The sequence below is a fragment of the Lactuca saligna genome, chromosome 9 (assembly GCF_052625555.1).
Source record: "Lactuca saligna cultivar CGN05327 chromosome 9, ASM5262555v1, whole genome shotgun sequence".
Lineage (NCBI taxonomy): Eukaryota > Viridiplantae > Streptophyta > Magnoliopsida > Asterales > Asteraceae > Lactuca > Lactuca saligna.
The window spans coordinates 52495015-52567103 of record NC_136425.1 but is presented as its reverse complement, the minus strand read 5'-3'; the positions used below and the strand labels follow the sequence as shown (position 1 = coordinate 52567103).

The window sequence follows — 72089 nt, the reverse complement described above, 5'->3', positions numbered from 1 at the left end:
TCAGACTTTAGGAACACGCGGGAATAATGCCCAGCAAACCGTGGAGGCTTTGGTCACAACATGGGGATCATATCTTGGAAGCTATAAATATCCGTCCAACCCTTCAACCCTACTTATGCTTCAAGTTATTTTCGACTTTTGGAGGCCAGAAACGTGCTGGAAGACAGAAGGAGATCAAATTTCGATTGAAATTTAGTTTTTGAAGAGATTTAAGGCAATAATACTTCTAAACGTTGTTTACTTTATTCTTCAATATGCTTTCCACTATGAACTTCGATTTCAAGTGCTTATTCCTAGTAATCATTGTCTAAAAACCCTAACTTTTATTTAGAGTAAAGGATCATTATGACTACTTGTTGATTTATTGGATCTTGGATTTTTGGTAGTTGCTTATTTGTTATGATAGCTTATTAAAGACCCTTTTATGTTAACGATAACTACTTTTGCTATTAACTGTTGAGTTTTTCTAAATTAGATGATCATTCTTATTTGGTAAACTTGAATCTTACGAATTTGTGATTATCAAAGTTGTAAGACTAGTGTTTTGATCACAAACCTAGGGTTAAATAGAAAAATAGGTAAATTAATATGGAAGCTAACATGCGTTGATCATTCATGTATTAATTTTAATGTTATTATCCATTAATGTCAAACATTAGCTCAAGTCTAGCATAACTCGAAATTAATACTAGTATTCTTATTTGGTTGTCCACCTGATCAATGTTTGAATGAATTAGTTTTACTAAAGGATTATTCTTTCGATCATAAAGTCTAATCAACTTAGGAATTAGTAAGCAACAAACAACTTAATACATTGCACTTTCCAAGAAATCAACCATAGGCATAGTGTGAATCATATCTAAACAGAAGTCACTTTAATATCTTACTTTAAACCTTAATTTGAATTGTTTTTTGTTAGTTTAATCATTTTTGGTGGTAATTGTTTTTAAGTAAGTTGGACTTGTAAAACCAGAGAAACACCCTTATTTAATTGCTTTTAAAGTTAGTTAACTTTATTAGATAAATTAGTTTTTAATCATTCTCGTTCCCCTTGTGTTCGACACCCTACTTTCTTGATATATTACTAATTAATTAGGTACATTGTCTAACGCATTAGCTAGTTTAGATGGCCGGTTTAAAAATTCAAAATTGGTATATAAATTGTGTAACAAAGATCATGACCATGTTTTTTTTTTTCCTTCATAAAATAGACCATGACCTTGAAGTCTCAAGTCTCAACAGTACCTACATGTAAAGCTAAAACCCTAAATCAAAAAAAGATAAAATTGATTATGTTGGTGTCTGGATCTAGATCGAACTCCATGGAATTGAAACGATGTAGAGAGAGTTGTGGAAATGTAAATACTAACTATCATATTTTTTATTGTTCTTGTTCCTCTTCATCCCTTCTATGTGTAAGAGATAGAATAAGGCTCGAAAATACAACAACAACAACAACAACAACAACAACAAAAACAACAACAACAATAACAACAACAACAACAACAACAAAAACAATAGCACCAAAACCAGCACCAATAACACCAACACCAACAACAACAACACCAACACCACCAACACCAACAACACCACCACCACCACCACCAACAACAACAACAACAACAAAAACAACAACAATATTCCTAGACTCTCCTTATATGATTCTTCTATCAATATATTCCACCTCATCCGACTATCCCATTTGGAAGACACTTTTATCAATATCAATTCATTATCTTATGAATGCTAACTACATGAATCTAGAATTAAGTAGTTCTTCGACTGAGATATTCTGCATTACAATGGTTGGACTCAAACAAGAGTTGTGTAATATGGCTAAATCAAACAATATAAGACTGTTTAATTTCTAGGGCATGCAATCCTAACGCATTGATTTAACAGCTAATTAATATCGATATAGATTTCAAGTAGCATAAATCAATTAGCAGTCGAACAACTAACTTATTAGAAAATTCTAGCACTCAATTCCTGAAAGATCCATAGTTTATTTATTAGCATACTGAAGCATGAAAGGCAATCTACAAGTTGTCTAGGTGGAACTAATTAGATCTTAACATATAAGAATGTACCATTTCTCATATAATCATAAAAAAGCATATAACTCTGTTTCATCACATAAATCATCATATTCTTTTCATAATCACATTTGACTAACTGTGAAGATTGGATCATTGCACTACCTGCATTCTTTTCTTCAAGGCATTTAACATTTCTTTTAAAGCTTATGATTTTCAAAACTTGTCCCATTACTTTGTTTAATTTATAAAACCAATTCTTTTGAAGATCCGCAGTGGTTTGAGTCTAAAGACACTAGGGAGTATGTTTAATTCTCTCAAACCATTGCTCTAATACCAATTTGTAACATCGAAAAATACAACCATAAAATTTCAAAAAACCAGAGTATAGGTTTTACCCAAAGGTTGTATTCATAATCCTTAATACCCGTGAAATCATATTTTCACGTTACATCAAGATAATCTTAGAAAAAAAATGTGAAAGATAAGTCTTGTTTTGAAAAACATAATGTAACATATAAATTGATAAACTAAATGCCATTCCCTTCAAATAATGTCTAGATATCCATATCAAGCTAGCTCCTTTCCCTTCAAACTTGAAGGACCTACAACAAAAAGCATAAAGTAGAAATTGTAAGAGTAAGAATTAGTGAGTAATCATAACACTCACTCATTATACATATCATATGCACTTGTCATCATATAATAATCATATATCTATACACATAATATATGCTAGCACACATACCCCAATTAACTAGATTCCCTTTCTAAGAGGCTTTTCTCTAGTTGACCAATATTGACCATTTCCATTTCTAAGAGGCTTTTTTGTGATCTTATATCCTTTTAATTCAACTAGGTTCCCTTTCTGAGAAGCTTTTCTTTAATTGATACACGTATAACATATAGTCCATATAATAAGTAAGTTCATGAGAACTCACCTGAATAAATGACAAGATGAAATCCACAAAACCAAACTAGTGGCATTGAGTCTTCCTCAAATCACTAGACAATACATAACCCTAAATTTACATTCATCTACACTTCATTATCAAGTTTAGGTCTAAATAAAGCTATTCTATAGGCAAAAGACCATTTTGCTCCTCTAAGACCCAAACCAAACATATTTGACCAAAAGTCAAACTTGGTAAAAACAAATCAATAATTAACTGTCAACGTGTTTTAGCCTGTCGATGGCCACGCCATGGCCGATTCAGGACAATATAGTCTTTAGACTCCTTTTTTTACCTGTCGTGGTCAGTCCATAACCGTCACGGTTCTGGTTGCAGAATCCTTAACTCATTAAACACTTAATCTCTATAGATCAAGGCTCATATCAATAGATCTTATTCTCTTTAGTGACTTAATAGATAAGGTTTCCAACTTTATGCATTCCAAGGGCTAGATCTAACATAGTCTTCAACCCTAACAAGATTTAGTCCATAAAAGTCCATAATTCCATTCATGGCTTAATAAGAACTCATCAAATACATCATTTCTTTTTCCAATAGCTCTAGAGACATCCCCATTGCCAGCTAAAGTTATGGAGTTGCTCAAACTCTAAGAACTTGAGGTCCAAAGGACCCAAAAATAACCAAAACTCATGAAAACATTAGGTCTATGCACTAATTGAATAAAGTAGAGGTCTAGAAGAGTTACAATGTAGAACCACAAGGATTAAATATGCTCTCTTGAGCTGAAGAATAGAGCAAAACATCAAGCTTGAACACTTGAGAGCTTTTTCATCCACTAACACGTCAAGAACATAAAACAAGAACATATAGGCTAGATTTTACTCCCCAAAGGCACTTGATGAGATGGAGGATTCCGAATACAACCTAACTTCGGAGCTCAAGCCATTAAATACATGAGAAACCTTGAAACCTGGGCTTAGGCTGCAATCAAAACCACACAAACGGTACCATGCTCGTCGTGTCGTGTATGATCTGGTGAGCAAGGCCCAAATCCTAATTAAGCCAAAATTGTCTTTCAGCCCAAGATTAACCCCTTACTATAAAACTTATTCATTTAAAGTCCCAAATTCAACTCTAAAGACCCCCGACTTCTCTTGATCCAGTTGAAGTTTATTATTCGGAAATAAGATACATCTTGAAACTAGGTACTGCATTTCAACGAATCCTTTGGTGGAGAAGAAGAGGGATACTTTTCTCCAAACAATTTCTTTTTGATGTAAATTAGAAAACTTTGGTATAAAAACATTTTTTACTAAATATATAGGTTTGATGATGTAATAAATGAGCTATTGATGTATTTGTAATAAATATCGTTAACGTCATGTTTGACAATTAGCGTTTGGGAGCTTCAAGCTTTTATCTTTTAACAAAAAACCCGATTTAAACAAAAAACTTCGTTTAGGAGTACGAACATCTAGCTTTTACTTTAAACAAAAAATTATAAATATAAAAGCTACTTCATGTAGCTTTTAAGAAAAAGCTACTGAATTTTTTTAATCAATTTCCAGAATGTTCTTAAAAATATATGAGGAAATGACTAATCAAAGCCATATTCCCTAATGACTTCTCACTTTTAGCCAAAAATGAGCTAAGCAAATCGTAGTGATTAAAATCAATCGTTGTTTCGTCTGAAACCTATGGATTCGGGCTTGTGTATAAGATTTATTTTTTCAAAATTCATTACGAAACAATAAGTTTCTAAAAAACCTACGGTTTCATCTGAGAAGTCTACAGTTTCCCAAATCGTGGGTTTCGAGAAACCAACAGTTTCGTCGGTAAACCTACGGTTTTATTTTTTTTTAGAAAAAATAATTCAAAACTGTAGGTTTGTTAGAACCTAAAGTTTTTGAAACCGTAGACTTCTCGGAGGAAACCATAGGTTTTTTAGAAACCTACTATTTCGTAATGAAGTTTGAAAAAAAATCTTATATAAACAAGCTCGTAGGTTTCAGGCGAAATAGTAGATGATTTTTATCACCTACGCTTTGCTTGGCTATATTCGACTAAGTTCTAATTTTTGGCTAAAAAGTGAAAAGTCATTAGGGAATATGAGTAGATTAGTCATTTCCTCAAAATATATTTATACATTTATATATTTTTTTTAACACAATTGTCTTTTTAGGAAATTTTACACATTTTAAAATCTTCTAGCTACTTTTGTCAAACATTCCTATCATATCATATCATACTATATTATAAAGGAAACATTTTTCCTTTCACCACATCAATTTGAAACTCCAAACTTTTCATATTTCCACAATCTTATAATAGAGACATTTTTACTCAAACCATATTAATTTGAAACCTTCTATTTGAATGAATACCACTCAAAAGTCTCTTAATAATGATTAACAATTCAAAGGTTTTATAACTTATATAATATGTTTAATAACCAGTTAATGTATAGTCTCTTATAAAAAGGCCAATATCTTTGAGTAGACACACAAATACAAATCACATACAAAATTCATAAAGAAAACAAGTTTAAAGGTTTTTGTGTTGGTGTGAGAGTTTAAACCATTTTTGGAGTCATGTTATTATGTTGAATTTTTAATTTGTAAGTTTTTTATATACGAATTCTTTTTTATATTTTTCTTGGTTTAAGTATTCTTTTAAGAATATAATTGTATGTTGTGGTTGAAATTTTAATGTAAATTAGATTAGATTCATGTTATCGATCATATGTTATGGAAGGTGATATAAATAATATTAACTAACTATTGTATATATGTCTGTATGTTCGTGTTGCTTCAAAGCAATAATTAATTAAAAATTACGGGTATATCATATTATCCATATTATCTATGTAAGTGTCTTTTTAAATGCAAATTGTCTATCATATCACTTTATATTTTAGTATATTATAACATTTTAATTATAATAATAAGTGATTTTTAAAAGTTTCTTTCTCTTATTAATAATCATCATATCATACTATATTATAAATGAAACATTTTTCCTTTCACCACATCAATTTGAAACTCCAAACATTTCATATTTCCACAATCGTATAATAGATGCATTTTTACTCAAACCATATTCATTTGAAACCTCCAATTTGAATGAATACCATTCAAAAGTCTTTTAATAATGATTAACAATTCAAAGATTTTATAACTTATATAATATGTTTTATAAGCAACTAATGGATAGTCTACTTTAAAAAGGCCAATATCTTTGAGTATACACACAAATACAAATCACATACAAAATTCACAAAGAAAACAAGTTTAAAGGTTTTTGTGTTGGTGCGAGGGTTTAGACCATTTTTCGAGCCATGTTATTATGTTGAAGTTTTTAATTTGTAGTTTGTTATATACTAATTCTTTTTTATATTTTTCTTGGTTTAAGTATTCTTTTAAGAATATCATTGTATGTTGTGGTCGAAATTTTAATGTAAATTAGATTAGATTCATGTTATCGATCATATGTTATGGACGGTGATATAGATAATATTTAACTAACTGTTGTATATATGTTTGTATGTTCGTGTTGCTTCAAAGCAATAATTAATTAAAAATCACAGATATATCATATTATCCATATTATCTATGTAAGTCTCTTTTAAATCCAACTGTCTATCTTATCGTTTTATATTTTAGTATATTTTAGCATTTTAATTATAACTAGAAAGGTTACCCCCGCTACGCGGGGGCCAGAAGCTTTCAATGTTGTTTCCGAATTGATAAATATGACAGACATAAAAAGTGCAAGGATGAAAAGTTCGGGCTTTGCCCGAACAAAAAATGTAAAAGTTTTGACTGCAAGGACCAGAAGTGTGAAAATGGCTAAAGAATTAAAGGGGTAGGAATTAGCAACTTTTTAGAAAAGGGATCAAAGTTTTCAAACCGTTAAAGTTTTGTGGCCAAACATTAAATATTAAAAGGTTCCAAAAAAGTGTAAAAATATTGATTGCAATGACCAAAAGTGTCAAAATGGGTAAAGAATAATGAGCAAAGTTGCCAAAAAAGCATCCAAATATAGTATTCCTAACTTCCAACAATAATACAGGACCAATTCTGCAAAAAAAAAAAAGGGAAGTTGAATGGAACACAAACAAAATGACATGAATAAATTAATTAAAGAAGTACAGGGATCAGATATGTAAATCAAGGGACCAAACCTGGACAAAGTATACCAACTTTACTATTCCTTTCTTCCATAACTTTAATATATATATATATATATATATATATATATATATATATAATAAGTGGTTTTTAAAAGTTTCTTTCACTTATTCATGATAGTAAGTGGTTTTAAAATTTATGAAAAGTAATTATAAATAATAAAATCAAAATAAAAATCATGGTTATATCATATTATTCATGAAAGTCTCTTTTAAAATGCAACTTGTCTATCTTATCACTTTATTATTTAGTGTACCTTTTACATTTTCATAATAATAATAAGTGTTTCTTAAAAGTCTTCTTTTAACTTATTATTAATAGCAAGTAGTTTAAAATTAATGAATAATAATTTTTAAATGATAATAACATCAAATTATAAATTACTTTTAGCTACAAATAAATTGTATTTTAAACGAACATCATTATTGAAATTAGAAAATAATCGCATAAGTAAAAATATAAATTAATCAATCATAACAATTGTTAAAAATCATAGTAAATAGATAATTATATTTAATTATATTAATAAGGAAGGTGTGTTGATGTCAATGAATATTATTGATCAAAATAATTGTGATTATATATATATATATATATATATATATATATATATATATATATATATATATATATATATATATATATATATATATATATATATATATAATGAGTGTAAATATATTATCTCAGAGTTAATGTCAATAACATAACTATTTTAAACATATATATTTCAATATTTTAACAATATATTTTAACATACGTTGCAATGCGTGAGAATTCGTCTAATATTAAATAAAAGCTACAATTTATAGTTATGAGCTACCAGCCACCATCTAGTTTTGTCAAACACAAATCTCTAAGAAATTCAATTGTATAAATAAACTAATATTTCAAATAAATATATAAATATAAACGAACATCTCAGATAAATATATAAGGCTACGCGGTGTGGTGAAGGTGTCATCGACGGTATCCGACGTGTCACCCTTTCACCGTCGGTGAACACCGTGCCGTGTTGGTGGTTTTACCGTTGGTGGCCTTCTACCGTTGGTGAACTTTTGAATTTGTGACCGTTTGAGGGATTTTGGGGAAGGAACGTTGTCAATGGTCGAAAACGGCTATTTTGGCAATTTTCGTACTTTTTTAATCTACTATATATACAAACCATATTTCCAAGTTTTAACCACACTATACACTCTCAACAAACATTTTTTATTTAAAATGTCTTCCAACAATCCAAACACTTTCAAACAAAATGCTCCAAACCAAAATGTTAACAACCCTTTCGCACTTTTCGGCTACGATGTGTCATCACCACCACCTTACCGGCCGCAACTGGATGTTGTTCCTAGCTATTATTCACAATTCCAAATGCCCCACAATTCCATTTTCAATCTCAACCTCAAACCCAACCATCTCAAACCAAATTTCCATCCCAACCGCCATTCACACCTTCAACCGAATTACTTCCTAATTCCGAACACGAAGAACAGCAACGACAACCACAACAACAAAAGAAAGGGAAGGCTGATTCAAGAAGATGGTCGCAAAAAGAAGAAGTTGAGTTAACAAAGGCATGGGTCGACATATCTTATGATGGTGGCACGAGAAAGGGTCAAAATCATGATCAGTTTTGGTTTCGTATCACGGAGCGATTTTGTAAGGGAATGGGTTGAAATCCAGATTATTGGACCTCTAACTAATGTAACTCCAAATGGAATCTTATGAACAAATTCATCACACATTGGAATGGAATTCACACAAACTTTGTAAAAACAATGGGCTAGCAAAGAAAGTGAAGCGAGTTTGTTGAAAAAAACATATGTTACATTCCAATATGATATGCTAAATCCTTTGAAGTTTATTCATGGTGGGAAGTTGTCAAAAGAAGCATTAGGTGGCGGGAACTTGCAACACATGAAGAAATTGCTAATCCACCAAAAAGAAGCCGAAAATCTTCATATTAGAGCTCACAACAAGTCTCATCGGATGGTCACGTAGACGTTAATCTTAATGATGATAACAACGACATCGAAGAAATATGCCCGCCTCCTCCTCTAATGGAAAGGGACAAAACAAAAGCTCGAGCAAAAGGAAAAGGGAAAGAAACATCTTCACATTCTTCAGTCGGAATCGAATGGTCAGCTAGATCGGAAGAAATGAAGACACACATGACACAATTGAATTCAACTTTGGAGAGACATGCATATGGCTGAAACCGTCTGATTCACCGAGCATTCGTTGTTAATGCAAGACGCGACACACCTCGACCCCCAAAAGATCAAGAGGCGGCTAAAGCGGTGAAGTAGTCGATTCGCGAAAAATATAAGCTAAACCGCAAATGAAATCTTGATGTTACGTTTTTTCTAGGGTTTTTTTTTTTTTTTTTTTAAATAATTTTCCACTTCATGTTTTTTTTAGGTTTTTAATGTAATTTTTAATTTCATGTTATTTTTATTTTTAGGATTTCTAAAATGTAATTTTTAATTTTGGTATGGTTTTTAAAAAAGTTCTTTTTTTTTAAATTAAAAAAAACACTCATAGGAAAACAAATTACCACACCCTAGTCCATAGGTGAAAACTATAATAAAAAAAAAAAAAAAGAACTGTGAAAGTTGACATGGCGCTTACGTGCCGCCTTTTTACCATTGGTACACCCCTTAGCCTAAAACAAACTACTCATAATTTTATATACGAACTATGCAAATATCCGCGCGTTGCGCAGAAACACTTATATAGTTGAATTCTTTACAAATATATGTTTTTTTTACATATAGCAATAATGTTGTTGTTAAATTTGATATAATAATTTATATATACTAAATTGATATAATATATTGATTATTTTGAATTATATGATAATATATACATCTATTATAACTACATAATTTTAATCGCTTTAATGACTTCTATCTGCGAGTTACGCATGAATAAAATTAAATATAATATATAGTTTAATGTTATTTATAGTTGTTGTTATTGTTAATTAATTTTTTTAAATTTATTTGCTTAATATTTTAATTTCTATCATTATAATTATTTAAAACATCAAACATTGTTTTTTGATTTTAAAGGTAACAATATAATCATTTATATAGAGTTATTTTTAACTATTGTTATTGTAATATATTTTAAGCTACTTATTTGAACACTTTTAATGATTATAAAAATATATTTAGGAAATATTTTAGTTAAATTAAGATTACAATTTAGTTTTTGCATTTAGCACTACAATTGATCACTTTTAACTATTTACAAATATTCTTTGGTTTTTTTAGTGGAACTGAAACTTATACTTAAGTTGACATTGTGATGTTATATTTAAATTAAAAATTTAAGTATTTTCCCAAAATTGTTCAAAAATTGTAGCTTTAAACTGATAATGGTTTATGTATAACAACATATTAAATATAATAAATTAAGTACAATATGTTAAAAGTTAAAGACATAACTTTATACGTAGAAATAAAGATATTATTTTGAAATTGAAATTTAGTATATTTATGATTACACTTTAGGTTTGATATTTATTTAACCTTATTAACCAACTTATAATCATTATTACAAAGACACTACAATTAATCACTTTTAACTATTTACAAAATATTTTTTTGGTTGTTTAAGTTAAACTAAAATTTATATTTAAGTTGGCACTGTAATGTTATATTCAAATTAATAATTTAAATATTTTATACAAATTGTTCCAAAATTGTATCTTTAAAATGATAATGGTTTACATCCAACAATTAATTAAAACTAATAAATTAAGTATAATATGTTAAAAGTTAACAAAACATAACTTTATAAGTGGAAGTAAATATATTATTTTAATATTGAAATTTAGTTTATATATGATTACATTTTAGGTTTGATATTTATTTAAATGAATGTGGTGAAATAAAAAATGCTTTCTTTATAATATAGTACTAGGCGAATGCCCGCGCGTTGCGCAGAAACACCTATATAGTTGAAATCTTTACAAATATATGTTTTTTTAAATATAACAATAACATTGTTGTTAAATTTGATATAATAATTTGTATACTAAATTGATATAATATATTGACTATTTTGAATTATATGATAATATATACATCTATTATAACTGCATAATCTTAATCGTTTGAATGACTTCTACGTGCGAGTTACTCATGAATAAAATTAAATATAATATATGGTTTAATGTTATTTATAGTTGTTGTTATTGTTAATTAATTTTTTAAAATTTCTTTGTTTAAAGTTTTAATTTCTATCATTATAATTATTTAAAACATCAAACATTGTTTTTTGATTTTAAAGGTAACAATATAATCATTTATATAAAGTTATTTTTAACTATTGTTATTATAAGTTATTTTAAACTAGTTATTTGAAAACTTTTAACGATTATAAAAATATCTTTAGGAAATATTTTTGTTAAATTGAGATTATAATTTAGTTTTTGCATTTAATTAGCACTAAAATTTATCACTTTTAGCTATTCACAAAATATTCATTGAGTTTTTCAAGTGGAACTGAAGTTTATATTTAAGTTGACACTGTAATGTTATATTTAAATTAATAATTTAAGTATTTTGTCCAAACTGTTCAAAAGTTGTAGCTTTAAACTGATAATGGTTTACATACAATAACATATTAAATTCAATAAATTAAGTATAATATGTTAAATGTTAAATTCATAACTTTATAAGTAGAAGTAAATATATTATTTTAATATTGAAATTTAGTTTATTTATGGTTACACTTTAGGTTTGATATTCATTTAACCAAGTTATAATCATTATTAAAAAGACATTACAATTTATCACTTTTAATTATTTACAATATATTTTTTGGGTTGTTTAAGTTAAACTAAAATTTATATTTAAGTTGACCATGTAAGCTAATATTTAAATTAATAATGTAAGTATTTTATACAAATTGTTCAAAAGTTATAGCTTTAAAATGATAATGGTTTACATCCAACAATATATTAAAACTAATGAATTAAGTATAATATGTTAAAAGTTAAAAAACATAAGTTTATAAGTAGAAGTAAAGATATTCTTTTAATATTGAAATTTACTTTATATATGATTACACTTTAGGTTTGATATTTATTTAACCTTATTAACCAACTTATAATCATTATTAGAAAGAAATTGAAAAGTAATGAGAGTTTCAAATGAATCTGGTGAAAGGAAAAATGCATGAAAGTTTCAAATGAATGTGGTAATAGTATGATATGATGATATATATGATGCTATATTCTCATAATTTATGTAATCAGATTTAGCTATTTATATTAAATGTAAGCATTTATAACAATATTTCTCATAATTAATTATAAAATGTCATTTAATGTTTTGTTTTTATATGAATGATTTGGATGATTATAAATTCGAATTCTGTGTGGTCAAAATATATTTATAATCGCATCTTAGAATTCAACCATGAAGAATATCTTCGTTGTTGCTGCAGTATTTGTGCTTATGAGCTTCCTTGCTTTTGGTATTTTTCCTTTTAAAAATTTCAATTCTAAAATCAAAATTTGGAATATTAACTATTTATAACTTTAAAAAATCATCTAGTGTATAAATTTTGAGTTGAATGTATCCAAATAAACAAGGTTTCAGTACTCAGCAAACATAGTTTGGGAACTTGTTATTGAAATTATATTGAATGATGGTTTACATATTTTTTTAACAACGGATCATTACAAAATTAAAGTCTCTATGATTGTCTACATATTATTATGCCTTGTACATTTGAAAAGTATAATTTTGTAGCTATAAAATAACTTTTAAAAATTTGTGATTAGGCAATAACATATCGATCAAAATTTTAATGTGTTTGTGTGATTACAGGATGCAATGCCGAATTATGCTACAAAGACAAAAAGATAATACCAGGGTTTTGCACGGACTCTAAGTGCTATAACACATGCAAATCTTACTTTGGAATAGGAGCTTCAGGACATTGTAAAAATTTCTTTACTTGCCGGTGCGTAATGCAATGTGATAATTAATACAACAATTAATGTAATAAATAATCTTCATTTATAAAATGACCCCTCTAGTGGAAGGCTAACAATCTTTCTAGTTATTGCATTATTTATTTTTATTTGAGAGGGTCCTAAGGAAAATGATTTTATTTCCACCGAACTAAACTAATATGTTGATGTAACGCAATGTGATAATTAATATAACAATTAATGTAATAAATGATGTTCATTTATAAAATGACCCCTCTAGAAGAAGGCTAACAATCTTTCTAGTTACTGCGTTTTTTAATTTATTTGAGAGGGTCCTAGGGAAAATGATTTTATTTCCACCAAGCTAAATTAATGAATGTGGTAATGTCTTTAATAAACTAAAAGTATTCTTTAATAACTATTTTGCTTCAATTTGTTAGCTACAAATACAAACAAAAGTTGAAGATTTAATTACTAATAGAAATTAGAAATCTACTTTTCTATCTTCATCAATGGATTCTTTATTCATATTCATTCAATGGGAAGGATTGATCTAATTATGGGAGAAAAAATGGGGTAGAAAATGGAGTAGGATTGGAGATGAAACACTGTTTACTCCATTTTTTACTCTATTTATGGGAGAAAAAATGAAGATGGGTTAGAGATGATCTAAGGGGGTTTATAAACTTAAATGAGTGCGAAAATAAAACAAAACCTTTTCTGTTTTACTTTTAATTTCTCTTTGCAATGAGCATGACTCGTACCATTTCGATAATATTGAGTATTAAAATGGTGAAAAAAATGATATATATTATCAGTATAATATCAGCTTTCGGTACTAGCATCAGTATAGACAATACAAAGTCCTAAATTTCATGATATAAGAATATCATCATCTGATATTAATATAAACAGTTCATGTTGGCTATTGGTACCAGTTTCGATCGGAAATTTTGGTAGTCTTCCTCACCCCAACTTTCTATAATTCTAGAAGATAGTCTATAAAAAATCAAACATTACATAATGAACGAAATACAATATTAAACAAATGTATATAGGTAGTTCTCTACTGATATTTTCACAAAACATCGTAATTTTATATCAAAAATTTACGATCACTAGAAATTAGAAATTAAAAGGATGTTTATACTTATGATATTCCATTAAAAGGAATAGTTTTTTTTTTTTTAAATCGGAAGTTTTTTATATTCACAACCAATGTACTATTTATCATAACATCAAATTGCAACAATATTTACAAAAAACTAACTTGTGAGATTTTACCAGACAAAATCTTAAAAGCTGTGAAGTTTTGGTTAAAACAAAGGATAAGCTGAAGACCAATTCATGAAGTGTTTTGTTGTCGAGAATTTTTTAATATGTGTTTTTTGCTTTTCAAGGATTGTTCCTTGAGAAAAAAAACTTATATGTCAAGATGTCAGTGAAACATCCCAAAAATACAAGCCAAAAATTTTGTTTGAAAACATTACTAAAACCATAATATCCAAATATCATATAAGAAAACCATAAGTTGTGTGTCTCAAAATGTCATAAAACATGTCTCATATCACAACTGATGTCAAATCATGTAAAAAATATCAGAGTCTAACTCCCAGGCTAAAACTATGGCGTGTGCCATGCCATTATCCCAAGCCCTTCACCTTGCTAGCTGAAGTACTTGAAACCAAAACTGAAACTGTAAGTACGAAGCTTAGTGAGCTCCCCCAAACTACCACATACCATACAATAACATATAAACCACATATTAGGCCTTGCCCACTGCATCAAACCGAAGTCCGGAACTGACTAGGGCCTTGCAATCTGCATCGGACCAATGTACGGAACTAATTAGGGCCTTGCCCTCTGCATCGGACCGAAGTCCGGAACTGACTAGGGTCTTGCCCTCTGCATCGGACTGAAGTCCGGAACTAACTAGGGCCTCGCACTATGCATCGGACTGAAGTCCGGAACTAACTATGGCCTTTCCCACTGCATCGGACCGAAGTCTGGAACTAACTAAACATAGCATAACATAATCATAACATATATACTACATACTGCATCGGACCGCAGTTTGGAACACGTAACACATAGACATGCCTGAATCACAAAGACATCAAGCATATTGAAATACTTCTCGGGACCACCCCGGCATCGGACCGCAGTCTGATACTACCGCTATCTAAATGGGCCAGCATTGTGGCCATAGACCCGTTCCTACTGGAAGGAAACTCACCTCGAAGAGCTGACTGCTGAAAATCTGAGTGAAGGATCCCTGACTGTTATCCTGGCTGCTCTCAGGCTATCATGACCAATAAAACACTTAATCAAAATGAGAATCTTTCTATGGGTAAAATGACTATTTTACCCCTACTATGGTGTGGGTCATGACTAAAGTCCAACCCCCCCTAAATCTTTTAAAATCTACCAATGGCCCACTAAAGGCCCACTAACGGCACACCAATAGCCCAATTTTCCAAATTGGGCCTAACTCCTCATATGGCCCACATAAGCCCAATATGACTTTGGCCCAAAATCTAAGTTTTAATGGCCTTATTGAGGCCCAATAGCTGACAATCCAATAATTGACCCAAACCGAGGCCCTAAAATGTACAAGTCCAAATCTGTGGATTACGCGGGGCGTTCCTATCTGTACGCAGCGCGTACATGCTTCAGGGCTTGTACGCTGCGCGTACTGACTGGTACGCCCAATGTACTACTCTGCTACGTCTCTTACCACATTAAGCACTTAATACTCAAACCCAGAAGCTACAACTACAGATCCATGTTCCTTTCAACGTCTTAATACATAAAGTCTATGACTTGGTGGCTTGCAACCCACCAAATGCACCCAACTCTAGAAATAACAACAAACTTCCATGGAAATGGCTAGATCTCATGCATGGCTACATAAAGGCCCCAAAGTTTGAAACTTTATTGCTATAGGGACACTTTGAGCTTCAAGGATAACAATCCCAAGCTCAAAAACGAATTTGCATGATTAAGGTCCTTCCTTCGGTCCTAAAAGGTCCAAACTTCTCAAAAATCCTAGATCTAAGTTTATAAGAGGAAAGTTGGGAACTTTATACCTCTTTTGGATGCCAAAAGACAAAATGATCCCAGATCCTTGAGCTCAAGATACTCAAGTTCTCCTTCTTCCACTTCTCTTCTCTTCTTCCAAGCTTTTCTTCACAAAATGAGCCCAAAATATCAACCACGTACAAACAAAGGAGTAGGAGACGAACTAGGGTTTTCTGAGAGTGATGGATATGTGAGGAGGCCAAGTGGGAGGCTATAAAGGGGTTTATATACGCCTTAAACCATTAAATTAGGGTTTTCTTATATGTTCACGTACGCTGCATGTACACTTTGGTACGCTACGCGTATGTGTGCGCGCCTCCAATTCCACACGCGGCCCATTACGCCCCGCGTACTCCCAGGCTACACCTAGCGTACGTCTTCTGGGCGGCCCAAGTCTTTGGTCCAAGTGTATAAGTCCAATCCCATACTCCTTTTATCCACACTTGGCCCAATTATAATTTAAGAAAAATAAATAATTAATACCTCAAAAGTCGAACGTTACAGTTAGTGGGAGTCTTATTGGTCTTGAAGAGTTTCAGGGGTCAATCAAAAATAAACCTATTAGTTATTACTAGCACACAACCCGAGGTTAATAACTTATCGTGTTAAAGTTGACACATTCTTATTTTTGTGCACCTTCCATTTAAGTTGGCAATGTCTATGAGTTATATGGTTCTCATTTGACTACAAAAGGCAGAGCACATTGGTCAAAGATAGTACATTGGTCAATGGAAGTGAGTTGCTTAAACAACCTAGAAGCACTGGTGGGCCCTTATGCTACTATAAGGCAATAAATTAAGAACAATTAAAGTTCAGTCCATGAAAGATAAATTTGATTTATCATAAACTTTGTCTTATGACTGTAGGTTGGAAATGATAGATTCACATGGATAGGAACACATACACCATAAAATCTAAGTAGCAAAAGGTCTCGCTGTAATTCATGAAAATGATTATGAGGAAATAATTTTTCTGGTAGATTTTAAATATATAATTTTGGTTAGTGGTTGTGTTAATTGGGTTCTCAAATTGACAATATGATTATGACATCCCTTTTCATAGTTCAGATTGTGAGAAATGGCAAGAAATGGTTTGATTGTTTAAGACTTATAGTTATAAGTTCTGAAAGGGTTTAAACACTAACACACATACACACATATGCTATCAAATGAAAGGTTTATGAACTTGAGAAGTCTGGCTGAAAACTTATCGAAGCATTACGTATCAGAAATCTGCACTTTAGTAAAAAAGTCAATAAGTATTGATTTTTAGAAGTCCAATTGATTTATAGGTACATGTTAAAGCTATTGGGAGCATAATTGTTATGCATATACAAGCAAAATTGTTACGCTTGGTGTTGCAAGTTGGCAATACTATTTATAGGAAACAAAGTTTTCAAATTGCAATGTTTGGAATTGTTTCACTATAATAAGATTCGGGGGATAGGGCACTCATAATTCATTTCAAATCTAAAATTTTAGATTAAAGTTTTAATAGAACTTAGTCTTAAACATATATAAATGTCGTGTTGAAATGATTCAACATAGGAAATTCGATATATAGACATATTATAGCAAGAGACTGATCAGACATTAGGTCTCTATGTAAAACATTATGTGTTGGGTCCCATATGCTTTGGATATAAGATCGTTTACATATGTTATAATATTCACATGTTCTGATTTTTCCAAATGCTTAGGGAATTGAGAGAGAAAAGGGACTACAACTTCATGTGACTAAAGTTGAAAAAGTATCATGAACATTCTGAGGTTATTCAAAGGATTAGTTGCATGTGGACAATTGGAAATATAGTAGTGTTTGGATGGACTGTATTGACATAATTATGAGTGGAGGCGACTCTTGTTCAGAATTGATAGTCATATGGGAATATGAAAATGTTTCCATAATGGGAGTTGATGGTTAGAATCTACATATGAGTTAGAAACTTTAATGCAAGGAAGGTGTTCAAGGAATGTGCCCTGAATTTGAAACTTCATTACTTTGGAATTGTTTTCGTAACAAAGCTCCAATGGAACATTCTATAATATCATTGGCTACGTCTCAGTGACTTTAAAGCTTTGACATCACAGAAGGACAATGCGTTTAATGTTGAACTCTAACACACTATAGTAGTAACAAGAATTTGGAATTATGAAATGAACATCATTGGAATGATGTCCAATCAATCTATTCACAAAGGAAGGACCATAGAGAGACGTAGTATGCATGTTTATAACATGGCATGACTGATGTTTAATTCAAGTGTTTTGTAGATTACTCGAAACATTATACAATGAATAAAGGCTAATTAATATTGTGATTAAATTATAAAAGTTTTATGTATATTCAAAAGTTTTGAGACCATAGTTAATTAGGTTATTCTTGTATTTCACTTCGTGTGTTTTACTTCCCGAGTAATTAGATTATTCAAACATGCACATTCGATCATACTTTTGGAAGTAAGTAGCGAATTAAGGTTTTCATGAATTAGATTGTAGATTGCCTAAGGGTTTAGACATAGCAATGGTTTGCTACAATATTTATGAGTACTTGAAAATGGAGATTTTAAGTATTAAATAAACCCATGCTCAGATAATTACTTCATGGATTTTATCACGAGTAATTTTAAGACAATAATATCTTATATTCTTGAAACAGAGATATATGAGTTGTTGTTTACAAGTCAGTTGTGAATTGATAATATGTAAACGCATCAGTAACTTAAGGTTATAAAATGTATTGTTGTGTGTGATTTGATGAGAAAATATAGCAAGCATATGAGTCAAAGTTTATCCATTCCTTTTGCCCTAACGGGAAAAGCGATATTTGTAGGACCCTCGTTGATTTGATGATAACATCTAAAGTGCTTGGCCAAGCTTGGACTGAATTGATGTGTTCAATTAGTAGTCTGATTTCAGTCATTATAAATCAGAAATTGGGAAACAAATCTTGGACTGAGAGATTGATTATTATCCATGTCTCATGACCATATGATATCTTATAGAATGGAGGAATATTTTATCACTTATCTGAGGACACGTCACTGACTAGGTTAGAGTTTGACATGGGCTTTTGGTAGCCACAATTTGCTGATCAATTTGGCATTTATACTGGCAGTTATAGTTATAAGACTTATCCAAGTGGGATACTGTTGGATTAGGTGTCTAAGCTCATAACTATAATTGGTATAATTGGTATAAACTTGAATTGATAGTAGCATAGTCCTTTTGGGTTGCCCTTAAACCTGGAAATTGAATATGATGAATTTTAGATAGAGAAAATTGATTTATTAATTTATTATTTGGTTAATAAATGAATTAGAAATCAAAATATATGAGTTTTTAATATATTATGAGAATAATATATTAAGTAGAAATTGTAATATATAATTAATAATTAATTAGAAATTAATTGGATTAATTTTGGGATTAATTGGATTAATTAAAAGTAGGAGCACTAAAGGTAACAATGTTCAATAGTTGACTGGGCAATTCTAGAACCTCCCATAATGGATGGACGAATTCTAGATGCTTTCTAGGGTTTCCTTGGGCTCTAAGGGTGCCTTGTATGCCTTAGGAATGAAACTAAGGGATTAGGGTTATCTTTGAGATACATGCCTTATCCAACACCATCCCATCACATATATAAACCCTCATTAGGGTTAAAATTTCGGCCATGCCTTCCTTCTAAGAGCTTTGGACGACATTTTTGCCCTTCCCCCTCTCTCTATAGTTTTCCTTGGTTGCTAGGGTTTGGGTGTGAGCCATTAGAGGCGCGACATTTGTGACGCTTGCTGCTAAAGGTTTTCAAGCTTGGATTAAGATTGTTATTACTATATAACAATCAAAGGTGTGTTTCGTAACCCTAAATGTGTATTTTTGATTATATACTAGTGTAATAGGGTTTCTACTTTGTTGTTCAATTTGTATGTTCAATTTGAGAAAACATAGATCAAATTATTTTGGGTTGCATGCACACATAGGATTGTTTGTAATGCTTAAAACGCATCAGTTCTCCCACAACATCTTCCTTGATTACCCCTTTGTCATAACATCATCCAATAACTTCCACCAGCTTAACCCTCATGTTTTGATTGTCTGACGACAAATATGGTCTATTGTCTGTCGTTGCACTCGTAGCTATCAAATATCATCTCCATTTCTGAGATCCAATCCTTAACTATCACTAGTGTTGGGTCTCCAGAAATACTTAGTGGTTTAGTAGCCATGAAGTCTTTATACTTGCATTCATTCCTTTTAATCTCCTCGTTAGGGTCATTCCTTCTAACTACGTGTGGTTTAGCTTGACTAACGGTTCAATGATAGTTTCCTTTTTCTGAATCCTCCTCATTCAGTATAGGTTGCACAACTGTTACATTAGGTTCGACCCTATTTTCTAGTTGTATTTTCCTTTTTCTTTTATTTGCTGGTCTAGCATGGCTGGCATCATTGTTTGTACTCCTGCCATTGTGATAGGTTTAGGTGCAGGGCAAATGACCAATGCACGTGCAATCACACGTTGAGGCTCGGGCCGCTGATTTCCGTTAACATTTCTCAGTATGCTTCAAGTTCTTAACATGATGTTTTGTATACTCAAACAATCTTTTAGTGTACTGGAACGTGATTATAGTATGATAGGGAAGGTATTATTTTTTTAGACGTTTAAGTCCTCCTTATCACTCCGAAAACTTACATGATAACTCTAATACATTAACTATAAGTTTAGAATCTTGAAGACATGATGTTTCCAAATCAAGGTCTGAAACATACCTTAAATCCTTATTAAATAGCAATCCTAAATCATGCTATAATACACATCATTTAGCACATTCTATCAGTTAAGGCGCACACCCTAAAGTATTATGACGATTGTGTCAATTCAGGTATACAATCAAAAATATTTCAAACACACACCTCATAATCATCATTAACACTCTGATTTTAAGTCTAGAATTTTCCAAAATTCCTAGTTCGCTTAAAGTAATGCTCTGACTATGACATCCCCAAATTTTACGGTCCGAAAAAGACTTTTTCTTTATGCTTATTTAAAATAGAGTATTCTTTTATTAGTGTAGAATTTGTCTCATAACATTATTAATGTGATATAATATCAATATAAAAGCATTTCTAAAGAAATGTTTTTAATTAATATTTAAAAACTTGGGATGTACTAACTAATACAGAAAGCATAAGCATAAACTAGTCATTATGCACCTTACAATAATTTATTATACTAATGGCCTACAAGCTCCTTAAATCTATCAATAGATTTAAACTCATCATTCCTATGTTTTTTACCGCTACCTATGATACAAAGAAACTAAGTGGGTTAGGCTAGGGAGCCTGGTGAGCATATCGGGTTTTCAACCTATAATAATTAAAATTCTTTAATTATATTTTTTTTCACACCAACAATTAACCTAATTATTCATTCCTGTTATTCTCATTTCATGATCCTAAAATAATGATCTCAAGGGACATATCCTAAAGGATTATTTTACGCAACGAGTAGACGATACTGCTTTGTTGATTCCGTAGCAATATATCGATAAGGCAACCATTGGGGATAGAATACACTGAATGAAAGCATAGTTTATTAAAACCTGGAGGCCGCGAGCTTGTAAGTGTTCCACTGGACTATGTAGAATAGTTTATGGTCGCCATCTATACTTTGTTAGATAATTGGTCACCCTCGGTACATTAGTACCATAATGGTCACGACCTCATATTTATTATTTTACCTTTCACAACCCTTTTATATCCAATATATAGTAAAAGTATGATAAAATACATATAAGAAGTAAAAATCATATCATGTGACTTTACTTAACACATATATCTTAAATATCTCACATATAGCATTTAAGCATTTAGAATACTTGTACCTATGTGTAAGTTGAAAGTAACTATGCACTCATTTGTTAACAGTGGATGACTTGTGATAAGGTTAACACTTCACCTAACACCTTAACTTTTCATTTCAAAGGACCTGAATATTACTAAGTCTTAGTATTTGATTTATATTTCTCATGATTATAATAACGATACTTTAGATTCCTCAATAATCACAATGACTACATCAAGATCTATCAAATAAGAAATAACAATGTAAGACCATATTCGAGGTAGGTTGGATTTGATATATAGAGTATACTGTTTGGAAAATCCACTTTGAACACCTCACTAAATCTATCCTAGACATCACTCCCATAAGTAGATCAATCATTCTTATTACATCGAAACACGAATAAATCTTATTTATAGGTTCATAATAACAATTATAAACATAAATATAAGTTACACTTAATGCGATATAAGTGCAGGTTAATTTAAAGAGTTTTTCGACAAAAGTCTGGAAAGTTTGCATGCAGAACTCCAACCCGAAAGCTTCTAGTTGTTAGACTCTCTGATGACTCAGAACTCCACTAAATCACTCTAAAATTAGGGAAGAATAGGACTCAAAGAAATGAAATAGCTCTGAAAAATCATAACTTCCTAATACGAAGTCTAATTAAGGCGTTCTTTACATGCATGCTTTCGCTTTTACGACTACTACGACTTTCATTTAGAACACTTAAGCTAATAAGCAACCTATATCCAATTCCAATATTACAACACACCTTGCCATATACGATTGAATGTGAAACTTTGAAGAATCACAACTTCTTCGTGCAAAGTCAAACTTAAGCATTCCTTATATCTCTTAGATCATCATCACGAAAACAACAACTTTCATCAAGACTATTTATCCTAAATAAGCTTTTATATTTAATGTTTATTCTAGCCCTATTTATTAACTTTTAAAGTACCTTTTTACACAGATATTATATACACATATTATTTATCCAATTTCCACGTACATAATACATAAGACATATATTCATATGATTCTCTTTCATTTTATCATAAATTATTACAATATGAGACTGGTGTAAATAGATCTTTTAATGTTGGGTTTGGTGTCTAAGACCATAATTATAATTGGGATGTACTTGACCCGAGTGTAGCATGGTCCTTTTTGGGTTGCCTTCACCAGTACAACTTAATAGGATGGATTTGGGGAATAAGGTTGTTTATGGTTTATTAATATATTATAAGTATAATATGTTAATATGAAATCATATTATTTAATTAGTATTGATCAAGAATTAATTTGGAATTAATTTTGTGATCAAAACAGACTAATTAAATATAGGGGGATTGATTATGTAAATCAATCAATCTTGTAGTGTGGGCCAATGATCCATGATTTTGTAGGTGGGATAAACTAATCCATGTATAGTCCATTGAGGTTAAACCTATGGAGCATGAGAATGTGGAAAGTTATGGGCTATTAGGGTTTACAAAATGTAACCTTAGCATGTGCAACACTATAAATAGAACCCTCATAAAGCCAAAATCAGCTAGACCATCTCTTGAAGATAGAAACTTATTCTCTTAAGCCTCCTCTTGCATTTTGGTGTTTGTGAACCAATAGAGGCATCACACTTGAGGTGCTCAAGCTTTCAGAGGTCAATAACTCTACCCAACTCAAGAGGTAGGCATCCAAACCAAGTTTATATTGTATAGCTTCAATTGTATGCTAGATAGGGAGAATGCTTTGAAAAAGTTGAAAATACATGTATGATTAGAGAAAAAATAGATCCAAAGCATTTATGGTTGCATCTGCATCATAGGAGTGTTATAGTGCTCCAAATCCAACAGTGGTATCAGAGCCTAGGATTGTTTTTATCAAAGCTGAAAAAAGTCGAAAATTTTCCTCTGACTGGTGAACTCGTCCAGTACATGAATAGACTCGACGAGTCCACTCAGTAAATAGAGCAACTCGGCGAATCAGTTCATGCACTCGACGAGTTGAAGGCCATGTTTGCAGAATTTCGAGTTTCTTGGCCTGGTTTGGATTAGGAACACTACCAAAAACTGTTTTGGATCATTGGAAATGTTTTTTATGATATGGTAGTGCTTGTACTCACCCAACCACAAGATAATTGTCAATGTTTTAAAATAATTGATGTTTTATATGATAAACAAAGTTGTTTTATCAAATAGACATAAAATTATCTTAATTATGAGTTTAGTTAGATCGTGAATTATGTGATAATTTAGTTGTTAGAAAAAATGATCTAAATGGTGTTTAATGACCTGCATAAATTATCCTCATGTTATGGAAAATGAAAGGTCTCTTCATTAAAATTAAATTAAACTCGTAGGTTATGAATGTGAAAAGTTTTGACAAGTTTCAAAACTTGCCCTCAAGTTTTGGAATTTGCAAAGTCTCATTAAATGAAAATTTAATTCCAAACCCTAGAGTTTTAAAAGTTAAAATTCAACCCAATACTTTATAATATTATAAGTTATATATATATATATATATATATATATATATATATATATATATATATATATATATATATATATATATATATATATAAGAACAAGTCTATCTTACCGTTAGTAGACCTCATTCACGAAGTCGGTCTATAACGGGGGGTATAAGGTTATTGCTTATAAAATGGTGGTTTAATAGGTGTCCACTCTCACCCACCGCTTCCTTGACTGGTGGAGGGTCATTAGCCGCAAGGGAAAGTCGCTTGATGGATCCTCTTCTAGTGAGACCAAAGCTGGTTCTTCTAATTCCTCTAATCCAAAGGATGCCGAGTGCTTCCATTGCCATGAAAAAGGGCACTGGAAACGAAGCTGCCCCAAGTACTTGCATGACATAAAGGATGGGAAGATCAAACCCTCCTTTGCAGATATTTACACTGTTTAATCTAAAAACTCATCATATGCTAATTCTTGGGCCCTTGATACAGGTTGTGGATTTCACATTTGTTCTAATTTGTAGGGACTTAAAAGAAGTAGGGATTTGGAGCACGGGAAGATAAACTTAATCATGAGAAATAGGAAAAATTCGTCTGTGACCAAGATTGGAGTTTATTCTTTATTGATTAGTAATGGTTTAGATTTAGATTTGAATAATTGTTGTTACTCGGCCGATATGGCAAGAAATATTATTTCCTTTCATAGTTTGTACAAACAAGGTTTTACCTTTTCTTTTAATAATGAAATAGGTGGTACTAATGCTTATTACAATGGTGTATTTTATTTTGAAGCATTACCTTGCAATGGTGTATATGAAACTATGAATGTTGTACATAACCTAGGAAATAATGTGTTACACATTGATTCTTCCAATGATTTGGATAAAGCATGCTTGTGACATTGTCATCTTGGACATGTCAACAAGAAGTGCATAGCCCAACTCCAAAAGGATGGATTTTTGCATTCATTCAACTTAAAGTCGGATGACACTTGTGGATCTTGTTTACTTGGAAAGATGACCAAGTCACCTTTCACTGGTACTAATGAAAGGGGTGAAGGTCTGTTGGATCTCATACACACTGGTGTGTGTGGACCATTCAGAACCGCCACAAGGGATACCAATCACTTCTATGTGACTTTTACTGATGATTACAACAGATATGGATATATCTACTTAATCAAGCATAAGTCGGAAACCTTTAAAAAGTTCAAAGAGTTTAAGCAAGAAGTGGAGAATCAATTGGGCAGGTAGATAAAGATGTTGCGATCCAATCGAGGAGGAGAGTATCTTAGTATCGATTTCCATGACTATCTTAAGGAATGTGGAATTGTTTCACAATTGACGCCACCTAGGACACCACAGCTTAATGGTGTGGCTGAGAGGCGCAATAGAACCGTGATAGACATGGTTCATTCCATGATGATTCGAGATTCGTTACTTGTCTCATTCTGGGGATATGTCTTAGAGACTACTGCCCATATCCTTAATCTAATCCCTACCAAAAAGGTTTCCAAAACACCTCACAAGATGTGGATTGGGAAGGTTCCCATATTAAACTACATCAAGGTTTAGGGTTGTAAGGCTTTATTGAGACGGGAGACTCATCACAAGCTCGAACCTCGGAGTGAGTGTTGTATTTTCATCGGCTACCCACATAAGTCCTTTGGGTATCTCTTTTATAGACCGAGTGACAATGTTGTCTTCTTCGCGAGGATATGAGTCTTTCGCGAGAGAGAACTCATATGCCAAGGGGACATTGGGAGGAAAATTGACCTTGAAGAGCTTCAAGAGTCAAGAAGTGAAGGAACCTCAAACACTAGCACTCAACCCGAGGAGGAAACTCCGGTTGAACCAATTGACAAGTCTGTACCTCTTAGGTGTTCCAGTAGAGTTAGAGTTCCACTTGAGTCTTATGGTTTCCATATTATTGCAGAAGGTGATACATTTATCATTTATAGCACAATGGTAGATCTGGATGAACCTAATAACTACAAGGAAGCCATGGCAGGCCCCGAGTGTGCTAAATGGAAAGAGGATATGGATGGCGAGATTCAGTCCACGTATGACAATCAAGTTTGGAACTTGGTTGACAATGTACCGGGTCGAAAGACAGTCGGGTGCAAATGGATCTTCAAGAAGAAGACCGACATGGATGGGAATTTACACACATATAAGGCGCGACTGGTTATGAAGGGCTTTACTCAAACTCTGGGAGTTGATTATGATGAAACCTTCTCACCAGTAGCGAAGATTAAATCTATAAGGGTTATGTTGGCCGTTGCTGCATTACATGACTATGAAATATGGAAAATGGATGTCAAAACCGCTTTCCTTAATGGAAAGTTGCCTGAAGATGTTTACATGAGTCAGCCAGAGGGTTTTGTCAATGAAAAGTACCCTAATAAAGTGTGTAAGCTTGAGAAATCCATTTATGGATTGAAACAAGTATCTCGCAGATGGAATCTTTGTTTTGATGAGAAAGTCAAAGATTTTAGATTTTCGAGAAGCGAGGATGAGTCTTGTATATATGTCAAAGCTAGTGGGAGTATAGTGAGCTTTCTAGTATTGTATGTAGATGACATAGTGCTCATAGTAAATGACATCCCAAACTTGCAGGAGGTTAAGTCCTGGCTTGGGAAGTGTTTCGCTATGAAGTACCTCGAAGAAGCTGCCTATATCCTAGGGATAAGAATATTGAGAAACATAAGTAAAAGACTAATAGGAATTAGTCAAAGTAACTACTTGGACAAGGTGTTGAAGCGTTTCAGCATGGAGAACCTCCAAGAAAGGTAACCTACCTATCCTAAGCAATACCAAACTGAGTAAGACTTAGAGTCCGAGTACAGCAGCCTAGATAGCAGAAATGAGTCATATACCATATGGTTCCACAGTTGTTTCGATCATGTATGCTATGACTTGTACTCGCTCTGATGTGTCCTTTGCTTTGAGCATGGTCAACAGATATCATAGGAACCCTGGTAAAGTTCATTGGACTGCAGTTAAGAACATTCTCAAGTAGCTGCGGAGGACTAAGGACTGGGTCCTTACCCTTGGCGGGAGTGATGAGTTGAGAGTAATAGGGTATAGTGTTGTTAGCTTTCAAACAGACAAAGATAATTTCCACTCTCAGTCGGGCTGGGTGTTTACCCTGAATGGAGGAGCCTTAACATGGAAAAGTTCCAAGCAGGAGACTGTAGCTGATTCAACGTGTTAATCAGAGTACATATGTGCAAGCGAAGCAGCGAAGGAGGCAATATGGTTAAAAAACTTCATCAGGGACCTTGGGGTTATTCCTTCCATAAAGGAGCCTGTGGAAATTTTCTGCGATAATGAAGGGGCAGTTGCCTTAACCAAGGAACCGAGAGATCATGGAAGATCCAAGTATATCGACAGAAAGTACCACTTCATAAGACATCAAGTAGAGGAAGGGCACCTCGTGGTGAAGAGGATATCGTCAGCGGACAACCCATCAGATCCTCTTACAAAGAGACTGACTTGGGTTAAGCACTTGCAACATGCGAGGGGCATTAGGCTAAAGAACAATATTAGTTTTAGTGATTAGATAAACCAAAACTTGTAATAGCTAAATTGTAATTGAAATTTGATGATGAATAAAAGGAGTTTTATTTATAAGTAAAGTTACTGTCTTGTGTCAATCGTTTACTATTGTTTCACTTTGCATTTTTTGACTTCCAGAATAATAAGATTTATTCAAAGTATCTACAATCGATCATACTTTAGAAGTAGGTATGAAAGAAGATTGTCATGAGTTGGCTTTTATATTTTTCTAAGGAGTTAGGCATAGCAACATGTTTGCTACACCATTCACGAGTACTTATGAAATAAGATTCGAGTATTGGATCAACCCGCGCTCACTTAAATCACTTCACTGAATTTATCTCGAGTGATCGTGAGACAATAATATCATATAAGTCTTCAAACCAAGATATATGAATTCTGTTTTGACTTATGTGTCAAGAACTAAATTGATGTGTTCAATTATGTTCTATGCCAGACGAATCAGAAAGTGGAAAACAAACTGTTGGACAATAAGTATGACATTGTTCCATGTATTTGTCTAGCTGATATCTTGAGAACAGAGGATTATATGATCCCTTATCTAAAGGATGTGTTACTGACCGGGTCAAAGTTGACAACGGCTTTTGAAAGCTTATGATTGCCAAGTCATATCCTGCACATTGGCAGTTATAGTTACTAGACTTATCCAAGTGGGAGACTGTTGGATTTGGTGTCTAAGCCCATAACTATAACTGGAATGTACTTGACCCAATTGTAGCATGGTCTTTTTTGGTTGCCTTCACTAGTGCAACTTGATAGGATGGATTTAGGGAATACAATAATTTATGGTTTATTAATATATTACAAGTATAATATATTAATATGAAATTATATTATTTAATTAGTATTGATCAAGAAATAATTTGGTATTAATTTTGTGATCAAAAGAGACTAATTAAATATAAGGGGATTGATTATGCAAATCAATCATTCTTGTAGTGTGGGCCAATGATCCATGATTTTGTAGGTAGGCTAAACTAATCCATGGAGAGTCCATGGAGGTTAAACCCATGGAGCATGAGAATGTGGAAAGTCATGGGTTATTAGGGTTTACAAAGTGTAACCCTAGCATGTGCAACACTATAAATAGAACCCCCTAGAGCCAAAATCGGCTAGACCATCTCTTGGAGATAGAAAACTTATTCTCTTAAGCCTCATCTTGCATTTTGGTGTTTGTGAACCAATAGAGGCATCACACTTGAGGTGCTCAAGCTTTCAAAGGTCAAGAGCTCTACCATACATAAGAGGTAAGAAACCAAACCAAGTTTATATTTTTTAGATTCAATTGTATGCTAGATAGGGAGAATGCTTTGGAAAAATTGAAAATGCATGTATAATTAGAGAAAACATGGATCCAAAGCATTAGAGTTACATGTTCACCATAGGAGTGTTATAATGCTCAAAACCCAACATTTATAACTAATGCGTAGTAAGAAACATGGGCATCACATATAACCTCTTTGTACTTAGTCAAATCATTTCTACTTTGACATTCAATGATAAATAGTGGTTCAGGATCATTATTCATAATATCATATGAACCTAAATAAGAAAACATTTCACTTATATTATCAATTTCATTTTGGTCACATAATCTATTTGTTTGACCATAATTTATTGCATTAATTTCCTCTCCTATGGGGATTTTGATGTTCCATGTTTCTCCAGGAACACTTTCCTCATGCTCTAGTGCATCTTCCACTCCTCTTTTTTTTTTTCTGGGGATTTTTATCCTTAGAACCAAACAACCTTCCACGATTTAGGCGTGTTTTAGACTCTTGGTTAACTTTATCATCAAACTTTCCATATGGAATTTCAATTCGAGCTAGAGCATTGATAGATGGTATATATGATTTATTCATCCTTTTGTGTTAGTAAATGCATCAAGCAAATGATTTTCAGTTTCTTGGAAATGCATTATCTTTTGAGCTTTAATTTCACATTGCTTTGTGCGAAGGTCAAGTTATGATAAGGAAGGTTCATGCCATGAAATATACTTTTCTTGAATTTTCTTTTCTCCGACCTAATGGTGGGAAATTTGCCTCATCAAATTGGCAATCAGATAGGCGTGCTGTAAAAACATCACCTATTAAAGGTTTAATAAATCTTATAATAGAAACTGACTCACAACCAACATATATTCCCCCAACTTTCTTTGATGACTTATTTTTGTTCATTGTGGCGGTGCAATGGGGACATATACTACACACCCAAAAATCTTAGATGAGATATATTTGGCTCTTGACCAAAATTAGGTTGTATGGAGAATATACATGATATGAACTTGGCTTCATACGTATCAATGATCCAACATGTAAGATTGCATGGCCCCAAACAGAAATAGGAAGTTTGGTTCTTATTATCAATGTTGTAGCTATTAGCTGTAGAAGTTTAATCAGTGATTCAACTTAGCCATTTCTTGCGTGTACATGAGCAACTAGATGCTCAACAAAAATTTCTACAGACATACAATAGTCATTAAATGCTTGTGAAGTAAATTCATCAGTATAATCAAGTCTCACTCTTTTGATAGTATAATCAGGGAAATTTTCTCATAATTTTATAATTTGAGAAAGAAACTTTGCAAATGCCATATTACAAGTTGATAATATGCAAACATGATACCATTTGTTGGATGACTAGATGGTGGATGAATCGATCCACATATATCACTTTAAATTCTTTCAAGAAATCTAGGTGACTCTCTTTCAACTTTCGTTGGAGAATGTTTTTTAATTAACATTATGAGGGAAAAAGATGTAGATGGTATTTTGTTACTTGATTGAGGGAACTTCTAGTCCTTCAATGGATGTCCATACATATTCTCAATTATCCTTCGCATCATGGTTAATCATGGGTGGATCAACCTATTATGTTATAAACTAAATGTCCAAAGATCACAATGTTTTTCTCTGACTACCATATTTGATTCAACCATATGTATATATGTGTAATGCAAAACAGAATCAAGTGTTGGTCGTTTTTCAAGCACATGGTTTTTGTCTATAATATACATATATTTCGTATTTTCAATGGTCATTGTTTTTGTGTCATATCCTTTGAAATATATGTAACTGAAACTTAGTAAGTTTCTATTAGACTTTGGAGAAAAGATAATCATAATAATCATTATAAAGAAAGTTCATTTATTGAAGAAAATACATTATATGAAAAACAAAGAAAGGAAAAACAGATTTAACGGAGCAACAATAGAAATTTTAGTTTATGTCTTCCATATTGTAGAAATCAGCTGCAATTAGCGGAGTGCATTCGAAATTATCAATGAGGTTTGATTCTTTTCCCTTTCCTTTAATGGACTCTTGATAAAGTTAAGAATGATGTGTAGGCTAGCGATAGGTCCTTGACCAATGGCTTATGCTACCACATCAATAACATGAACCATTAGATTTTTGTGATGTTCCATTATCATGCCTTGCTATTTTGGACTTATCTTGTGTATGAATAGTGTTTCATTGTGTAGATTGATAATTATTCCTTTTCTGGCCACAAACATGATTATTACCTTGTCCACGACCATAATTATGATTCTAATTATGGCTTTGGTTTTGATTAAAGCAGCCAAAGCCTCATCCTCGACCACGACCACATCCTTGTCCATGTCTATTGTTGATGAACATCGGTATTCGTGGCATTTGCTTCAAGAAGTGCTATTGATCATGTTGGATGAAATTCACGATTTTTCATCAAGAGCTCATTATTTTGCTCTACAACAAGCATGTATACATTTATTTTAGAATATTTTGTGAACTTTTATAACCGATGTTGTTGCATCAAGGTAATGTCTGATGCATGAAAAGTGGAGTAATTTTCTCCAACATATCTTCATCAGTAACTCCATGTCCATAATATTTGAGTTATGAACATATTATGAACAAAACTAAGTTGTATTCATTTACATTCTTGATGTCCTGAAATCTTAGTGTTCTCCATTATCTCTAGAATTTGGAAATATAACATCCTTTTGATGATCAAATCTTTCTTTCAATAGATTCCAAAGAATGCTTAGATCACTAATATCAAGATATTCAAATCTCAACATATTATCAAGATGCTTATGAAGGAAAACTTGTGCGTTTGCTTTTTCTTACTCCGAGCACTCATTAAATTCCTATATAGCGTTAGGGATTCTCATATACTCAAGATTTATTTTTACATCTATCATCCATGACATATAGTTTTTTCCACTAACTTCAAGTGTTGCAAACTTGAGTTTTGCAATGTTGGACATAACGTAACCAAAAAATTTAAACAAAATAAAAATATGAAACTCAAAATCCATATATATATATATATATATATATATATATATATATATATATATATATATATATATATATATATATATATATATATATTGCACAAACGTAAACGCGGAAGAATCATCACATACAAGCGTAAGAAATGATAAAATACACATCTGGTGTGAGATTGAAATTTAGGACGACAAGTGTTATAGTCATTAAAGTTGCAAAAACAAAAACCACGTGAATCATTTATGGTAGTAAGTAATATGATAGTTGTGTCATTTATAGTAGAAAATATAGCTATTATTTTTATAGTTTATAACTGTCGCATATACATAGCCGTTATATATATATATAAAATTTCATTAGGAATAATTTTACTAATTAGAAATAAAAATAAAGGTTAGTAAATGTTTAAATAGAATTATCAATAATATCTAAAAATAAATAAATAAATATTTGTATGTACATATAAATGTTAGTATACATAAATAAAAGTTAGTTGTATAATTTAAATGTTAGTATGCATAATAATGGTTGGTCATAAAAATAATTAGTCGTTAATAATGAATAATTTTTCTTAATTCACTATTATTTTAATGTAGACAAAATTGCAAATTTGGTCCCTGTGGTATGCCCAAACTAGCATGTTTGGTCCAAAATGGGTTTGGCTTGCAAAGATGGTCCAATAGTTTCTATTTGTTGCGAGTTTAGTCCAATGGCTTAACAGCCGTTACCAAGCTCCCGTTAATTTACCCATGCCCCTCTCACTTAAGGGTATTTTAGTCCATTAATCCCTGTAACTGTTCCCGCTAAAGCTCAATAAAAGCAGTTCGTCTCCTCCTCAATAAAGTAGACCGTCGTTCTTTACCAAGATCAATAAAAGCCCTAGACACAAAATCAGTTCTGTTAGTTAAGCTGCGATTTGTAGAGATTATCGGTGGATGAACATAACAATGTGGAATGTAAGGTTGTTAAACACACCCTTCAACCCCAAGGTTGTTTATGGTACGTAATTTGGCCTTTTTCATCTTTTGATTTCTTGATTTTTTTTAAGTAAGTCCAACTGAGGTGTTTTTTTTTCTTGTTTTGAAGATGGACACCCAACATTGTTTACCATTAAGTTGTACCATGGAGGTGAGTTCACCAAGTACCCTGATGTTCGTTACATTGATGGAACTGTAAACTATGTTGACATGGTAGACATAGATGAGTTTTCAGTTCATGAGCTCGATGCAATCATGAAGGGTTTTAGATATGGGGTTCCTCCTGTTATATACTACCATTTTCTTGTGCCTGGTGGAGACTTCCACTTTGGTCTTCGCCCTTTAGGAAATGATCAAGATGTTGCAAACTTTTCTCAATATGTCAGTGAGCACAAAGTGATGAAGGTATACACAGAGCATGGTGAAACAAGACTACTCACCTATTTCTTGAATCCTAAGCCTGTTACCAAGGTTACCCTTGTATAGTTAGATGAACCACATGAGGATGTGCAACACATTGATGAAGCTCCTGATGACCAATCAAAGGAAACACCTGTGATGACTACACCTACTGATAATTTAGTTGATGTGGTGCCCACTCAAGCAAACCAACCTGAAATCCAAGTTAATGAAATAGTTCAAGTCGTATCCTTATCACCTGGATATAATAGGAGAAGGGGTATGAGCAAGGATGGAGTGATGGCATCTTGCAGTAAGAAAATTTACTTTGATGATATTGGTGAGACTGAACAGATAGCTAAAGACTTTGTTGAGGCAGCTACTGATTTTGATATTGGACTCTACCAAAAAATACTACAAAGCAATGTTGATGGAGTCAATGGCACTGACATGCATGATGTCAATGAACCTCAGATGGATGAAGAAATCCAACCTCAAATGGATGAAGAAAACCAAGCTCAGATGGATGAAAACCAACCTCAGTCTAACATGGATAGTAGTGGAAAAGAAAATGTAAGTGAAACAGAGCAGGAAGATGATAGTGATGATAGTGATTATTGGGTGGATGAAGATAATGTAATTGAAGATATTGAAGTTGACATGAGGGATTTTAACATGAGCATTGATACAGAAGTAGAGTTCTTAGATAAAAGGGCTAGGAATCCTAGACAACATGAGAGTGATGAAGAAGCAGATGAGTTAGATGTCATTGACAATGATGCTTTTGATTCCATGGATGAGGATTCTGACCAGGACAGGAAGAGAAGAGCAGTTTTGAAACAACTAAGTAAGGAAAAAAGTTGTTCTTTAGGTGAGGTTCATAAGTGTAATTTTAAAATAGATCAAAAGTATAACAGTAAGCAGGAGTTGAAAGAGAAAATCAAAATGCATGCATTGGAAACAAAAAAGAATATTGCATTTAAAAAAAATGACAAATTTTTGATTGAGGGCCATATGTAATGGAGTTGTGGCATTTACTAATGATGGAGTTGGTGGACCTACCCAAGATGAAAAAAGTAAAGGGAAAATTAAAGGGAAAAGTAAAGAAAAGGACAAACAATGTAACATCCGGATTTTCACCAGGTATCTTGTAAGTTTGAATTTTTATATATTGTGAGAGAGACTCGGCGAGTTGGAGCTCGGACTCGCCGAGTAGGGACGCGGGATTGATCGAGGGTGCGCACTTGGACTCGGCGAGTCCAGGGTATGGACTCGGCGAGTCTGCGCTGTGTTATGAAACCCTAAATCTCCGGGTTTGAGGCCTATTTAAGGGGCCTTATGGCCGTCATTTGTGCTCACCCAAACCCCAGAGAGTGTCCCTAGAGTTCTTGAGCGTTTTGTGAAGGAAAGAGAGCCAATCTTGATCTTGTGTGTGTTGTTTAGCAAGAAGAAGGAGGCCCTAAGCAAGAGGAAGCAAAGGAGGTTGCTATTTCGTGGATTTGGAGCTTGGATCATCAACCTAGAGGTATTATTTTCGGACCATTTTCCGTTTGGTGAAGTTTGATGCAATTTAGGGCTTAATGTGGTCATTTATGGGGTGATTTGGTGCCCCTTTGGTTCCCTCTTTGAGTTGAGACCATGGATCTGGATCCATAGAGGTCCAGAGGGCCTCACTCATCAAGCTTTATGGGTGGAAATGGAGTCCTTGACCTTGTGTTGAAGTATTTGAGTCAAAAACATCATTTATGGTCATGTAGAGGTTATATGTGCATCAAGATTGTGACTTTACGTGCTAAATAAGCTTGGAGGGACTGGATCTATGGATTAATGGACTGGATCTGGCCTTTAGAGCAAGATTGAGTCAGTGCATGGCACGGACTCGCCGAGTCCGAAGAACAGACTCGGCAAGTAGCTTGAATATTGCACGACCACTCAGTGAGTGGCCTCGCCGAGTTGGGATGAGTGAACTCAGTGGGTCAAGGGGGAGTCAGGATGGTCAGGTGGACCGAGTCAAACCGGACTCGCCGAGTTGTTCTTGAGACTCGGCGAGTTGAGTCGTGGTGGCCCCACAACTCGTGCCAGGTGGAGCTCGTCGAGTTGGGGGAAATACTCGACGTGTCAAGAGAGGATTCCAGGGAAATTGGTGTATGCGCTCAAACTCGCCGAGTCGCTATAGTGCACTCACCGAGTCCGGTCAAGTTGACCGTTGACCAGCGTTGACCTAGATTGTCTTGTTATAGTGTGGTCAACCCTAGTTGGGAAAGTGTTAATTAGAGATGTATTGTGCTATAGGGGGACTTCAGCTCGGCAGATCGAGTGTTTAGTGATTTCAGGGTTACGGCTTACCGAGACACGTGAGGTGAGTCTTCTCACTATACTTTACCTTGAGTAGGTAACCAGAGCTATGTGATAGAGTATTTGTGTGCTATATATATGTTATGTGTTGTACTGCATGATTTCTATGTGATTTATGTGGTGCATGATTATCAGAGTTGGAACCTGAGGGTTCACAGAGTTTGGGTGCACGGACCCACAGAGTTATAGCCTAGAGTGGCTAATATGTGCTATATGTGGTATTTTGGGAAACTCACTAAGCCTTGTGCTTACGGTGTTGATGTTATTTGTTTCAGGTACTAGTGACGACCGCGGGAAGGCGCCGGCTTGATCCGTACACACACGTTTGGAGCTTGACATTTTGATCTTGGGATTTTGTACTATTTTGTTGAACAATTAAAATGGTTGTTTCTATGAATATTGATGGAATTATGTTTTTATAAAAATCGAAAAAAAAAAAATTGTTTGAAAATTCGGTGTTACAAATTGGTATCAGAGCCTTGGTTTGAGGGATTCGGGTACACCTTCGGGGGTATTTGAACTCAAACTGAGGAAATAAAGAGATATTTTCAAAATAAAAACCAAATTTTCTAAGAGTAAAGGGTTTTCCAGGAAGAAACGTGTGTACGATCAGTCAGCGCCCGAACGGTGAATTCCCAAAATATCTTTTGTTATGTAATAACAATTACTGTGATGTGTGTGCATGCTAGAGTAGGCTAGGTATTGCTGATAGGACTAGAGTGGCCTGTTTTGTGATGCCTTAGCTTAGGGAATGGTGAGCTGCTATGAGACGCTGAGAGTAATTAGGTAGCAGCTAGGGCTTCGTGTGAGATCTGTTCAGAGAGATTAAGTATAATAGAGTACTTGGGGACTGGGATCCGAAGAGGACGATTTGGGGTGTGTACCGAGACGGTGCGGACAGTAGTATTGGGCCCGTACTACTAAAAGCACCGGTGCGGTACGCAGTTCAAATAAGAATCTGGGGATGCCAAGAATCAAGGAGGGGTGGGTTGTTGAATGTAAGGGTATTCGAGTGAATTCTAATTATCGCATGTTGTATTTCAGAGGTTGATCATGGTGAGGACACGACACATGCCGGAGGATGCCGGATCTAGTGATGAGGACATTCGACAGATCATTCATGAGGAGGTGGCTGCGGTCATCAGAGCCGAGATACCAGAGATGTTCGGGTCCATTAAGACCGCTTTGATTGAGACGTTTGACGAGCGCTATGGCGCTCTTTCTGAGGCTGCGGTTGCAGCAGCTACCGCAGCGATTGCTGCGGCAAGACCCCAGGGAGGTGATGCGATGTTGTTTAGGGAGTTCAGCAACACCAAGCCACCAGAGTTTGATGGTACGCAGGACCCGGTGGCAGCTATGAGGTGGAAATCTGATATGGAGGGATGCTTCTTCACTTGCTCGTCCCCTGAGCATTTGAAGGTTCGGTTCGCGCTGAACCAGCTTCGCTTGGGAGCGAAGGACTGGTGGAAGTTTGTGACTGCGCATTTCACACCGACTGAGCTTTCGGCAGTGACCTGGGAGAGGTTCACTTCCATGTTCCGAGATGAGTATGTTCCTCAGGTGGAGAGGGAACGTCTGGTACAGGAGTTTCTGACCCTCAAGCAGGGTACCGAGTCAGTTACAGCGATTACGAGGATGTTTCAGGAGAGGGCGATGTTTTGCCCTGAGCACGTGTCCACCGAGCAGGCACGTATGAGCCGTTACCTGAGCATTTTGAGACGGGATATTCGGGAGTTCGCTGCGAACTCCTCGTACCGGACATTTGCCGAGCTTCAGGCAAATGCTCGGAAGAGAGAGATTGAGCTTGAGACTCAGGCCAGGGAGGAGGCGGAGTCTATGGGGAGGGATCGGCGGCCGGCACAGTTCCAGCCGGCAGCCAAGCGGGCCAAGCCCGCTGATCCCAGACCCGGGAGCCAGAAGGGCCGCACTTGTGGGAAGTGCGGCAAGGGCCACGATGGCGCCTATCGGGCAGGGTCTTGCTACAAATGTGGCAAGGAGGGGCATATGGCTAAGGACTGCCCCAAGGGATTTGCAGTGTGCTTCCACTGCAACCAGACTGGACACCGGAAGGCGGAGTGTCCGCTGCTGCGCGGGGCATCTCAGGGGTCTGCTCCCACCGCCATCAGAGCTGCTGCTGCAGAGAGCCGGCCCGTGAAGGCCGAGGCACCGAGGGCTCGGGGGAGAGCCTTCCAGCTGACTGCGAAAGAGGTCCGCGCTGCACCCGACGTTGTGGCTGGTATGTTTCCTTTTCATTATTGTTTATGGTGTTGAGATATTATGCTTATATTATGCTATGCATAGGTACCTTCCTTGTGAATTATGTACCTGCTTTAGTGTTATTTGACTCGGGTGCGAGTCAATCTTTTGTGTCTTTGGCGTTTAGTCAGCGTATCAGTGTTAGTCGGGGGACATTGAGTCGGCCCCTGCGGGTTTCCATAGCCGCTGACAGGGTGATTTGTGCTACTGAGGTCTTCAGGGGATGTGTATTGGAGATATTCGGGGTTGAGTTTCCGATCGACCTGATTCCGATTGCGATGGGTGATGTCTGTGTTATAGTGGGCATGGATTGGTTGAGCCGATTCGGTGCGGTTATCGATTGCGAGCAACAGCTGGTGACTATACGAGATCCTAGTGGGGGAGTTCTTTCAGTATACGGCGAGGGTACACGTTCTGGATCAGCCTTTTGTTCGGCTGCTAGGGCGAGGCAGTGTTTACAGCAGGGCTGTAAGGGTTATGTAGCGTATGTGATGGATACGCGAGTGATCTCTGAGAGACCGAGCTCGGTGGAGGAAGTTCCGGTGGTGCGGGAGTTTCCAGATGTATTTCCCGAAGAGTTACCAGGTGTGCCTCCCGTGAGGCAAGTGGAGTTTGGCATCGATTTGGTTCCGGGAGCCGCGCCTATTGCTAAGGTGTTGTATCGCCTTGCGCCTCCAGAGATGCAGGAGTTATCCTCGCAACTTCAGGAGTTGCTGGGGAAGGGGTTTATTCGGCCGAGTAGCTCGCCGTGGGGAGCACCCATCTTGTTTGTGAAGAAGAAGGATGGCTCGCATCGCATGTGTATTGATTACCGGGAATTGAATAAGCTGACGGTCAAGAACCATTACCCGCTGCCGAGGATCGACGATTTATTCGATCAGCTACAGGGAGCATCTTGGTTCTCCAAGATTGATTTGAGGTCGGGCTATCATCAGGTGAGAGTGCGGGACGAGGACGTCCAGAAGACAGCATTCAGGATGCGTTATGGGCATTATGAGTTTGTGGTGATGCCTTTTGGGCTCACTAATGCCCCGGCTGTGTTCATGGACCTCATGAACAGGGTATGTCGGCCGATGTTGGATCGGTCGGTGATTGTTTTCATTGATGATATTCTGGTATATTCGAGATCTAGTGAGCGGCACGAGGAGCATTTGAGGGAGGTGCTTGGGGTTTTGAGAGCGGAGAAACTTTACGCAAAGTTTTCCAAGTGCGATTTCTGGTTACGGGAGGTCCAGTTCCTGGGACATCTCGTTAACCAGAAGGGGATATTGGTCGATCCGGCCAAGGTTGACGCAGTGATGAGGTGGGAGGTGCCGAGGTCACCTTCTGAGATCCGGAGTTTCCTCGGGTTGGCAGGGTATTATCGGAGATTTATTAAGGATTTCTCCAAGATTGCGGTTCCACTCACCAGATTAACCCAGAAGGGTGTGGCATTCGCATGGGTTCCCGAGCAGTAGCCCTCCTTTGAGACGCTTCGCCAGAGGTTGTGTGAAGCTCCAGTATTAGCCCTTCCGGAAGGTATGGAAGATTTCGTGGTATTCTGTGATGCATCGATCCTAGGATTGGGAGCAGTATTGATGCAGAAGGGTCATGTGATAGCTTATGCATCGAGGCAGTTGAAGCCTCACGAGACGAGGTACCCCACGCATGATTTGGAATTGGGGGCAGTGGTGTTCGCCCTCAAGATTTGGCGGCACTACTTGTATGGGGTTCGTTGTACGATTTACACGGATCATAAGAGCTTGAAATACTTGATGGATCAGCCTAACCTAAATATGCGACAGAGAAGATGGTTAGACGTGGTCAAGGATTATGATTGCGAGATCTTGTACCACCCGGGCAAGGCTAATGTGGTAGCCGACGCGTTGAGTCGTAGGGCGGAGAGTACTCCCCTGCGAGATGTATGTTTGAGATTGACCGTGATAGCTCCAGTTCTGGACGCCATTCGTGGGGCTCAGGCAGAGGCCGTGCGTCCGGATATGCAGAAGAGAGAGCGGGTTGTTGGGTTGGTTTCTGAGTTTATATCGGATAGTCGAGGCCTTATGACTTATCAGGGTAGGATCTGGGTACCGTTCGTGGGCGGTACCCGTGCCACATTGTTGGAGGAGGCTCATAGATCGAAATTTTCGATCCACCCCGGGGCCACGAAGATGTATTTGGACCTAAGGAAGGAGTATTGGTGGCTCTGTATGAAGAGGGATGTAGCATGGTTTGTCGAGAGGTGTTTGACCTGTCGAAGGGTAAAGGCCGAACACCAGAGACCGCATGGCAAGTTGCAGCCATTGGAGGTTCCCGAGTGGAAGTGGGAACAGATCACTATGGACTTTATCACCAAATTGCCGAGGACTGCCAGGGGAGTTGATGCAATTTGGGTGATTGTGGATAGATTAACAAAGAGCGCTCGCTTTCTTGCCATCAGTGAGAGTTCTTCAGCAGAGAAGTTGGTGGAGATTTACGTGAGGGAGGTTGTATCTCGGCATGGGGTGCCGATCTCGATTGTTTCAGACCGCGATGTGCGCTTCACTTCCCGTTTTTGGAAGAAATTTCATGAGGAGTTGGGTACTAAGTTGCATTTTAGTACCGCATACCACCCCCAGACCGACGGTCAGAGTGAGCGGACGATACAGACACTCGAGGACATGCTTCGAGCTTGTGTATTGGACTTTGGGGGTAGTTGGGACTCGTATTTGCCTTTGGCGGAGTTTTCCTACAATAACAGCTATCATTCGAGCATTGGTATGCCGCCCTTTGAGCTGTTGTATGGTAGGAGGTGTCGGACTCCCATATGTTGGGGAGAGGTTGGGCAAAGGGTAATGGGCAGTACAGAGATCGTGAATCAGACGACAGAGCAGATACAGCTGGTCAGGCAGAGGTTACTGACCGCTCAGAGCCGACAGAAGAGTTACGCAGATAGACGCCGGTCCGAGCTGGAATTTCAGGTCGGCGACTTTGTTCTCCTGAAGGTTTCTCCTTGGAAAGGAGTGATCCGGTTTAGGAAGAGGGGCAAATTGGGACCCCGGTTTATTGGCCCGTTTCGTGTGATTGCCAGGGTAGGTCGGGTAGCCTATCGGCTGGAGTTACCAGCAGAGTTGGGACAGATTCACAACACTTTTCATGTATCGCAGTTGAGGAAATGTATAGCCGATGAGTCGGCAGTGGTTCCACTAGAGGATATTCAGGTTGATGCGAGCCTGAATTATGCGGAGAGACCCGTGGCTATTAGGGATCGGAAGATCAAGATTTTGAGGAACAAGGAGGTACCTCTGGTATTGGTTCAGTGGCAACATCGGAAGGGATCAGAGATGACCTGGGAGCCGGAGGGTATGATGCGGGAGCAGCATCCGGAGCTGTTTTAGAGCGGGACTTCGAGGGCGAAGTCCAGTTCTAGTGGGGGAGAGTTGTAACATCCGGATTTTTACCAGGTATCTTGTAAGTCTGAATTTTTATATATTGTGAGAGAGACTCGGCGAGTTGGAGCTCGGACTCGCCGAGTAGGGACGCGGGATTGATCGAGGGTGCGCACTTGGACTCGGCGAGTCCAGGGTATGGACTCGGCGAGTCTGCGCTGTGTTATGAAACCCTAAATCTCCGGGTTTGAGGCCTATTTAAGGGGCCTTATGGCCGTCATTTGTGCTCACCCAAACCCCAGAGAGTGTCCCTAGAGTTCTTGAGCGTTTTGTGAAGGAAAGAGAGCCAATCTTGATCTTGTGTGTGTTGTTTAGCAAGAATAAGGAGGCCCTAAGCAAGAGGAAGCAAAGGAGGTTGCTATTTCGTGGATTTGGAGCTTGGATCATCAACCTAGAGGTATTATTTTCGGACCATTTTCTGTTTGGTGAAGTTTGATGTAATTTAGGGCTTAATGTGGTCATTTATGGGGTGATTTGGTGCCCCTTTGGTTCCCTCTTTGAGTTGAGACCATGGATCTGGATCCATAGAGGTCCAGAGGGCCTCACTCATCAAGCTTTATGGGTGGAAATGGAGTCCTTGACCTTGTGTTGAAGTATTTGAGTCAAAAACATCATTTATGGTCATGTAGAGGTTATATGTGCATCAAGATTGTGACTTTACGTGCTAAATAAGCTTGGAGGGATTGGATCTATGGATTAATGGACTGGATCTGGCCTTTAGAGCAAGATTGAGTCAGTGCATGGCACGGACTCGCCGAGTCCGAAGAACAGACTCGGCGAGTAGCTTGAATATTGCACGACCACTCAGTGAGTGGCCTCGCCGAGTTGGGATGAGTGAACTCAGTGGGTCAAGGGGGAGTCAGGATGGTCAGGTGGACCGAGTCAAACCGGACTCGCCGAGTTGTTCTTGAGACTCGGCGAGTTGAGTCGTGGTGGCCCCACAACTCGTGCCAGGTGGAGCTCGTCGAGTTGGGGGAAATACTCGACGTGTCAAGAGAGGATTCCAGGGAAATTGGTGTATGCACTCAAACTCGCCGAGTCGCTATAGTGCACTCGCCGAGTCCGGTCAAGTTGACCGTTGACCAGCGTTGACCTAGATTGTCTTGTTATAGTGTGGTCAACCCTAGTTGGGAAAGTGTTAATTAGAGATGTATTGTGCTATAGGGGGACTTCAGCTCGGCAGATCGAGTGTTTAGCGATTTCAGGGTTATGGCTTACCGAGACACGCGAGGTGAGTCTTCTCACTATACTTTACCTTGAGTAGGTAACCAGAGCTATGTGATAGAGTATTTGTGTGCTATATATATGTTATGTGTTGTACTGCATGATTTCTATGTGATTTATGTGGTGCATGATTATCAGAGTTGGAACCTGAGGGTTCACAGAGTTTGGGTGCACGGACCCACAGAGTTATAGCCTAGAGTGGCTAATATGTGCTATATGTGGTATTTTGGGAAACTCACTAAGCCTTGTGCTTACAGTGTTGATGTTATTTGTTTCAGGTACTAGTGACGACCGCGGGAAGGCGCCGGCTTGATCCGTACACACACGTTTGGAGCTTGACATTTTGATCTTGGGATTTTGTACTATTTTGTTGAACAATTAAAATGGTTGTTTCTATGAATATTGATGGAATTATGTTTTTATAAAAATCGAAAAAAAAAAATTGTTTGAAAATTCGGTGTTACAAACAAGGTGGTACAAGTAAGGAAAAAGCAGATTCTTCTTGTCCTTGGATGTTACATGCCTCGAGGTCTACAGATGCAAGCAGCTGGTACATTAAAACATATGAAGACAAACACACTTGTATGAATACAAGGAAGGTGAGAGCTGCAACAGCGAAGTTTATGTCCAAACAAATCATGGATCAAGTAGAATCCAACCCTACTATCCCAGTTAAAGCTCTCCAAGAACAATTACAGAAGAAGTATGGAGTGGGCTTCTCAATCCATAAAGTTTTTAGAGCTAAAGCAGATGCAAAAAAGATTGTAGTGGGTGATTACAAAAAACAGTATGAAGTTCTGAGAGACTATATCCTTGAGTTGCAGTCAACCAATCCTGATACCACAGTCAAATTAGAACTTGGAGATGTTTCAGAATCTAATTTGGTGAATTGCACTTCAAGATGTTTCAAAAGAATTTATGTTTGTCTAGGGGGGATGAAGAAGGGATTCAAAGCTTGTTTAAGAGATTTCTTGGGGCTAGATGGGGCTCATATGAAAGGCCCTTATCCAGGCCAGATCTTAACTGCAGTTGGATTAGATTCCAACAATGGCATATACCCACTTGCATATGCCATTGTAGAGATTGAAAACTGCGAATCTTGGAAGTGGTTCCTTGAATGTCTTGGTGATGACTTGGATCTACATGCTATGTCTAATTTCACTTTTGTTAGTGACAGACAAAAGGTAATGGTTGTTTATTTATTTTTTTAATGTTTATTTTGTTAATCATGTGTAATTTGTTGCCAGGGTTTGCTACAAGCAGTTAGTCAATTGTTCCCATGTGCTGAGCATAGGTTCTGTCTCAGACATATACATGAGAACATGAAGAAACAATGGAGAACTAAGGAATATAAAGATCACCTTTGGGATTGTGCCACAGCTACAACAGTGCCAGAGTTTAACCATTTCATGCACCAATTCAGTTTATTTGACAAATCAACATATGAATGGTTGAAGTCAATACCACCACAACATTGGGCAAAAAGCCATTTCACAGGTAAGCTATTATGACCCTTTCACCCTTTTACCATTTTACCATTCACATAACATTATGAGACTTTTACCCTTTTACCATTTTACCCTTCACATAACATTATGACCCTTTTACCCTTCACATAACATTATGACACTTTTACCCTTTTACCATTTTACCCTTCACATAACATTATGACACTTTTACCATTTTCTATACAGGGAGAGCAACCACAGACATGCTGTTAAACAACCTTTGTGAGGTATTTAATGGCAAGCTAGTTGATGGGAGAGACAAACCAAGTTGTTTGGAGTTTATTAGGGAATATATGATGAAGAGGATATGCAATGTCCTCAGGGTGCAGCAAAAGTGTTTAGGCCCACTCACCCCAACAACAACAAAGATCATGGAGAAGAATGAAGCAGCTGCTACTCAGTACATTGCAGAATGGTGTGGTGATGAAAAATACCAAGTCAAAGGCCCATGGAATGATCAACATGTTGTTGATATGCATGAAAGGGTATGCAGCTGCAGGAAATGGGAATTAACAGGTATCCCTTGCAGACATGTGATTTATGTGTTGTATAACAAAGCAGATCATGGTGAGTGTGTACAAGAGCTCCATACTTATGTCCACAAGGTGCACTGGCTACAAACTTGGAAAACTGCATATGGGTACAAGGTGGAACCAATTAAAGGTCGGGCAATGTGGCCTAGAAGTGAGTGTCCAACGCAGATCACACCTCCCCCACACCGTAATCAACCTGGGAGACCCAAGAGGAAGAGAAGGCAATCCATGGAGGAGAAAAGTCAAAGCAAGAGTCAAAGTCAGAGTCAAAGGTCAGATGTTGGTCCCAGTGAGATTCATGGTCATGGTCCACATGGTGGTGGGAAACTAACAAGAAAGTTTGTTAGTGTGACTTGTAGTAAGTGTGGAAACAAAGGGCACAACTCCAGGACATGCAAAGGTCAGGGAGGGACTTGATGGTCTATGTTGGTTTTATCTTTTGGTTTGACTGTATTGAACAACTTTGGTTTGATTCCTAGATGCAGGATGTCGTTTGTTGCAATAACTTTGTTTTCAATTAACTTATGACATGTATTTTGAAGATGGTAATAGGTATTATGTCTTTAGTATGCTTTTGTGTTAAATACATATGGATGCATTATATGTTATCTTTAGAAGGTTATGTATGAACAATAGAACAAATCCATAATTGGTCAATAGATACCAAATTTTCATTAACCATTACTTTGCATTACAATGTTCCACATTAGCAAAAAAAAACTTAAACTAGACACATATACCCCTATCCTATTACAAAAGATAACCACAATCAACCTGTGGACTTACAACAAGAACACCAACACAACAACAAAAAAAATCCAACTATAGACTAGGTAATACTTCAACATAGTTGCTTGTTCTTTGATCTTCTCCATTGCTTTTTCATGCTTGCTTGCTTGTTCTTTTGTATCATCCATTGCTTTTCGTAGCTTATTGATTGTCCTAAGCAGCCCTGGTATTATAACTTTGGAACGAGCACACATGGGTTCATCATACCACCCAATAAACCCACATGATGAATTCTTGAAAAAAAGAAGAAAGAAACATTAGATCATCAGGGAGTAGTATTCAAAATAAAGTTTAACACACTTACCGGGTCAGGACATCCCCAAAATCGGCGCCCTGGGTTGTTATCTGTCCACGATGTCCGAACTATCGCCCACTTTTGCAGACGCACATCACCATTGTCGATGGAGAAGATGAAATCACAGGGGGGTGATCGATGGAGAAGATGAAATCAGAGAGGGAGTGACAGTTAGGGCTTGTTGTTGGAGACGAGAATAGATACGTTGTAGTCTCTTTATGGACTAAATAATAATAAAATAATAAAGGGGCTAGATGAATGGACTAAAATACCCTTAAGTGAGAGGGGCATGGGTAAATTAACGGGAGCTTGGTAACGGCTGTTAAGCCATTGGACTAAACTTGCAACAAATAGAAACTATTGGACCATCTTTGCAAGCCAAACCCATTTTGGACCAAACATGCTAGTTTGGACATACCACAGGGACCAAATTTGCAATTTTGTCTTTAATGTAATGTTTCTGATAATAAATATATTTTTTTATTAAGTAATACATATCTAATTAGGATGGATGTGATTTTCACTTGATTCAAACTTTCGTTCTGATAACATTTTCTAAATTCGATGTAATTAAAATAATTTTTACAAAACTAAATTAAAACTTTATGAAAGAAAGAAAAGATTTGAGAGAAGTCTTAAACACTTAGAAAATTTTATTTAAGATGAGATCTTTTTTCATTTCATATATTTGATAAGAATTTATATTATATAACATCGTATTTTTACATCATAAAAATAGTAACTCAATAGGTAAACAAATTTATTCAAGGGGTTAAAAGTGTTCATCCATATGTTTTGTGTAACTAAATAATTTGATGGATTTTATTTTATATATATATATATATATATATATATATATATATATATATATATATATATATATATATATATATATATATATATATATATATATATATATATATATTCTTAAATGGTTGTTAGCTTTTTATAAATATGTTTTAGTTTTTTTTATAATAACTTTATAAATTATATTATTAAATTTAGTATATACTAAATGATTAAATTTAATATAATAAAGATTAATATATATATATATATATATATATATATATATATATATATATATATATTCTTAAATGGTTGTTAGCTTTTTATAAATATGTTTTAGTTTTTTTTATAATAAATTTATAAATTATATTATTAGATTTAGTATATACTAAATGATTAAATTTAATATAATAAAGATTAATATATATATATATATATATATATATATATATATATATATATATATATATATATATATAACTTTGTTCCCATATGAATGGTAAATTTACATGTTTTTTTGTCAATTTTTCCTCTCATTTTTTTAGCTATTTTGATCTTTTTGGTCATTTCAATCAAAATTTTTATATTTTTTTGGAACATTTTAATATTCAAAGTTTGACCACAAAATTTCAAGGAAATGACAACTTTGGTCTATTTTCTAAAACTTGCTAATTCTAATTCCTTTAAATCTTTTACTATTTTGACACTTTTGATCCTTACAGTCAAAACTTTTTATATTATTTCACAAAAAAAAAATGGCCCAAAACAAAACCCAAGTTTTTCCGCTACTTAATATCAATTTAATGTGTAGGATAATATTTACAAGGTACACATGTTATATTTATTATCTTACAACACAATCATATTAACTAAAAATGAAAACAACCTATATTTAGTATCTATCTATACAATTAAATTAACTAAAATGTATAGACTCAATAAGAATTTCAAAACACAGTAAAAATTAAGGTTTTAAATAACGTAAAACGTGTTTTGGCGGCAATGTAAAAGTAAAATCATGACAAGTTTTGACGAGCCATGATATGTTTCAAGGCATAACTATTTTATATATACATTAAAAGATATAAATCATATAATTATTGAATTTTATCAAATATATGAAGTTTTTAGAAGTGTTATTTTAATATCTAATATAAAAAAGTTAACAAAAACTCAATTATTTTAGGCACGATAAAAAAAAAAAAAAAAAAAAAAAAAAAAAAAAAAAAAAAAAAAAAAAAACTGCTCACATCATAACATGATAATGCGCGTCTTGACGCGTTATTTGGACGCTACGCTTAACAAACCTATCTTTGAAGTTTTTGTAGCAACTACACCACACCTCGCTCCAAGGCAAGACTTGAGGCGTTCTATGGCCTGTTTTTTAGAACCATCGTAAAAGTGAGTGTTTAAGATTTAAAATGATATAAAGGATTCATTTACATCATTTTGTTCTATGAATGATGTTGGGTTTGAACTAAACACAATTTTATATTTGGTCACTCTGTTTTGTAAAATATTTTATTTTGGGGACTTTTATGGAAAACATTGCGCTATTGGTCCCTTTGATTTGTAAAATATCATAAATAATCTTCATGTTGTTAAATATAAAATTTTCAACTGTTAAAATTTTATAAAAAATATTATTTTACCCTTGTACCAAATTTACAATATACTACAAACCTCAAGTATCGTTTGTTAGTTTAAATATAACAATGATTTCTTTTAAATTAAAATGAATAATTTTATCATGATGTTGGAATGTTACAATCATAAATAACCAAAATTATAAAAAAAAAAAACCAAAAAAATCTTGAACATCAAAATTATAATATACTCAAAAATATTCATACATTTTACACTTTTTGACAAAAGATAAAAAAAGAGTTATCAAATTAATGAAGAATAAAATGAAACAACGAAAAATATTAAAATAGGAAATAATTAAAAATATAGTAAAAAATAATACTAAAAAAATAATAAGAAAAAAACCAAAAAAAATGAAAAGTGTAAAATGTATTATTATATTAGAGTATATTACAATTTTGGTATTTGAGTTTTTGTTTTTTGTTTTTCTATTTTTTATTGCTTAAATCAAAATAAATAAAAACAATAGAAGAATAATAAATAATTAAAATTACATAAAAAACACAGAAAACAAAAGTTGAGATAATGATAATGATAAATGTAAACATAAAATTGCTAACGATATAAACTATGGAGCATCCAAGTAGAAAAAACATGAACCGTAACGACATAAACATTAAAAAAAAATTAGCGCTTCAATTTACAAATAAGAAAACTTAAAAAAAAACGTTTCGACATTCTTTATCGAATTTAAGTTAATTTACTTGAATCAAAATAAATAAAAACATTAAAAAAACCAATAAATAACTAAAATTATAAAATAAAAATAGAAAACAAAATGTCAAAATTTTTTTAAAAATTATTAAATTTACACACACAAACATATATATATATATATATATATATATATATATATATATATATATATATATATATATATTTCAAAAAATATTACATAAATAATCTTTGAGGTTTGTAGTATATTTCAAATTTGGTACAAACATAAAATATTTTTTTATAAAATGTAACAGTTGAAAAGTTAGATTATCTCGTGAAATTTTGCAAACCACAAGGACCAAGGATGCAGCGTTTTCCATGAAAATCCTTAAAATGAGATATTTTGCAAGCTAAATGAACCAATTACTAAATTTTGTGTAAAATATAAAATGATACTGATATAAGAAATGAGATTGTATATTAGATCAGAGATGGCTTAAATAGAAGAAATGAAAAAGCACATTCTTTTTTAATGAACTCATCGCTACAATTTACAATCCATTGTTTACAAGATTTTACGCTAAACAAATGCAACTACCTCCATAATACAATGTAAATGAATATTGGGCTGCCAAGAAAATGCTCAATCATCATGGCAGTTAATTAACACCACCATTAATCCATTATCCAGATACCGGTTATGATCCGATCTCTCGTAGCTTCTTGCAGATTTGCTTTATGTTGGGCCTGAGAGAAGGCGATGAAGAACAACACGCGATTGCAATCTCAGTCAGTTTCAGAATGTGTTCTTCATCAACTCGATTTTCAGGATTGGAAAAACCCAATATCCGATGATCCAAGATTGCGTTAGAATTGAAATCTCGATCTGGGTTTGCTTTTTCATTACTCGTGGGTTCTTTACCAGTAAGTAATTCGAATAAAATGACTCCGAAATTAAATATATCGGTTTCAAGATTCGTAGCATTTGCTTTAATCGATTTGGGTTGGTTGTACCCTTCAAGAGCAGCGTCTTCGAGCATTTCTTGTGTTGCAGATGGGTTCAAGAGCAGATGTAGACCGAAATCAGACACAATTGGCTGTTGATTTCGGCCTAAAAGTATGTTTTTTGATTTTAAATTTCCATGAATAACTGGGTTTTGAAGCCCTGTATGGAGATAGTGTAATCCTCCAGCAATGCCAATTGATATCCTGTAAATCACACTCCATTTCAGAGATTCACCGTTTCCATCTGCCAAATGTACAAGAGAAGAAGCATAAGGTACTACATTGCTAGATGTTTATGGAATCTGTTTCAAGTGAAATCAAACAAAACCCAATTGAAAAATCAAATCTTTGTTGAGGAAGTTTGAAAAAGAAAACCATAAAGAGTGGTTGGTTATTAAAGCCAAGGAATCTTTAACCTTTTTGGTCTAACAATGTACAACACAAGATGCGTAACGTACAATAATGCTAGAGGCTAAGGGAATTAACTTCAAGTAAAATAAACAAAACCCATTTTAAAGATCAAAATTCTTGTACTACATTGCTACTTTGCTAGAGGTTTAGTGAAACTGTTTCAAGCAAAACTAAACAAAACCCAATTGAAAGATCAAATCTTTATTGCAAAATTTTATATGTTTCAAGGTTCCAATTCAAATTACAACCTTCAAATTAAAAATAAATAAAATATACCTCTAATGAATTGAGCAAGATTTCCTCTCCTATAGAAGGGATGAACCAAAAGCTTTTCACCTCTAGGACCAAGATAGAACCCACAAAGAGGCACCAAATTAGGATGCCTAATTGACCCAAGAAGTTGTACCACATGCATAACATCTTGTACCTTCTCGGTGCAAGTTGGTCTCAAGAATCTTAACACCACAACTGAATCATTTCTCACCAAATTAGCTCTATAAAGAGTTCCATAACTGGATTTACCAATCACTTCACCAGGAGCATCCAATATATCAAAACAATTTAGATCTTCACCACCTTCAAACCTCAATAAATCCCCTTTCATCTCCATGTCATCAACTTCAATGTTTGATTCTTTATCCCAAGATTCATCTTTTGAACACCTTTTACTTCTGCAGAGATAAATCAAAGCTAGAGTAACGAATAAAGTAAAAGAAGAGGACAACGCCACAATTAGCATAATCTTGTGTCTTCTCTCCATGTGGGGCAAAATGAATTGTTGCTTAAAAGCTTAAAAGATTCAAGAATTATGTGGGTTTTATGAATGTGTAGACAGGATCTTTGTTGTCTGTGCAACTTCACAGGTTTTTAATTCACGCCCATTTCGATTTGGGAGCTTGTTGACTGGTGAGTGAAATGGCATGAGGGAAGTGTGTTGAGGCAAAAAAAAAAAAAGAAAAAAAAAAAGGATTTAAGAGACAGAATTCGAAGTTTCGAAATAATACGATTTTGGAATTTGGAATTACCGAGAAAAGAACTTTTTTTGGCTTTTTCAAGAGTTTTTCTATTTTTTTTGAAGAGAAAGCTCTTTAACTAACTTGTTTTAATGCAAAGACTACAAAGGGTATCTATATATATATATATATATATATATATATATATATATATATATATATATATATATATATATATATATATATATATATATATATATATATATATATATATATATATATATATATATTTGTTGATATTAAAAGGACATTATGATCACGTACTAAAAACTCTCCCATAATAACTAATAAGGAGTGTGGTGGTTTGATGGTAGACACTTTAATGAATTAATTGATGCGGTTGTTGGGTGAAAATGAAAACTCACCCTGGTATATCTTCAATCATATCTTCAAATGCAATCATATTCCCTATCACCATAATTATGTTTCCCAAAATAGCTATGTCAAGGAATGAAAATAAGGGAGTGTTTGTGATTATTTATTTTAAGGTTAAGGTCCTATTTGACAAAACATCAATAAGTTGATGGATATATATTTCTCAATCAAAGATTAAGGGTTTTATCAAAAAATTTGGCTAGCAGTATTTCAAATTGATAGACATTTATCGTTAAGAGTTTTAGTCTTATTTTGAAAAAAATATATATAAAATTTTATTTTAATTTAAAGCTTGGTAATACTAGCTTATTTTGATTCGATTTGTTGTCAATAATAAATTATTTTAAGTGGTCGAATGATATAAAAGAAAATTGTTTATTGACTTATTAATAATGATCAAATGACATTTGACATGACCAGAGCATGTCTTCCTTTTAAAAATCTTTAAGGGTTGAAGTCTTATAGCATCAACAAATGTGCATATAAGAATGAAATTAAATAAAATATCAGTTCGATGTTTTAATATATATATATATATATATATATATATATATATATATATATATATATATATATATATATATATATTAATTACTAGGGAAAACCAATTTACCCATTTACCCTTGCTTGCATCCAAAAAATAAATCCTATATATAATAGATTTAGGAATGTTTATACATAGCTTTTAAGAGTTTCTAGCATTTAGTTTTTAATTAAAAAAAAATCTCAAATAAATAAAAAAAAATGTTGGGTTCTAACTTTTGTTTTAAACAAAAACTTGTAAATCAAAAGTTAATTTAAGTAGCGTTTATCAAAAAGCTTCTAAATATTATAACAAATTTATAAGATTATCTAAAGTATCGAAATAAACAAAATGTATCAAGCAATAAAAATAAAGAACATAACTAATAAAAAACCAATTTCGATTAAGAATATCTCACAAAGAGAGAATGCTTAAAGCAGTATTCTACATAATAATCTAGTCTAACTTATATACTACATTGACAACTAGTCTAAAGTCAAATCCCTACATATCACAGATTAAAATACAAAGATAACTACCATGCATATATAAGAGATATATAGTATACAAAGATAATCATATCACTAAGATATCGGATCTGTAACTTAAAGCAAAAGAAACATATCACGCTGCATTAGGTGGAGCGATCAATTTTGTTGCGAATTCCATCCATTTTCTTCTTCTTATCAACTTTATCATTGAATTACTTAAGGGCTTTCTTGTGCACGTATAAACTTCCTTCAGCAGATGCAACACTTGGAACAACTTTAGAGGAATCATGTTGATAGATGATTCTATTCTTGGTTGCTATGTCGTGTTCAGCAACAAAGGCTCTGGCCTCTTCAACAGATAGATCTCATTCACCAATAACATCAGAGAGCTTAATGCGTTTTCTTTGTTTGGGAGCAGAGGAACTTGGGAGCTTAATGGGTTTTCTTAGATGCTGATGAAGATGAGGATGATTTAAATCGAATATGCTTGTTTAGACGAGGTGGAGACTAAACAGTGGCAGCAGCAGTAGAGGCATCAGTACGTCTTATGATAGGTTTCCTGATAGTAATAGATAGAGATGGAAAGGAAGGCCCTGATGAAAATTCACTATCTAAGACCCCAACATCTAAGTCAACATCCATAGCATCCTCATCATCACCATTTTCTTCTTCCTCGAATTCTGAAACAACTTCATCAGTGTCCTCATCAAAAGGATATAAGGTAGCAGGAAGAACCAAAGGTGAATAAATTAACCCGTTGATGTACGAGATATGGGTTAAATAACCACTTAGCCATCCACTAAGTGATGGGAGGATCATTGGGTGTTGGAGTTACATTAATCAGCTTAGAGGACATAGTAGACTTCGCAATAGAATCATCAATGTTTCCTTCATAACCGGAGTTGCTTGTATTGTTTCGTAGAAGGAAGATTTGAGTACTAAACCAAGTTCGGAAGACAAAGAGCATATCGAAAAATTGGAACAGTGAGATAAATTGCATGATTACTGTTTCCAATAATTCCTTGAATGGAGCCTGATTGTTCATCATATGTGCATGTGTAATAAAACTCATAGATGTGCTTTGGGAAGAACAAATCAGTAGTAGCAGCAAAAACATATCTCAAGGGATGACCTTTAAGAACTCAACAAAGACTTACAATCCTTGTTTTTATGCTTTGGTGGAATAGCATCAAAGAATGCAACGTTAGTGGAGTTGATCACAATGGGAGTTATTGGAGTATTGTGAGCTTTGAGAGCACCTTCAGTTAGAACATAGACGAAGAGATGAGTAGACATTATTTACAGGTTTTAGCATTCTTTGAAGGGTTTTTTTGAGAGAGAATTTCGAAAGATAACGATCGTAAACTCGTGAATGTGAATTTGATCTTCCTTTTATAGGATTCATAATGATTTAGAAAATCCAATGACGTAATTAGGAATCATTTTGTTAGAAAGATTCATCTAAATCTGGAATCCCCAAAACTGACTCTTCCTGTCTCATCCAACAGTTATCATTAGACAAACGTCTCTCAGAAAATGTTGGTGATGTAATACATAATCAATTAGAACAAATATTTCACAACGAAATAAGGTGGGATGTTTAAATGTCTCACTCGATGTATGGTGTAATACATGAGCTTTTTGACATATGGTGATTTGATGCTCACTCACTGTATGTTTTGATACAGACGTTTCTCAACATCAACATTTAGAATGTTTTACTCACCATCAGTGTCATATTAAGATCATTAACATATGGGTAAACATATTTCATAAACTATTGGTTTGACAGCCAATCATTAATATCAAGGAAGAGGATTATAATAGCTTGGAGTATGTGATCCATCATCAATTCAATTAGGTACCTTGGGAAGGTTTGATAAATGTCATACCTCAAAATATGGTGATAATATATGAGGTCAAGGGCATAAGTTACCTTTTGTCTAAAAAGGACCAAACAAGTATCTCTTGCACCGTAGACATTTCTATTAGGGCAAGCCACAGGGTAAGGCACAGTGATTCAGCAGAATACTAGACTTGATACATACGACAACATGTTCAAAGGGATAGGGTCTGGAATAACAATAAAATTTTAAAGACACACCCAAGGCCTTATAATAGATTTTTTTATAAGGACTAGGCAGTTTCATCCTCAAAGATACACAATGATTAAGCTAATAACATCAGTGGGTGACACAATATCATCTCAACAATTGGTGTCACTCTGTAACATCCCGTTTAAAATAGAATAACTAAATAATAAATCCGGAACCCCCGAGAAGAAATTCTATTATTATTTTAGATTATTATAGCCCAAAAACAAATAATAATTAGTGGGGTATTGGTTTCGGGGTGCCAAATGATATACTTTTGAGTTCCGAGGGTTAGAGAGTAAATATCAGACTTATTCTGAGAGGGATTCTTGAAGCTAGGATAGAAATGGTAATTTATGGATCTTAATTGGGAATAATTTGTAGAGGAGGGGTTGTTTTGTAACTGTTGGACTTATATCGAAAAGAATTATTGGAGCAAGGGTTTAAAGGGTAAATTATGGATTGGTTTTGAAAGAAAAGGGAGGAGGAGGGACTAATTATGTCAATTTGGTCCATAGTTTGTATGGAACGGGCATAAAACTGTTCCATTGCCCATGCCCTAACCCTAACAACGCCATATCCAGCCACCACCTTCACCATCTTTCCTCTCCAGCCGTCACACCTCCATAACCGCCGATGCGAGCCATCGACCATCCAACCCGTAGCTGCTTCCATCGCCAACATGGACCACGAACCGTGTTGTGTTTCTGTCGATGCTGTGGACCGTCGAAGACCGTTTGGAGCCATGAACTCCGACGTCGAAATGCCACCCTCATTCCTTCTGCCTGTGATGTCGTGAACAACAAGGGTTCCGCTTGGGTTGCTAAAAAACCGTGAGATGAGGCCGGTACCGCTACTGCTGTAGCGTTATCCTTCCTCCGCGCTTTCTTCTTCTCTTCTCTCTTCTCCGTTCGACTGCCTCACGCCAGCACAGGGGTGGCTGAGATTGGATGATTTTTCCGTAAGAGCTTGATGTGGTTGATGGGACGCAGGTGTAGGTGTTCATTTGGCCAGAAAAGACCCAAGAAAAACCACCATGGATGTCGGCCATGGTGGTTATCGCAGATGGCGCTACTGTTGCCGCCTTCTACCACCGCTTGCCGTCTCCAGGTCGCTGATGGGTGTGTTTACGTGGCCAGATCTTGTTGTGTGCATTTTGGGTGTTGCTTCACATGGGTGGTTGTGCCCTTTTGGCCGGAAACCACGGAAACCATGCTTGGACAGAATTGGGCCCAAAGAGACCCTAGTGGACCAAAAGAGACCCTAATGGGCCCAATAAGGCCCAAAGTGACCTAAAAGCCCAACCAATGTACTTATGGGCTAGTATTGGGTTGGAAAACCCTAATTAGGGTTTGGAAAACCGTAATGGCATAAAACCCTAATTTGCGGGGATTGATCGGGACACACACGAGAATTATTTAATAAACTTAAAATATTAATTAATGATCAATAGCAAATTAACCTAAAGCAATATTGGACTTAATGGATTAAATCCTTAGTGGATTAAGTCCTTAATGGGTTAAGTAGGAACACTTAACCCTAATCATCATTTCATGTGAAAACCCTAATTTCACATTGGCCTTGAGTTGGGCCTTCTTATTGGGATTTGGTGATCGGGCTATTGATGGGCTATCCAAGAACAAGTTAATGGGCCAAAATAATTAGATGGGTTTTAGGATAAGGCCCATATAAGGACTTAGGCCCAGTTTGTAAATTGGGCTATAGATGGGCCATAACTAGGCCTTTATGATTATGTGATATTGGGCCATGGGAATTGGATTGGAATAATTAGACGGGCCTTAAGGAAAGACCACATAGAGGTCTGCGCCTAATTTGGAAAATTGGGCCATATGTTGGGCTTTGGGCCATTATTTGACTTTTGGGCTTTTGTAGTGTGAGTTGGACCTTGGGCTTGGAACCCAATTATTAATTGGGTATTGTTTGATGTTGACAGTTCGGGTGTCAACCAACAGCTGGAGTTTTATCTGTAGGACTTCAGCAGTGTCGGGTGAGTTATCCTCACTATATTAAGGGGTCTAAGGCACCAAGGCCGGCCCATTGGATTTGATATCCTAGTAGATATTGATTTGTTGACTTTGAGATAGTGATGTATGCCTGTTGACATGCTAGTCGGGTAGATCTGTAGGATTACCTGTGATATTGTATCATTATCTGTATGTGCATTAGTTATGTTGTATGTCGACATGTTATGTGGGTTGGGTTGAGGTTGTACTGCTCCGTGCGGTAGCCAACAAGCCCTAGAGTATTCCAGATATGAGTTGAGGGCCGGACAAGGCATGCCAGTCTCATACTGAGGACTCAAGAGCATTCTAGATACGAGCTGAGGGCCGGGTAGGGCATGCCAGACTCGTACTGTAGGCTCGGCGGTAATCCAGATGTGAGTTGTAGGCCCGGAAGTCAATCCAAACTCACACTGTGGGCCCAGGGGTAATCCAGTCTATACAGCTGTGGACCCATTGCATGTTGTTCAGTTTGTTATGTTATGATATTGCTAACATGGTTATGTGGATTGTATGTGTATTGGAATTTTGGGGGTAACTCACTAAGCTTTGTGCTTGCGGTTTCAGTTTATTGTTTCAGGGGCTTCAGATGACTTAGCAAGGCGAAGGCGTGACCGTACACCTCCTTGTGTTTTGGACTTATGGTTTTGGGATACTCTTATATGAAACTATTTTGAAAACATTTTGTAATAACTAATGGGTTTTGAATTGTTTAAAAACTTTAAATTGGCTTGAAGTTTACGGGTGTTACAAGTTGGTATCAGAGCCTTGGTTTGAGTGAAGTGGAGGTACACTCGTGTGACTCCAGTCTCAAATCAAGGAAAATATTTTTAAAATGATTTTCAAAATAAGTAAAGGAGGATGCAGGGTGTACGATCAGCCGGAGCCAGTAAGTAGACCCCAAAATATCATACGATTATTTGATATTGTGATATGTTAGAACAACATGCTAGTATTAGGCTAGGGATCTTCAGGAATTGCATGATAGAATTGCCTGATTACATGATGCCTGCTAGCCTAGGGTTTTCTTATATGGGATTGACATCATTACTGTAGTTACTTGTTATGTATCACGGTTGTACATAATTAAGATCTTATAGCCCCCGAGAATGTTTGATTTGGCCTTATGTTCTGTTCTTATTTATTAGGGCTTAGGGTAGGATCAGATATTCGAAAGTCTATAGGGTCCAACGTTATGTATGGTTACCATACACTAATGCTGCAGGGTTGGTGGAAGTTTCATGGATGAGTGGGTTGTGTGAGGCCGGTAGGTCAGTTATGAAACAGTTAGCCTTCCTCTAGAGGTGAGGTTGAGCGACCACTAGGTGCATTTGCATTGTTAGGGTGTTGTGGTGATACTTGAGACAAATATGGGTAGGTGTGGAAGGTAGTATGGGCCCGTACTACTGAAAGCACATGAGCCATACGCGTAGCAAGGAAGTCACAACCCCTAGGGTTTGACCGAGAGTTGGTTCCTTGATAGTGTATGAACTAGTTAAGATATCTCTAGTGTATTATCAGAATGGTGGTTACGAGATGTCTTGAGACCGGATCCAGGTTAGGATCGGGAGCTGGCAGCCAGGATGGGCCAGTATTGTCAGAGGATCGTTTCAGTGAGATCATCTGAGAGGAGGTGATCAAGATTGTCCAGGGACAGTTTCCAAAGATGTTTGGGTCTATCAAGACCTCCATGGTTGAGTGTTTCGATGAGCGCTATGCAACCATTACCTAGACGGTTGTCGCGGCAGCTACATCAGCTGTAACTGCGGCAGGAAGAGGAGCTGGTCGAGCTTTCCAATACCGAGACTTGTTATTGGGACGTATTATGATGAGCAGAGAGCTGCAGTTAGTTGGGATCGGGGAAATGTTCCGTACTCGTTGCACTCCGTGGGTTGAGCGGGAGAAGTTGGTATATGAGTTTCCTGGTTTGAGGCTTCAGGGGTCTTAATCGAGGCTGGGATTCTAGTCGCAGGGACTCCGGAAGGGAGTGATGATTATAATTAGTTATAGTTTTGTAGTTGGAAGTAGAATGGGTAATAGATGGATTGGAGTGTCGTTTTCTAGGGCAAGGATTATACCCTTCTAGTTTTTCAAGCTCCGAGGAGTGAGCAGGCTTGTGACCCCAGGATCAAGTTGTATTCCAGCCCCAAATCACTTAGTTGAGGGGTGGGCGATAGTATTTCAGTGCTGGTGAGCGCAGGTGGGTCGATGTGGCATGAGTATCTTAGGAGGCGTATGCAATTACCGTTCCGACCCGTAGGAGCTAAGATCCGATTCATCTTAGATATCTTATATCGGGCAGTAAGGATGGGTTGTGCGATCTACTGCACTTTCTAGATTTGAGACTATATCTGCAGAGTTGTTGTAGCTAGTTTAAAGCGGAGGCTGCTTCAGCTACTGCAGTTCAGATGAATACGATTGAGTTAGTGAGTGAGTCAGTGTGCGATACCTTGAATGATATGATTCCTAGAGCCCGAGAGCAAGAGATTTGTTTGGAGCACTTTGGGAAAAAGGGTATTATGGGAAGGCCTGCGGATACGGCCCCACAGGATAGGTATTCATAATAGTCAGGATTCAATAGTTGTAGTGATCGTTATTGATTGGCGGATGAAAGCGCCAAGGGAAATAGCTTGTTGCTGAAATATTAGTTGGAGCATCTATCTTTTGGTCTTCAAGATTTGAGTGTGGGATCATTCAAGCATCAGGGACTGTTGGTTAAGTTATGTTTCGAATTCACACTAGTGGGTGGTGGTTAGTGTTCTAAGTGGGGGAGAATTGGGAATTTTCAAGTTGAGCGTCAGCCATTGAAGGCTTTTTCTATTGTTGTTCATTCAAGCATATTATGTTGTTGTTAAGCATATCAAGTTGAGCGTCAGCCATTGAAGGCTTTGTCTATCTTTTGGTCTTCAAGATTTGAGTGTGGGATCATTCAAGCATCAGGGACTGTCGGTTAAGTTATGTTTCGAATTCACACTAGTGGGTGGTGGTTAGTGTTCTAAGTGGGGGAGAATTGGGAATTTTCAAGTTGAGCGTCAGCCATTGAAGGCTTTGTCTATTGTTGTTCATATTATGGTTTCCAGAATGGTCGGACATGCATTAACCGGTGAACCTCTCAGGAAGCGGGAATTCTTTGAAGGAATTCAGGAGGCGATAGTTGAGAAGCTAGGAACGCGTCACCAATTTCCTTGTGTAGTGTGCTTATATTTCCTAAGTCTTTGGGGTATGTTTACCCTCAATGGTGAAATAGAATTTTGATTTGTATCAGACTCGTGTTTCAGTAACCTTTGGGATAATTGTGGAAGTATTCTCATACTAGTTTTTAGTAGAATCGGGCAAGTCTCGAGCAAGTATGGGAATTGTGGAGAGTAAATATGGAGTTAAGGATTCCCAAATATGTGCATGGTAGTGGTTCTTGGCGTGTAAATGTGGGTGTTCAAGGTGGCAATAGGGTCGGTTCGTCTTATGTGCTTGATCAGGTCTGGGTTATAGTCTGCAATCGGATCTAGAGTTCAACTATCATCCTATTCTAGGGTCATGTACGACCATGGATTTGTAGGATCTTGCTTGGATACCAAATTATTCTATAATTGAATCATGCATGGTGAGGTTTCAGCATCATGGCGCTGGTTGATGTTGTGAAGGTTTCTGGTACTCGACCTTAACCTTAGCGTAAGTAAGACATTTACTTACAAAGGTAGCAATCTCTGCTTTCATGTTAGGCCACCAGTACAGTTTCTTAAGATCCAAATACATTTTATCTGAACCTAGGTGAACGGAATACCTCGTGTTGTGCGCTTCAGTCATGACCACATCCCTGAAACCACCATGTCTTGGTGTCCAGATACGGTCCATGAGATAATAGGCTCCGCCACCCTTGATTTCTAGATTCTTTTCTATTCCTCTCAGGGATTCACCCGTCACATGCTCGGGTTGTAAAGCTTCCAGTTGAGCCTCTTTAATTTGCGTGGATAAGTGGGAATGGATGGTCATATTCAGAGATTTGACTCTCCGACCAGTGTATTCTTTTTGACTGAGGGCGTCAGATACTACATTGGCCTTGCCAGGATGATAACGAATCTCGCATTCGTAATCATTGAGTAACTCGACCCATCGTCGTTGTCGCATGTTGAGCTCCTTCTGATCGAAAATGTGTTGAAGGCTCTTGTGGTCGGTGTAAATATTACTCTTTGTTCCGTACAGGTAGTGTCTCCAGATCTTTACAGCAAATACCACTGCTCCTAACTCGAGATCGTGTGTCGTATAGTTTACTTCGTGTGTCTTAAGCTGACGGGAGGCATAAGCAATAAACTTCCCTCGTTGCATAAGAACACAACCAAGCCCTTGATTCGATGCATCGCAATACACTACAAAATCTTCTATCCCTTCGGGGAGGGATAGTATTGGTGCGGTGCATAAGGCTTGTTTCAGAGTTTGGAACGCCTTCTCTTGTTTTGCTTCCCAGTCAAAGACCACGCCTTTCTGGGTTAATGTAGTAAGATGTTTCGCGATGCTAGAGAAGTTCTTTATGAATCTGCGATAGTAGCCAACTAGGCCTAGAAATTGACGAATCTCTGTAGGTGTCTTTAGTTCCGACCAGTTCTTAATGGCCTTAATTTTGTAGGGGTCCATGTGTATCCCTTTTTCGCTAACAACGTGGCCCAAAAATTCGACTCTTAGAATCCAAAATTCACATTTAGAGAACTTCGCATAGAGTTTCTCTGATCGTAGTGTTTCTAAGACACTCCGTAGGTGTTGACTATGTTCTTCCTTACTTCGGGAGTAGATAAGTATATCATCGATGAATACTATGACGAACTGATCCAAGTAAGGACGGCATACTCTATTCATTAGGTCCATGAATACTGCTGGTGCATTGGTTAATCCGAACGACATCACTACAAATTCGTAGTGTCCATAACGGGTTCGGAAGGCTGTCTTGGGAACGTCTTCCTCTAGCACTCGTAATTGGTGATATCCGGATCGTAGATCTATCTTTGAGAAGTAGCTCGCTCCTTGAAGTTGATCAAATAGGTCGTCAATGCGGGGTAGAGGGTAACGATTCTTGACAGTGAGTTTGTTCGGCTCTCGGTAGTTGATGCACATTCGGAACGATCCGTCTTTCTTCTTTACGAACAAGATTGGTGCTCCCCAAGGTGAGAAACTTGGTCTAATGAATCCTTTTTAGTGAAGTTCATTAAGCTAACTAGAAAGTTCTTGCATCTCTGCTGGTGCCAAACGATAAGGCGATTTTTCTACAGGGGTAGTCCTTGGAATGAAGTCGATTCTGAACTCGACTTGGCATTGTGGTGGTAATCCTGGTAGTTCTTTTGGGAAGATATCGGGGAAATCCCGTACCTCTGGGATCCTGTTTATATCCTTTACCTCCCGACTCGTATCGACGATGTGTGCAAGAAATGCCTGATAATCCTTCCGCAAACACTTTCGAGTTTGGACGCACGAAATGATGTGAAGGTTTGTACTTGATTTGTCTCCGTAGATCACTAATGTTTCATGGTTAGGGAGATTTAGACGAACGGCTTTTTCAAAGCACATGATGTCGGCGCGAAGAGGACTTAACCAATCCATACCAACTATAACATCGAAACTTTTTATTTGGACTGACATAAGGTTGATTGGGAAAGAGTGACCGTCTAAAGTTAATGTACAACCCATGTATATGTGATTAGTGTTTTCCGTTTTCCCATTTGCCATTTCTACAGTGAATGATTCTTCTAACATGCTAGGTTTACGTTTAAGTAAGTGAATAAAGTTTTGGCTCACAAAGCTTCTCTCTGCTCCGTTATCGAATAGGATGCATGCATATGAATTATCGAGAATAAACATACCAGAAACTACTGTAGGATCAGCTACGGCTTCCTCGTGACCAATAGCTAATACTCGTCCCACTCCGCCGGTATTTGCGGCTTTTGGGCAGTTTCTTTTGTAGTGGTCCACCTCGCCACAACCGTAGCATGCTTGGCCTACACTAGCACTGGGAACTTGAGTGATCAGTTTTGCAGGGGCCTTGCAGAAACGGACGGTGTGCCCCTTTCTGTTGCAGTTGGACCACTGCATTTCCCGACACAGTCCGTGGTGGTGGTAATTGCACTTGGTGCACTTTGGGAGGTTGCCCACATAAGGCTTTGTTGGGTAGAGATTTGTAGGAATGGTAGTAGGTACCGTCGCAGCGTTTACGGCAACCGGTTGTTGTTTCTTTGAGGATTCTTGGGAAGACCCACCCTTCCCTTTATTCCACCCTCTCTTCTTCTTCTTCTTGTTATTGTTGTTTCCCTTGTGTGGTTCTGGTGCAGAAGTTGTTGAGTTTTGATGATTTCTGTGATCAATAAGCGATTGTGCCAGCTCCTTGGCACTTTCAAGAGTGTCAGGTTTTGAAGCTAACACGCTTGACTGAATTTGGGGCGACAGTCCCCAAATGTATCACTCTATTTTCTTGCTCTCGGGAGCAATCATATTTGGGCAAAGGATTGCCATCTCTCAGAATCTGTTGGTATAAGTTGCTATGTTGGTACCAATCATTCCCAGAGTCCAGAGTTCGTGCTCGAGTTTTTGAATCTCTCCTCGTGGACAGTACTCCCTCATCAACATGATTTTCAAGCTTTCCCAGCTTATCGAGTTTGCCACTATCAGGGTAAGTACCTTAACGTGGACATTCCACTAAGTTAAAGCCTTATCAGTAAATGTGTAAGTTGCAAACTTGACTTTGCTGTGCTCGGGGTAGGAGCAGATTTCAAATAATGATTCTGTTCTTTCAATCCACTGCCTTAAAAGCATCACACCACCCGTTCCATTAAACATCCGGGGCTTAGCATTCGTAAAGTCTTTATAGGTGCACTCCCGGGGTTGCCCATGACTATCGCCATGGTTGGAAGGATGTATGCCAATTCCTGAACCAGTAGTAACAGGGGTATTGATCTGTGACATGGCAGCTGCCACAGTTGTAGTGACTGCTGCCTGGAACATGATAGCATCAAATTGAGGAGGTGGAGGTGGTGGTGGTATCGTTGTTTCGTTGTTAGGGTTACGCCTGGGATTCCTACATGGCGGCATCTTTAACTATATGTTTAAAAGATGACGATATGGATAAGAATAAATGAATAATGAATGTGTCTCATGAACTAAATTGCTATAGTTCAACAACAGATGATAGTATGAGTCTCACAGATAGAAGAGCGAAGGTTATTTGTAAATCCGAATATATGAACAAGCGTATGGTTTTTCCATAATATTTTAAAGATTGAACGCGATACTCAACGTAGTAGTAATAGCGTGCCAATTATATTAATATGATAGATGATACAACGATCACGAAAATTTGACCCTTAAAAGGGTCTCCGATTACAAGAATTTAAAGGAAGTAAAAACTTTTAGCCGAAGTCCTATCTTATAACAGAATTTTAGGTTTTCGCAAGTACTACTTGTGACGTGTGTTGCGCTTGGAGCTCGACTCCGCATCCGATTGCTTCGACTCCATAAGACGCCTATCGAAGGCGGCTTGTTGTTCCTTCAACTCTGCGAGGGTGCATTCGTTTGTGCTTGGAATGCTTCGGCGCGGAGGTGGATGTCATTCTGCAACATATCCAGACGACGGATATCGGCCGTGTGGACTTGTACCTCCACGTTGACTTCTCGGATTCAGTTTGCTTGAACCCCTGATTGGTAGGACTGGTTGGCCAGTTTACCTACCATCACCGGAAGTGCTCGGTCGGCTGAACCTCCATCCCTGATGTCGTAGAAGTCTCGACACATACCGTAGGGAGAGCGTATCCCTTGTTGTTGGCTCCAGTGGACGAGGTGACTTCCCCAAACGAGAGTCGGTCCTTGGAAGTTCCTCCTAATGGCTGGAGGGTTGATTATCTCTGGTTTCGAGTCTGTACCGAAGTCGTCCCCTCCATCCAACTCGATAGGTTCTTCATCCTCTTCCGGATCCTCCTTTATCCATCTTCCGTTGCCTTGGTTTGGGTAGTAGGGGTCCCCATGCGGGTGAAATCCAGCCATTTGACTATACGAGAATAGGGTTATAAGATCCGAATAAAACTTGAGACATGTAATACTAAATAATCTATTGTATGCACCAAATACTCCTATAGTATTTAAATTGTACGTTAGATACTAGTGTCTATTTTGTTAAGTTTTGACTTGTTGCTCACTACGATCATTCCTCGATATACGTTAATCTAATTTCGGATAAACATAGTTGATCAGGCTATATTCGTCCCAAATTTGATTACATATCTTGAGAACTAATTGTAGTGTCCAACTCGTCTTAATACTTTTGTATAGATCTCATCATGAATATATGGCATTGTATGCATGTATTTTGGATACTCATAACCTAAAATAATCTATTTATATGAAATAAGGATTTTAGGTACGAAAACTTTTGTCAGAGACTTTGAGTCCCTAAGCATTTATAGGTTGTATATCCTATAAGGTTCGATATACTTAGTTCACTATAAACATTGCTCTGATACCAATCTATCACACCCCCAAACCGGAACGGCGGAAACGTTCGGGGGCGGATGACTTCATGTGGTAACGTAACAAATGAATACATAGTAAAGAAAGCAATACAACCATCATATATATAATTGAAAGTTTACATTGTTTAAAAGGGTACATGTTCAAAACCAATTACAATATGATGTCAAAATATGAAATTAAACTGGCGCCGCAGCTTCCCTTCTCCAAAACCTGTTTGTTACTTGTAATTATTGAACCCCTGGGACATACAAGTAATTTTGAAAGAGTAGATCAAAATTTAAGCTGGTGAGTTTCATAAGTATTTAATGACAAAGTTTGTATAAAATGAAATGTTTTTGTTCTTGTTTGTTTGTTCCTAGAAAATCCTATATTTTCTACTAGTATAAATGTAGCCTTCTTTCAAGACCAATGTTTGTTTCTAGTAAAAGTATGTACGTATAAATTTTCCAATACGTCTGAAAAAACCCCGTAAATCATTGTGTTTTTAATACTCTATGTGAGTTTTATAACCATGCTATTGACTAGAAATGCCTATACACAACGTTCTTCAGGCGTTGGAATGTTCTGACGTTTGTCACCCCAAATGGTGGACTGTAGCTAACAGTCAGGGCGAGGGCTGTCAAGTCCGTATAGATTTATACACAAACACCATGCTCCCCCTCCAAGGAATTCTGGTATATAATACAGGACTTGAAATGTGTACTCGAACGTACGTGAAGTTAATGTCTCACAAAACTTAGTATAAAATAGATTTACATGTAAAAACGTTCGTTCGTTATTGTATATGAAAGTAGCTTCTTGAAATAGTATTTCCATGTATGTAAAATTTCGTAGTATTCTCGTAAAACTATACCTATTATAGTTTCCAAAAAGTGTGTTTCGTTTGTAAAATAAACCCTTAGTGAAAATGTTCACTTGTTATGAAAAGTGTAGTTTTTGTAGTGCCAAAACTGAAACACAAAAATGTAGTATAAGCAAAGTATCTTATTTATATAAATACATAAATCGTTTATTATTTCAAAAGATAAAATGTTTCCGTGGTATAATTTGCATATGAAAGTTTCTCTATAATAGTTTTAAATCACATATGATTCCTTTGATAAAATGCGTATAGTGAAAGTTTATATAACACACGATAATAATCGAGTGTTTTACTTGTATTCCCCCCTTAAAAGCATGTAAAAGTACTCATAAAACATTTAAAAGTGTGAATTATAGGGGTATGAACTCACTTGAAAGATCGGAGGTTGCGGGATGAAAACCGGACAGAATTCGGCTCGAGAAAGTGGATTTCCTCTGGATTCTCGGGAATCTCGGGAGCACAAACGACCTTCGGGACTTGAGCAAAGTGATCGGGGCTTTGGGGTAGCACGGGCACGGAAAACGAGGCAAGAACATAAGAGAAATGAGAGAAATGGTGTGATTTTCCCGGAACCCTCGCATCCCTTTTATAGGGGCTGGGAACCGACTTCGTACGTTGGGCGTACGCGTGCGTCATGCGTGACCGAGTCCTCGACTGCCTCGGAGCTCGGATGGGACGGGGCATAGCCTCGCACAGGCGCGACGTGGACGATCCGAGGCCAAGGCCTCGCGTACGCTGCGCGTAACTCGGCCCTATCTGGTGACTCCCCTTCGGATAATACCAAGGGTTTTTAATTAAATTTATATTTTAATTATTTAATAAACTTCAAAAATTCATATCTTCTTCATACGAACTCCGTCTTTGACGTTCTTTATATCCACGCGAAGGTGAGACCATACTCTACAACTTTCGTTTAGATCCCGTCGGCAAATTCCGAAATTATTTTTATTATTTATTTTTAAAAGGTCGCGGCAAGAAAATTTCTTTAGAAATTCATAACTTCTTTATCTGACGTCGGTTTTTGCCAGACTTTTTACCGTTGAAATACCATTGTTGAGACCTTCGATTCTCATTTAGGTCATTCCGGTCAAAAATCGCTCGATCTCTGATTCGAGTTTTTAGCCATCTGTCGTTAAGCTGAACTTGAAAAATTCCTAACTTTCTTATACGAAGTCGGATTTGGGCGTTCTTTTTACGTACGATCATGGTTTAATGACATCTAACATAATAGGTAATTTAATTAGTGATTTTTGGATATTTTATTTTCGAAGTAAATTTTATTACAACTAACGTGGTTACAATACTTGACTTTTTAGGTCGTTTACATGTAGTTGAAATATCGGGTTGTCACACAAGTAGTTTTGAAAAGAGTATTAACAATTAAGTTGGTGAGTTCATAAACATGTTTGTAACTGAAATCTATTTTCTGTTCCTTGAAATTGTAAGTATGTTTTCCCAGAAAATCATATATTTTTCTGTTGTAATTAGTTGTAATCAAACATGTAATTGTTATTGTACTATGAGATAGTAAAATGTAGTTTTAACTCACATAAAACCATGAAAAGCATGTTCTCCCTAAACTGAAATAGTATTTTGTATTTGTACTTGTATGAAAACTATGTAATTGTAAATATCTGGACTCACCTGTTGTACTTGTAAAATAATGTATTATAGTTTTATTAGTTAATAAAACTATGTGAAGTTGTTTACTTATTCATACACTAATCGTATTATTCAATACCAAATTGTGAGTTATCATAACCATGCTTGATGACCTAAGATGGTCTGAACACGACGTTCTTCAGGTGTCGCAATCGGTACGACATTTGTCACCTCAAGCCTACCGACCTAGCTGTTGCAAGTAACTAAGGTGCGGGATTGTCAGTCTCGTATAGATCTATACACAAGTGTCACACTCTCCCTCCAAGAAACTCTGGTTATATTTTCAGGACTTGATTAGTACTTAGATAAGTACATGAAGTGTGTCTCACAAATGCTATATTGACGGTTAGGTGTAGAATAATGAAAAGTTACTTTGTGATAGATAAACTGTAGGTATATATCTCATAATGTAATCTGAACTTTGAAAAGCAACATGTAAATTGCATAAACTATACCTATTATAGTTTATATGTTTGTGTTTTAGTGAAGTGAAAACCTTTATTTTGTTAATGATTCAGCAGGTTTAGATTGTAAAATCTCCGATACGGTTGTTCTGTGAAATTAATGTTTTATGTTCCAACGGTACTAAAATAGTTTACAAAAATTATATTTTTGTTTAACAAGTTTAAAATCATTTTATTATATAAATATAATATTTATATAATTATGATTAAATAGACAGTCGAATAAATAATTCTACCCCAAGCCCACAACCAAACAAGGAACGGGAAACGGAGCCAAATTATCAGTTATAAGCATGTTGATAATTATATAATTTATACATATATAAATATATATATTTTTATAATGGCAATGGTTAATAAAATATTGAAAATATTTGGGTATTAACACAAATTCTATTGTGTTACACCTGTATTACCCCCCATGAAGTTCATTGTACTATCTACACAGATCAAAAGAGCTTGAGGTATCTGATGGATCAACTGAATCTAAACATGGGTCAACATCGATGGTTGGACGTGGTGAAGGATTATGATTGTGAGATCCTTTATCATTCGGGGAAGGCCAATGTGGTGGTATTTCCGCAGAGAAGTTGGTTGAGATTTATATGTGGGAGATTATGGCACGTCATGGGGTACCGGTATCGGTGGTTTCTGACAGGGATGTTCGTTTTACTTCCAGATTCTGAAAGAAATTCCATGACAAGTTGGGAACTCGTCTTCTTTACAGTATAGCTTTTCATCCGCAGATCGATGGTCAAAGTGAGCGGACTATCCAAACTCTTTAGGATATGATGCATGCGTACATGTTGGATTTTAGTGGGAGTTGGGATATGTATCTTGTGTTAGCGTAATTTTCGTATAACAACAGTTATCACACTAGTATCGATCAAACTCCTTTTGAGATTCTCTACAGAAGGAAGTGCAGGACCCCGATCTGTTGAAGCGAGGTCATTCAACGGGTTATGAGGAGTACTGAGGTGGTACTCAAGACCACTGAGCTGATTCAGCAGGTTCAGAGCAGCCTCCAGACAGTTCAGAGTCAGCAGAAGAGTTACGCTAACAGGCGCTGATCAGATTTGGAGTTTCAGGTGGGAGATATGGTTCTCCTTAAGGTATCACCTCATAAAGGTGTCATCCGATTCAGGAAGCGGGGCAAGCTAGGCCCCAAGTATATCGATCTTTTCAGGGTTTTGGCTCGGGTGGTCCGGGTTAATTATCGTCTAGATCTTCCATCCGAGCTCAACCAGATTCATAGCACATTTCATGTCTCTCAGCTACGGAAGTGTTTGGCTCGGGTGGACCGGAGGCGATTTTGGATCGGAAGACAAAAACCTTAAGGAACAAGGCAGTTAAGTTGGTGAAGGTGTAATGGTAGCACCACAAGAGATCGAAATGGACTTGGGAGCTAAAGGATAAGATAAGAGAGCACTACCCAAAGTTGTTTGAGGTGGCGGATTTTGAGGACGAAGTCTGATTCAAGTGGAAGTGATTTGTAACGCTCAATTCCAGGTATGAAATTATTTCCAACTTGTTCATCAATTATCTTTGAACACAGTGTGTTGATATGGTTTTAGCCAATGGAGTTTAGTGACCCAACATGGTGTGTTGTGGTATCTCAACACAACATGTTGACGACTGGGAAGGAAACCCTGATTTTAGGGTGTTGCAGCCAATATAATCTCTTTAAGTGCCCAAGGGTTGGTCTCCCTACTAGCCTCCATTGCCGCTAAAATGCTAATTTGTCCCTTTAGCTTTCTTGATGGTGTTCTTGAGCCATGAGTGGATTCTTATGGTTATTTTGCTCGTTTCTAAGGGAAGCTTGAAGATTTAAGATGCTTAGCTTGGAAGGAAGGTCATAGATCCATAATCTCTCCACTTGTTGCAGTCTCTTTGAGGTATCAAGTTCATACCTTGACTAGTAGATGTTTAGACCTCCTTAATTCATGCTTTTGGTCATGTTGGGTTGAAGAGTGTGAGAATTCATGTTGGGGTTTGTTATTCCAGATATGAGTTGCATTGGACCCCTTGAGCTTAAAGGTGCAAGCTTTATGAGAAGAATTGGTCCCATGCATGCATTAAGTTCCTTTTTAAGCTTAAGAGCTTCATTTAGGCATGCATAAATGTACAGTTGGCAACTTTAGAAGGTATTCTTGCTCAAGGAGGTCAGATTTGAGTTTTGGGGCTTTGACTAATGAGTTAAGTACTTATTGGTTAATCCTTGAGCTATTAAGCCTTAGGGTTTGAGTTTTGGACCCTTTTCGGTAGTCCCTATGGCTAAAGTTGGAAACTTTACCCTTCTAAGTCCCTATTGGGTTCAGATTTGAGCTTGGGAACTCTTGGAGACGAAGAAAACAACTTAATGTATTAAGTTGCTGGAACTTGAGGAAACACGGAGTGTTGGCTGGGATTTTTCCCGCCTGCGAGGATAAAGGGGAAACATAACGTGGTCAAAGGGAACCATGTATGTTGGGTCAGTATAGGCCGTTGACCTTGACTTTGAATTTTTTATGTGACCAAGTTTGACCAATAAGGGGGTGTTGAGGTATTTTAAGTTCTATCTAAGGAATATTGTTTAGGTGTTGGGTAGAGCTGATATTCAGAGTCGGGACCTATTTAGCTATTGTTTAACATTCGAGGTGAGTCTCTTCACTAGGTTTATTGGGTCTAATGCACCAATGTCGGTCCTTGTCGATTATCCTAGGATGTTAGGAGTCTGCGTGGCCTTTGCATGTGGTGTGCATTGTTATGTATATCGGGGGGCTCGATGTTGGGTGAGGCCCGATGACTGGAACATATGATATTGTTTTATGAATATTATATGTGTTATCATGATTATGTGATATATATTGTATGTGCATAGTAGGCAAGGCCCAATGATAGGCCAGGCGTGAAAGCAACATATCTGTAAACCGAGCGGGGATCGATGTCGAGTGATGGCCCAGTATGTGATTAATTATGTATGGTATGGGGTAGTTTGGGGAACTCACTAAGCTTTGTGATTCCAGTTTTCAGTTTATGTTTCAGGCAATTCCAATTCCAAGGGGAAGGACTTAGGATGACTGCATTTCATACACCATATAGATCCTGTTTAAGGGATGCACTCTGATTTTTATGATGTTTGACACACTTATTTTATTGGGTTGTATGAAAAATGTTTTGGAATACTGTTTTTACTAGAATTAAAAATGAAATTTTTGGGATCATGTTTTTGGGATGTTGCATCTTTGGTGTTTTTGGGATGTTACATCTTTAGTAAACACAACAAAACATATTAGAAGAATGTTACACATATAACTTGAGTGAACACAACATTTATTAAATTATTATCTAACCTAACACTATATTAGAAGAATTGTAGTGACATCAACTCTTATCGCAAAGAGATTGAAGTAAGGCATAGTGTATACTCAAATCTCAAGTCCAACCAAAACCTAACAGTATATCAGATCCATTGCAAGAGTTTTGAAATTGTATAGATATTG

At 36.1% G+C, this 72089-nt stretch overlaps 2 protein-coding genes across 2 annotated transcripts; one reads left to right on the top strand and one right to left on the bottom strand.

The window, feature by feature from the left end:
* The first annotated feature begins 43605 nt into the window (after positions 1–43605).
* Positions 43606–45425, top strand: LOC145016339 (protein FAR1-RELATED SEQUENCE 12-like). The gene is made up of 3 exons (XM_078974689.1): positions 43606–44151; positions 44215–44464; positions 44662–45425. The coding sequence occupies exons 1-3, from the start codon at positions 43606–43608 to the stop codon at positions 45423–45425; spliced, it is 1560 nt and encodes a 519-aa protein (XP_078830815.1).
* A 4261-nt stretch (positions 45426–49686) lies between these two features.
* On the bottom strand, positions 49687–51683 carry LOC145014319 (putative kinase-like protein TMKL1). The gene is made up of 2 exons (XM_078972700.1): positions 50878–51683; positions 49687–50434 (listed from the first exon to the last, which is right to left on the bottom strand). Exons 1-2 carry the CDS (start codon positions 51359–51361, stop codon positions 49884–49886), a joined length of 1035 nt encoding a protein of 344 aa, XP_078828826.1. The 5' UTR covers positions 51362–51683; the 3' UTR covers positions 49687–49883.
* Positions 51684–72089: the final 20406 nt, after the last annotated feature.

Excerpts from the sequence above, each read along its gene's own strand:
- LOC145016339 (XM_078974689.1), top strand. The coding sequence starts at position 43,606 with ATGGATCAAGTAGAATCCAACCCTACTATCCCAGTTAAAGCTCTCCAA. Across the intron at positions 44,152-44,214 it reads TTGTTAGTGACAGACAAAAG|GGTTTGCTACAAGCAGTTAG; the intron begins GTAATGGTTGTT and ends ATTTGTTGCCAG. Across the intron at positions 44,465-44,661 it reads GGCAAAAAGCCATTTCACAG|GGAGAGCAACCACAGACATG; the intron begins GTAAGCTATTAT and ends TTTTCTATACAG.
- LOC145014319 (XM_078972700.1), bottom strand. The coding sequence starts at position 51,361 with ATGGAGAGAAGACACAAGATTATGCTAATTGTGGCGTTGTCCTCTTCT. Across the intron at positions 50,435-50,877 it reads TCTTGCTCAATTCATTAGAG|ATGGAAACGGTGAATCTCTG; the intron begins GTATATTTTATT and ends TACATTTGGCAG.